This window comes from Pogoniulus pusillus, chromosome 3, assembly GCF_015220805.1.
Source record: "Pogoniulus pusillus isolate bPogPus1 chromosome 3, bPogPus1.pri, whole genome shotgun sequence".
Classification (NCBI taxonomy): Eukaryota; Metazoa; Chordata; class Aves; order Piciformes; family Lybiidae; genus Pogoniulus; species Pogoniulus pusillus.
Genome location: NC_087266.1, coordinates 47,594,015 through 47,663,348, shown reverse-complemented (window position 1 = coordinate 47,663,348; position 69,334 = coordinate 47,594,015). Strand labels below are relative to the sequence as shown.

The window sequence follows — 69,334 nt, the reverse complement described above, 5'->3', positions numbered from 1 at the left end:
CCCCTGAAAGGGGTCTGCAAAGGATAACACAAGGTGCTGGTACCTGCCTCCTACCTCTGTACCCCAAGGGGATGGGTCTGCTCCCTGGGTGCAGGCAGCTCAAGGTTTCAGTGCAAGCATGGACAATGATCCTCCATCCTGTTGAGCCAAGGACTGTCCTGTTGAGACATCAGCCTGCTGACACGTTTGGGTCGCAAGGCAAAGGCAGCACCCCTGTGATCCACTTTGAATTTACCACTTCATTCATCTTCTCCAGGGCTATAAATACTTCAGGCTGAGGCAGTTCAGTTCAGTGGTGATAAATAGGACAATAAACCTGGTTCTGCAGCGAAGGCTACGAAGAGAGCAGTGCTTTGTGAGTGGCTCCTGCTTGGTGACTGGGAAGAGCAGAGAAAGCTCACTCAAAGCTCTGCACACAAACGTCTCTGAGCACAGGTTCTCTGATGGCTTTGATGTTTCCCCGAGTAATTCAGCCCTTAGCAAAGGACTGTGTTTCACATCATGCTGGAGGTTTTAACTGGGAGATTATTTGTGATCCCAGGCTTTTCTCACAAACTGGTTTAACCTCATGGGGCCACTATGAAGGTCCTGTTGTGCATCTGGCAGGAACTCTGCTCTGTTTACTTCCTTCTGCCTCCACGAGAGCCTGGTGAAACCTGAAGGCTGTAGGTGGGGAGGACTGTTGCTCTTGTTGCCAAGCCTTGTGCTTAGACCACAGCACCAATCTCCCAATGAAAGGATATTTTCTTTCCACTTGACACCCAGCACTGTTAGTTGAGTGTCCTTCATGCCCAGGAGTGAGCCAAAACTGGAGCAACAGCAGTGGTTTTGATGGGTTGGACTAGAAGTTGTCCCAGTGTCATTGGCTCTTTAAAGGCTGTCCCTAGCTGCTTATCTTGCTCATGACCAGTTTCCACTAGCACCCCTGGTCTCAATGAAAACATGACCTGCACTGCCCTCTGGGCTACTTAGCTTCAAAAGCCGGAACAAGCCACAAGAGGCTGGAAGTGGCAACACATCTCTGATGTGAGCTGTATGAGCTCACGCATGTCCAAGTGTGGAAAGTAAGCAGGCATGCAGGAGGCTGCTTTTTTGGCAGCCCAGCAGAGGCACAGCATTCCTCCCTGTGGGCTGGGGAGATCTGGTGCTCTGCCTTCCCGGCTCACTAGAGCTGCAGTTGCATCCTCTAAAGAACATCCCACGTGTTATGATCTTCTGCTCCCTGAAGAGTTATGCTCAGAGCTTTAGAATTACTGTTGTTTTGATGTGTGCCTATATTTAGCTTCATTTTTAATGGTCTGCTAGGCTTCTCTGTAGTTAGCTAATGAGATCTGGTTCAATAGGTTATTGTGCTACATCCGTGTCCAGTTTGACTTGCAGCTATGAGAAAATGGGCCAGGGAATCTTGAAGCCTGTGTTTGTGCACTGCTGGTTCTGCACTGCTCCAGGAGCAGATGTGCCTCTGCTCTTTCCCCTGATCCCATCCAAGCATGGAGTCCCAGGCTGGCTCGTGGGAATGGGCTGTTTAATTTTATAAGCCTGGGATTTCTGATCAGGGTCATAGGTGGTGGGGATGTAACCAGAGAGGAGCTGAGATCTGGCAAAACTGCTTCGTGGCTGCTAATGGCTCCAGGGAGTAGTGACTGAAAAGTCCTGCATCTTGTGCTCCTCTGAGAGCTGGGACTGCTGAGTAGCCTGAAATTTTGTCTGCTTCAGCAGGATCTTGTCCACCTCTGAAGAAGGCATTAGGGGGCATGATGTGGAAGAGGGGAGGCAGGAGAAGACAGCAGTTCAGACTCTAGCCAGACAAGCTCTGGTAGATGGCTTTGGGAATGCACTGCCCTATAATTCCCCCACAATTTCTTGGGGGAAAGACCCAAGAGACAGATGGGCAACCAGCCGTTGGTTTTTGGACTCAAGAAGATGCTGTTTGTAACAGCAGCCAATGGCAGTATCTAAGCATGCATCTGAATTTATCACTCCAGCAATAAGCATCTAAAGGGTTAACCATAATACAAACCTCATCTGACATTGTGTCCTTTCACTGGGAACCACTGAAGTGGAGATTTTCTCTCTCACCAATGCTATTGAGCTCCAATCACTTGAAGGCCTCTAGAAATTCAGGCCAGCATCCCCTTGAGACAGCACTGATGTTTTCTTGCAGGTTTTCTAATCTTGTGTTAAAAAAAGCTATACCTGAAGCTATTTTGGCCACCTAATACTTGCTGTGTTCTGAACAAGAGGTGTAAGGCTGCATCCCACTTGATCTTGGTAAAATGCAATAGTTTTGCTTATGAGCTTTTTATCCCCCCCCCTTTTCCTTAATGGTTTTAGCTGCATCTCCAGGGAAAAAACATCATCATTGCCTTCAGCTCCATGTAGCAGTGCATTGAAGAAGTAGTATAAATTCAGAGAGCTAACAGGGACAGAGGGTCATGGGAGTAGACCTTGGCAGATAAGCTGAGGCACCAAGCCTGGTCAGTACCTGGGTGGGTAATATATCACCACTGCTGCAGAGTTAGAGGCCACCCTCTATTGCAGCTGAAATGGAAACCCCTGCAGAAATGGAGGTGGGGTTTCTCAGATGAGTGGTGGTGGGGTGAGGTAGATACAGACGAGTTATGGCCACTTGCAAGTGCATGGGGGCAGGAGGAAGTCCCTCTCTCTTTTTTCACTCAGGTAAGTCTAATCCCTAACATCACCTCCTGATCTGAAGTAGAGATGCTAAATTCAGTATTAATCTTCAGACAATCTGTTCTCCTCAGTGGACAAGCTTTGGCCTCCAAAAGCAGGACCTGTTCCTCTTGGAGACAGAAAACTCCAGTATAAGAACTCAAACACCCAAAGGAAACCATTACCCTGGTTCTTCTCCTTAACAAAGCAAACATCTCACACTTGCTGTTTTCTATGGGAGGTGTGCTCACACTGTACACATCTTTAGGGAACAGTGTGTGCCCATGTGAATACCTTGGCCTGAAATTCCCAACAGAGGCACCCTGGCTTTCAAAACAAGGGTCTCTTCTTTTGCCTGTGAGGGTGATGACCTCGTAGCTCTTGCATTTGTGGGTTCCCAGAAATGAGGCTGACAAGTGTTCTGTCAGCAAGACTGTAGGCAGGAAGGTCTGATAGGGTGGTGCTGACAGAATTTTAAATCAAGCACATCATCTGCTAGAGGCTGTGTAGCCTTTAGACAGGTCTTTGCACCAAAAAAAAAAAGGCTTGGAAAAAATGGCCCTGGGATGCTCTTGCGTTCCCTTTGCAGCAGTGTTGTCTGGCAACCCCAACACCAACCCTCCACAGACTTTCAAGGCTAAAAGAGAGTGCTGCATCTAACTTTCCTCAGCTGAGGAAATTCTCCTGGAAGCCTTGAGCAATGCTGGTGGGAGCTTTTTATTTTAACAGAGCAGGGACTGGAACACTAAGAGATCACTAAGGTTAGAGAAGGGAGCAGACGCTAGAAGGTGTTTGAAGGGGAAGAGGATTCAGGTCAGGGCAAGACACTCCTGGGCTAAAATGCACTGAACCTGAGTAGCAGTCCTTTAGCTCCAGTGGGACCACAGCAATACTACCTTTCTTTAGCAGGCTCTGAGAGCAGAGCAGCTCCAAGCTATTGCTGAAAGCTCTGCAAACCTGAGTGCTGAACTGGAAAATCACTTCTTGAAGAGTAAAATGGGAAGAAGCCTTGGGGATACCCCTGGGAAGAACGTGGCATCCTCCTGGTAACATTGCCCAGTGTGGCAAGTGAATGTGCAAGAGCTGCTGCGTGTGATCTTCCTCCCTCCTTCCCCCCATCAGCACCACAGCTGTGTCCAGCGTTTCAGCTTCCCGTAATAGCAGCTCTAACCAGCCCTGTAAATCAGGCTCTGTAATTGCGGGATTGGATGTGGAATAACAGGATGAGCACATCGGTCAGCAGCCACTTTGAGGAAAACATGCAAGGAAAAACTCTGAGGGGCCCCGGGAGGCGCTGAAAACAATTTGTACCAAAACCCTGACCATCTTAACAGTCTGTCTTAGTGACAGCTTTTGCTCTTGCAGTCTTCAAATGCGGCTGAGAACTGTCTCCCTCCTCACCCTCCTCTCTTACCTTCCCAAAGGGCAACTGCAGCCACACAGAGAGCAGCATCTTTTTGCAAAAGCATTTGGAAACGAAAACAGCAGGCAAGGCTTTGATTTCCTTCACTGTCCTCTGTGACAGACATTAGCAAGAGTGTCCCTGGCATTCTGCAGAGCGCTGATGTTGTGCCTGAGAGCTCAAACTTGCTGCTTTCAGGCTTTTAGTCATCAATAAAGAGAGCAATTACATGCTCGTTCTGGACGTGCTCTCTCTTCTGCAGTGAAATTGTTTGTTGCCATGGATATTTCTTTGTCTTGAGAGACACGTAACCAAAACGGATTTAAACAAATCCTCGTGGGTCAATATTTCCACAGGAGCACTTCTAGAGGCTTCCTAGAATTATTTCCTTTGTCCCTGCTGAGAGGAGCCTGGAGCACCCAGAGCTTCAGCTGCAGAGGTGATGGATGCCTCTTTAAGGAAAGGTGGGATTTATTTGCCCAGGGAGGTGGGGGAGGCACCGTCCCTGGAGGTCTTCAAGAGAAGACTGGATGAGGCACTTAGTGCCATGGTCTAGTTGAGGGGCTAGGGCTGGGTGCTAGGTTGGACTGGATGATCTTGGAGGTCTCTTCCAACCTGCTTGATTCTATGATTCTATGATTCTATTTCGTGACTCGTTTTGCCGTCGCACAGAGAGGTAAAGGGACCTCTCAATCTCAGCAGCCAGAAAGATCAGGTAGAAGCTTCTCTATTGTTTAGTCTTGACAATTGGAAACAACTTTTTTTTCCCTTGCCAATCCTGATTTAGTTAGTCAGAAGTGCCATCTTGGAGGTCTCTTGCAACCTGCTTGATTCTATGATTCCATTTCATGACTCGTTTTGCCATCGCACAGAGAGGTAAAAGGACCTCTCAATCTCAGCAGCCAGAAAGATCAGGTAGAAGCTTCTCTATTGTTTAGTCTTGACAATTGGAAACAACTTTTTTTTTCCTTGCCAATCCTGATTTAGTTAGTCAGAAGTGCCATCTTGGAGGTCTCTTGCAACCTGCTTGATTCTATGATTCCATTTCATGACTCGTTTTGCCATCGCACAGAGAGGTAAAAGGACCTCTCAATCTCAGCAGCCAGAAAGATCAGGTAGAAGCTTCTCTATTGTTTAGTCTTGAGAACTGGAAACAACTTTTTTTTCCCTTGCCAATCCTGATTTAGTTAGTTAGAAGTGCCTTTCAGCCTGGGGTTTCTGAGCTGTGTCATATTGCAGCCCATAAATGGACCTGTGTTCTGGGTGGACAATGGTCGGTCCTGTTCAGTGCAGAGGTTTGATAACCTTCGCTAATGACTGCTGCAGAAAACAGGCAGATTGAGTGGAGAGAAGTTTTCAGTTTCTAGCCAGGAGCAAAACTCCCACTCTCTGGCTTATGAATTTCATTAGGTGGAACTAATTAAAGGGATGTTTCTTATTACCAAGATGAGAAGCAGCCCGAGAGGAGTCCAGGGAGGTTTGTGTGCTGCAGCACAATCGCTCCGCTTCTAAATGCTGCGAAAGCAATGCGTCCTATTTAATTTGACATTCCTTGTGTTTGTGTCTCTTCGTGACTCATAGCACAACACTGGCAGCAGGCCTAGGAAGTAGGTTATGGGATCTGGCGTGGGGACACTGGTGGATTGTATTCCAGGCGCTGTGCTTACATTGCACCACCAGCCATGAGAACATCCAGCAAACTGTGTTTGCGCTGCCCGGCAAGCTGGTGGCTTCAGAAATCAGATGAACAGCTGCAGCAGTGGGCCAAGGCAGGCCTGACTAAGCACTTAATTTGCCACATCTCTTAGTCCAGCTCGTTTAATGTGGAGCGATTTTAGCAAGTGAATGAAAAGAAAAGCTCTGTGAAATAGGCACTACTTCTTCTCCTAGCTGTCTCGTTCGGGGTTTAAGCAATGCGTTGAGACCTTCCAGCCTCTCACCCAGCCCCTGACAGTGATGCTGCACTGCAATCATAGAATCATAAAATCAACCAGGTTGGAAGGGACCTCCAAGATCAGCCAGCCCAACCTAGCACCCAGCCCTAGCCACTCAACCAGACCATGGCACTAAGTGCCTCAGCCAGGCTTTGCTTCAACACCTCCAGGGATGGTGTCTCCACCACCTCCCTGGGCAGCCCATTGCAATGCCAATCACTCTCTCTGCCAACAACTTCCTCCTAACATCCAGCCTGTACTTGCCCTGGCACAACTTGAGACTGTGTCCCCTTGTTCTATTGCTGTTTGCCTGGCAGAAGAGACCAACCTCCACCTGGCTACAACCTCCCTTCAGGCAGTTGTAGACAGCAATAAGGTCCCCCCCTCTTCTCCAGGCTGCACACCCCCAGCTCCTGCACAAAAACAGGGCCAGCAAGTAATTGTTGACAGGAATTGCACCAGGACTCTGATTTCACCTGCTGGTGGGAAGCAAACACATTGGTTTTCACAGTGATGAGGACTTGACGGTCAGGGGGATTATAGCTGGTGGCAGCAGCTCTGCCTCAGCTCTTCAATCTCTCCCAGAGAGTCTAAGAACTCAAATCTTCACTCCCTCTAGCCTAAACTAATTAAAAGGCAAAGGCATCATGCTGCTCTTGTGGACTCTGAAGCCAAAAACCCTAACAATATATCTTGAGAAAGACAGGGCAGTTTATCTAGCATTGCTCTTAATTTGTTCTTCTGAAGAATAAAGAACTCACAGCAAAGCAAACAAAGCACCCAGAAGAGTCCTCTGGCTTTGCATGGGCAGTTCACAACCAATAAAGCCAGCAGGGCATAAAATACGACTGGATTAGGCTAGGTCAAACCCTGCTTCCTTAACCCACTCCTTCTCTGTTGAAGGACCAGAATTAGGCTTTAGGTAGTTTACATCTGCTGATTTCTTCTGAAGGAAGACAGATTCTGTGAGATGATTTCTCTCTTGGGCCACTGACAGAAAATGAATAGCAGTTGGGTAAAGCACCACGAGAAGTAATCCTTAAGCACCATTGCAATAAAAAAAAGCATCATTAATAACTAATTTTAGAAACAAATAAAAAGAATAAGTAAACAACACAGTGAAAGCATCATTTAAAACCTATTTCTCTGCAGCACCTACCGTAACAATGTTAGTGGCTTTCCGTGTCACTTGAAGCAGTGTGGTTGCTTTGCAATGCACGTGTGCATGCTTGCATCTGTTCTGCTGGCTACATAGCTAAGATCTCAAATCATTGCATTTGGCTTCATTCTGCAGGTTTAAAATTTAAAACCTGCAAAGTGCCAGGGTGTGATGGTTTGGGTGTTCTCTGCCCCTCCACGCTTTGGAAATCACCCAGACTAGACTCAGCCAGCTCTGGAAATTGAATGAAGCTTATTAGTGACAGCTTAGCACAATAGACAAGCAGATATGTACAGTATATACAGTTATAGACAGAAATAGACAAGGTAAAAGGTAATACAGAAACACAGCAGCCCTCCCAGAAACCTGAGTCTCCAGGAGGAGCTCCCAACCACCCCTTCACCTTCCCCCTACCCCTCTCAACTTTTCCCCAGTGCCAAGGAAGAATGGAGGTTTGGCCAGGGGGTTAGGAAGCAATGTGGATTAGTCAGAGAAACAGAGGGTGAGGTTAGAGAGTAAGATGCAGCTCAGCCAGTTCCCCAGCAGAAGAGAAGACTCTCTTATTTATGTTTTGCTTTTATTCTTATACATCTTAGCAAGCCTATGAGTGAAGTAGCCATCACCATAGTTTTCCTTCCCCAGCCTGTAATCTACTTTTTCTCACCAAAACATCCTAGCTACCTTCAAACTAGCACACAGGACAAGACACAACCTAAGTACTGACTTAGAAAGATCCAAATAGCAACATCCATTTTGAGTGGTTGGTGATTGATTTCTCTACAAGATTTACCAGAGTTCAGCTGAGCAATGAAGCAAGACAAAAAGTATTCCCTATTGTCATTCCTGGAACTTGCTTTCTTAAGAAAACAGTTTCTAAAAGCAGCCCTGACCTCAGGATGACCATCCCAAGGTCAGCAAGAGCAGAACAAATCCAGCTTTTCTGCCACTGTGCAGCTTCCAGCCCCCCCAAAATGAACAGAAATTTCCTTGGGAATTCAAGGCAGTGAGTACCAATCTTCTCAGGTGTCCCTGGCAATGCTTGTTTGCATTTTATCACACTCTTAGCCTCCCAGGGAAAATTTCAGGGAGTGCTTAGTTGTTCCTGAACTGCAACATCTATTTTTTCCTTCCCCTGTCACAAGCTGTAGCTCCAAAACATCAGATTGTTATTTACTGTTGCTGAACCTGCACCAGCTCTTCTGTCCTCTTCCAAAGCTAGAGCCTCCTTTTAATTACACACTGAAACATCTCTGGAACACATGGAAAAGAAGTGAAATTAAGCAAGCCACTAATGCATCACTCCAGGTTTTTTTTTCCCCACTTGTTTGTTTTATGGTTACTCTGCAGCTTGGAAACAAGGAAAAGAACCATTGCCACACCACCAGCCAGCTGCAGAGCAGCCAAAACCTGGTGACACACACACACACTCTTACACTTTCTCCTTCTTCTTTTGAATTCCTGACAAGATGTTTTTCAAAGTTCCCCAAGCAGCTGTCTGGCTTCTCTTTCAGAGAAGAGGAAATGGAAGATGGGAGCCATGACTGAGGCTGTCGGAAGCGGTTGCAGTCTGGCTGCTCCAAGCTCTTGCTGTCACCTTGAGCTTTCTGCCCTGGTGATGCTAGAAAATAGGTCCTAGGTGTGATGGTTTGGGTGTTGCCTGGCCCCCCTACACTTTAAAAATCACCCAGACCAGACTCAGCTGCCTCTGGAAATATGAATGAAGCTACTCAGTGCCATGGTCGAGTTGAGTGGCTAGGGCTGGGTGCTAGGTTGGACTGGATGATCTTGGAGGTCTCTTCCAACCTGGTTGATTCTATGATTCTATATACAAGCAGATATTTACAGTATATACAGCTATAGACAGAAACAGACAAGGGAAAAGGTAATACAGAAACATAACAGCCCTCCCAGAAACCTGAGTCCCCAGGAGGGGCTCTCAACCACCCCTTCACCTTCCCCCTACGCCTCTCAACCTTATCCCAGTGCCAAGGAAGAATGGAGGTTTGGCCAGGGGGTTAGGAAGCAAAGTGGATTAGTCTCAAATGGAGGGTGAGGTTAGAGAGTGAGATGCAGCTCAGCCAGCAGCCCAAGTGTGAGTGGTTATCTATGTTTTTATTTCTTGTTCCCATACATCTCAGCAAGCCTATGAGTGAAGTAGCCATCACCACTGTTTTCCTTTCACAGCCTGTACTCTAGTTCTTCTCACCAAAACATTCCAGCCTGCTTCAAACTAGCACACCAGGAATGGCTTCATCTGGTGTCAGAGTGGCAGATCATAGAATCATAGAATCATAGAATCAACCAGGTTGGAAGAGACCTCCAAGATCATCCAGTCCAACCTAGCACCCAGCCCTAACCAATCAACTAGACCATGGACTGAATGATCTTGGAGGTCTCTTCCAACCTGGTTGATTCTATGATTCTATGATTCTAAGTGCCTCACCCAGTTCTCTGGTAGGGGCAAAATGATGGCAAACACATGGTTGTTGGAGACTGCTTCCAAGGCTGTGATTGCAAATATATTGCATGTTCCAATCATAAGCACAGTGAAAAGACAATTTCCTTGCAGCTCTTTGGGCTGTGGAGCAGATTAAGTGCTGTAGCTGCTGTTGCTTTGATAGTCATATGGGCTGAATCAGTTTAGCATGGGTAAAACATTGAGTTATCTGTGAAAAGCAACCTCTGTGTCTCCAGCCAGGGCTGGCAGCTCTTCAGTGCTCGCTCTGACTATCTCTGCAGTAACGTGTTCTTCTCCAAGGCTGTAATTTTCTGTGAAGGGAGACATTAGATAGAGGTCTGATTTATCAATTATCCTGATAAAAATGATGTAGCTTCCCACAGCAGCTTGATAGTATTTTTAGAATGACATTTTGCCCCACACTGAAATAATAAGCACCATGCAACAATGACTTCTTTCTTTTTATCTTGTGCACATGAAATCAATGGGTTTATCCAGCTGAGGAGAATTACTTATCTGCTTTCTTACTCTTGCCTTCTCAAGCACTACTTCTCCCACAGGGAAAGGCAATGTGTCAGCAGGGTGCATGGTAGAGACCTAAGTGCATTTTCCTCTTGAAATTTTAGCAGGAGGTGAGAAGTATCCAAATGGAATAAACACTGAGGCCATGGTGCATGCTTGTGAAATTAATTGTGCCACTCCAGTCTGATTCCAGAACACTCTCTCTGCTTAGTTTCTGGTTACAGAGTCTAGGGAGAAGCAAACCAAGCCAGAAAGCTGACCCAGCCCTCTGCCTGCTCACTCTGAACTTGCAAGCTGATAGAACCAAGAGATGGCTGTGTGTGGAAGGTTGTCACTTTGTGCAACACTTGTATAGAATCATAGAATCATAGAACCAACCAGGTTGGAAGAGACTTCCAAGATCATCCAGTCCAACCTAGCACCCAGCCCTAGCCAGTCAACACCCCTCTGAAGCTTGGGAGAGAAGACAGGGAGGGCTTGCTCTGTGAATAACTCCTCATCATTTTGGAACAGGCCAGGCAGTAAAATAAGGCTAAACCAAAAATTATAGGGTGAATTTGGCCTCATAATCACACACAGATAATTGATTGCTGGAACAGAGCTGACTGAATACAAACAAGTCTACAACGTGCCTCATTAATTTGAGCTATTTCTCTAGCAAGCCCCTTGCAAATGTGAAGTGGCTTTGCTCTGCAATTTGTGATGCAGTTTGCTATTAAATGCATTCAGTTTAATTGTGGCAAGGCATCTCATTTTGGAAGCTTTCACAGCCACCATGCAAAAATAGCAGAAGATGAGAGAAACCAATTCCCCAGAACAGATGTCCTCCTCCATTTGCTGCATGCTGTTGGAGCAGACAGGTATGCTGGGTGAACCTAAGCTGTGAAGAACGGTAATGTTGAAGGCAGTGAGAGGCATATCAGGACAAGTGGCTTTCCTCTATAGGTAGCACCACATAGGATAGCATGTCACAGGTTTTGACTGCTCGGTCAGTCACGATGAGGGCATCTCTGACCTTGGTTTCCATCTCTAGTCACAATGGCAGACTCTATCTCTGCATAGATACAGTGTCTCTTGTTAATCATATCTGACTGCTTTATGCACTAATTCTGTGACCTCCCAGAGATGAGATCATGCTGGGCTGTTGTATATCCCTCACATCAGCCTCTTGTTGACTTTGGCCATATGGTCTCAAAGCAATGGAACAAAAACATCTCTAACTGTGACACGCTAGAGATTAAGACAGCGACTTAAAAAAACATTGCTCCATAATTGGAGGCACAAAGCCTCTTCTTTAAATGTATGAGTTGCTTTAATCTGTGTGCATTAAACTGGGCAGAAACCTGTGAGTGGGTAAAGGCCAAAGCTGATTAGGAACCGAGTGAGCTTGCCCAGCCCAGTGGTCTTTGTTTTGATGACAGAATATCACAGTATCACACAGTATCACCAAGGTTGGAAGAGACCTCACAGATCATCAAGTCCAACCCTTTACCACAGAGCTCAAGGCCAGACCATGGCACCAAGTGCCACGTCCAGTCCTGCCTTGAACAGCTCCAGGGACGGCGACTCCACCACCTCCCCGGGCAGCCCATTCCAGTGTCCAATGACTCTCTCAGGGAAGAACTTTCTCCTCACCTCCAGCCTAAATCTCCCCTGGCACAGCCTGAGGCTGTGTCCTCTCGTTCTGGTGCTGGCCACCTGAGAGAAGAGAGCAACCTCCTCCTGGCCACAACCTCCCCTCAGGTAGTTGTAGACAGCAATAAGGTCTCCCCTGAGCCTCCTCTTCTCCAGGCTAACCAATCCCAGCTCCCTCAGCCTCTCCTCATAGGGCTGTGCTCAAGGCCTCTCCCCAGCCTCGTTGCCCTTCTCTGGACACGCTCAAGCATCTCAATGTCCCTCCTAAACTGGGGGGCCCAGAACTGAACACAGTACTCAAGGTGTGGTCTAACCAGTGCAGAGTACAGGGGCAGAATGACCTCCCTGCTCCTGCTGACCACACCATTCCTGATGCAGGCCAGGATGCCACTGGCTCTCTTGGCCACCTGGGCACACTGCTGGCTCATGTTCAGTCCACTGCACCCCCAGCCATAGAAGTCTATTACTGGCACAGCCAAAATAGACCTGCACAGTGTTTGAGTGATTTGGTTTGTTGAACTTGCTGCATTGAGGCTGTGCTTCCTGCAATCTGAATATGACCACAGAGGGATCTTTCCAGCATTCCAGGCTGTGGCCAAAAAGGGTAGGAGGAATGTGCTTTTGGAAGAATGGAAGTAGCTGTCAAATAGTTATCCAGCAACTCTCTTTTGCTCTTATGGCAATTGCTGGTGGCATGTGGTTGCTGTGCTGTGAGGAGCACACCTGAAGCAGCTTCTTGATGTTAAGGAACCTGTTATAGGCTGGGGAGAGGCCTTGAGCACAGCCCTACAAGGAGAGGCTGAGGGAGCTGGGATTGGTTAGCCTGGAGAAGAGGAGGCTCAGGGGAGACCTTATTGCTGTCTACAACTACCTGAGGGGAGGTTGTGGCCAGGAGGAGGTTGCTCTCTTCTCTCAGGTGGCCAGCACCAGAACAAGAGGACACAGCCTCAAGCTGCACCAGGGGAGATTTAGGCTGGAGGTGAGGAGAAAGTTCTTCCCTGAGAGAGTCATTGGACACTGGAATGGGCTGCCCGGGGAGGTGGTGGAGTCGCCGTCCCTGGAGCTGTTCAAGGCAGGACTGGACGTGGCACTTAGTGCCATGGTCTGGCCTTGAGCTCTGTGGTAAAGGGTTGGACTTGATGATCTGTGAGGTCTCTTCCAACCTTGGTGATACTGTGATACTGTGATGCTGTGATGCTGTGATGCTGTGATGCTGTGATCGATGGTTCCTTAACAAGCGACATAGAAGCTTTACTCACTGCAGCAGGGAGGACAGATTTCATTCATGGGAAATACAACACTGCAGGGATCTCTGAGGGAGAAGGTGCCCAGAGGTCTTCTCTGTGCATACATGGTTCAGTGATGATCTGCAAACTCGGTGACATTCGGCAGCAGAGAGCTTTCTCATCCTGTAGTCCTGTGGTGGGACATGAGCAGTCTCTTGACCAAGACTTGGCAGAAACACCAGCACAGGCTCCAGTTTAGGCAGCAATCATGTATGCTGTGTAGCTCCTGGCTCGCTGGAAGGGGCATGCTCTCTGCAAGGCAGGGAGGGAAATGTGTTGCTAATTTTACTAGACAACTTTTGCCCTCCTCTCCTTTCCACTTTGTAGTTGCCAGCCTCCCTTGTTGCTCTTAAAATAGAAACATCTGATGCCTTGTTTAACTTATTCTGGGGGCCTGCAGGGAGGAGGAGAAGGAGGGGATAAATACCCTCTCTGCTGTGTGTTAGTAAGCCTCTTCCAGGAAGCCCTGCTGGGAATTACATCCCACTTTGCCACCTGTCCCCAGCTCCACAACCCTCTCCCTGCTCTCCTTTTGCTGCCCCAGCTTGTGCCAGGTTGGGGACCTCCCAGCCATCATCCCACTGTCTAACATCACACTTTGGCACTTCCTGGGCACACTGCTGTCAGAGGTGTGGAGCTAGTGACAAATACCAAGTAAAAGGGGAACTTCTCTGTGCCATGCTGTCAGGGCACCTGCACCAGCCATGGGCAGAGAAGCTGAAAATGGAGAAAGGATATGTCAATGTGGCCAAAGCAGAGCTCTCCTTGCATTTCAATGAGCCCATTGTTGCTGCATGTTTGCTTGCAGTTAATCTCCCTGTGTGGTATTAGCTTCAAGAAGGAGGGCTTAGTTGTGTTGCCATGCTACTGAGCACACTGAGATAGCCTTGAGGGGGACAGGTTGTGCCTCCAAGTGATTTGTTTCCTAGTCCCTGTCTAATGCCCTGTGTACTGACTGGGGTTCTCCTCATTCCTCCCTCCCATGGGCGATCTCCTTTCTTCTTTTGACAGATGAGAAACTTGGATTGATCTCTGGGTCTTTTTTTCTGTAGAATACACATAAAGGAAACCTGCAGGAGGCTCCAAGAGACATCTTCATGGAGGAGTTTTTTGGATCCTTCCTCTGGGGAAGCGGTGGGCATCCCTCAGGGGCATGGATCCTTCAGTGGTGAAGTGCTTGGGTGCTCTTTATGAGCCCAAAGCAGCAATGTATAACTCCCCAGAGAAGACACACACAGCTGAGCACAGTAAAGGAGCTCCAGTCCATGGAGCTGTAGCTAGGGATGCACATGGCCATGTGGCATCTGCATGTGCCACATCCTGTTTGTCCCAGCGACAGCCATGGAACAGTTCTCCAAGAGGATGCCCTGCTCAACAGATACTTTGAAGGCTTTTTTGTTTCCCTGAAGGGTTGTAACACAGCCATGATGTAATTTGGCTAAAATCCATACATGCCACATCCTATATGCTTTTCTAGTCCTGGTTACCCTGCCAGCTCAAATGTTGACCTATCTTTCAACCCCCTGAATTAAAAAGCAATGGGGGAATGTAACAGAGAATAGCAAATGCCAGTGGAAAACCAAAACAACAACAAAATCCCTTTCCTGGCAGAAATCCTCTGAGCTCTGGAGATACCCTCAAAGTCTCTTCTGGGCCCCTCAATTCAAGAGAGATGTTGAGGTGCTGGAAGGTGTCCAGAGAAGGGAGGCAAAGCTGGTGAGGGGCCTGGAACACAAACCCTATGAGGAGAGGCTGAGGGAGCTGGGGGTGTGCAGCCTGCAGAAGAGGAGGCTGAGGGGGGACCTCTTTGCTGTCTACAACTACCTGAAGGGAGGCTGTAGCCAGGTGGGGTTGGTCTCTTCTCCCAGGCAACCAGCAACAGAACAAGAAGACACAGTCTCAAGTTGTGCTGGGGAAGGTCTAGGCTGGATGTTAGGAGGAAATTCTTTGTGGAGAGCGTGATTGGCATTGGAATGGGCTGCCCAGGGAGGTGGTGGAGTCACCAACCCTGGCCGTGTTTAAAAGTCATTTGGGTGTGGTGCGTGGGAATACAGTATAGGGTGCACCTTGTAGAGAAGGGATATCAGTTGGACTTGGTGATGCTGAGGGTCTTTCCCAACCAGAATGTTTCTGAGGTTTCTGTGGAAGTCAAGATGTGTGATGTTTACTGACTCTCACACCATGCTGTGGTGAAAACACATTTAGATCTAACATAACTTGATACAGTTTGATCCCTTTGATGCATGATGGCTGTTATTAATCTCCTTGTTTTCTCCCAAGCATCTAGAAAACAATGTGTGGCTTGTTCTTAGAGGGCTCAGGGGAAGTGAAATTGAGTCATGTGAGCTACTGGAGTTAATCCTGAAGTCCTCAAGCCCACAGAGCAAACTGAACCTCTGCCAAGAGTTATCAGAGGCAAACATGTTCTTTAGCTTCCAGATAGTTTGAATTTCCTCTGCATTGCAAAATAATGGGGTCTTTGGGGTTTAATTAAAGCAATTATTTTTTCTACCCATGCAGAAATGTGCCATAATTATTTTGCAGGTAGAATAGGAAAGCTCAATAGGAAATGCATGAGCAGTTCTGGAAGCTGGTGGCAGAGCAGAATTCACCTTCCCCTTAGGCAAAACTAACTCCTGACTGCAGGGCTCCTTGGAATTACATGCCATAGGAAGAGCCTGGAGAAGAGGAGGCTCAGGGGGGACCTCACTGCTATCTACAGCTACCTGAAGGGACATTGTAGCCAGGTGGGATTGGTCTCTTCTGCCAGGCAACCAGCAACAGAACAAGGGGACACAGTCTCAAGTTGTGCTGGGGGAAGTCTAGGTTGGATGTTAGGAGGAAGTTGTTGGCAGAGAGAGTGATTGGCATTGGAATGGGCTGCCCAGGGAGGTGGTGGAGTCACCATCCCTGGAGGTGTTCAAGAAAAGCCTGGCTGAGGCACTTAGTGCCATGGTTTGTTTGACTGGACAGGGCTGGGTGCAGGTTGGAGTGGATGATCTTGGAGGTCTCTTCCAACCTGGTTGATTCTATGATTCCATGACATCATGCTTCTTGGAAGCCAAACAGGGCAATGCTGGGTGCTCTGGGGTTTAGGCAGAAACTGAAACTCTTGCTTCAGCCTGGTCAGAGTTTGGGTGTCCAGTGCCATGGTTCTCCATACAGGCTCAGACCTCTGCTCAGCTACCTTGCACAAAAAAAGTGCAAGGTTCTGCATATGGATCAAGGCAATGCCAAGCACAAATCCAGGCTGGGCAGTGAGTGGCTGGAGAGCAGCCCTGAGGAGAGGGACTTGGGGGTGCTGGTGGATGAGAAGCTCAACATGAGCCAACAGTGTGCACTTGCAGCCCAGAAAGCCAGCCAGAGCCTGGGCTGCATCAAGAGAAGTGTGGCCAGCAGGTCGAGAGAGGTGATTCTCCCCCTCTACTCCACTCTGCTGAGACCCCACCAGGAGTACTACATCCAGCTCTGGAGCCCTTCCTTCTTGCTCAGTGTGTGAACAAGAAGGAATCTCATGGCTGCCCTTCAGCCCAACTGAGTTCATGTTACTGCAAAAAAATGCTCACCAGAGAGGACATCAGATAAGAGAATATTTGCCTAATAAGATAATTATGGCTCAAACAGTAGATGTATTCAATGCAAGATGAGATAAGCTCTCCCGAATTACAGTGTAAGCAGCATGGTGGCAAGGAGGGAAGGTGAGGGCCTGGGAGACTTTGTCTTGTTGTCCAGAGACCCAATCCCCCTCCCCACCACTTCTCTATCCCCTTCACCCTTTCCTGTTTGTAGGAGGAAGTGATCAGGAAGCTGGCAGGGTGCAGGCAGTGGGTTCTGCTTCATTGTCACAAATACCCCAGGGTGTTTTGGCTCTTCATTCCTGGTGCTTTCTCACACAAAGCTGAGCTGCTCCTAGCTTTTTAGCTTTTATCCTATGATGTGGTGTGCTTATCCCTACATGTTTTTTACTCCAAAGATTACTGCAACAATATCATGAAAGGGTCTGTGCATCTCCAGCCACTACAGGTGCATTCAGCTGCTGCCAAAACTATGTAAGCATCAAAATGTAAGTAAAACTTGCAGGATGAATCTAATTTCTTGGGATCTGCTGCAGCCATAGAAGAGGAGTGTGCTGGCTGGAGCTGAACCCCTCTCAGAACTTTGCCTCGTGGTAGAGCGCACTGAGCACTGCCCCTTCTGAGCTGTGTGCAAGGGAAGCTAAATCCTGGAGTGGAAATGCTGTGCCCGGGCTGGCATCTTCAGAGGAAGGTCCATTCTTCTTTGCTGTGCCAAACACTGGGTTTTATCAGGAGGAAAGGGACCTGGGGGTACTGGTAGATAGTAGGCTGAAGATGAGCCAGCAGTGTGCCCAGGTGGCCAAGAGAGCCAATGGCATCCTGGCCTGCATCAGGTCTCTTCTGCCAGGCAAGCAGCAACAGAACAAGGGGACACAGTCTCAAGTTGTGCCAGGGGAAGTATAGACTGGATGTTAGGAGGAAGTTGTTGTCAGAGAGAGTGATTGGCATTGGAATGGGCTGCCCAGGGAGGTGGTGGAGACACCATCCCTGGAGGTGATCAAGAAAAGCCTGGCTGAGGCACTTAGTGCCATGGTCTGGTTGAGTGGCTAGGGCTGGGTGCTAGGTTGGAGTGGATGATCTTGGAGGTCTCTTCCAACCTTGGTGATACTGTGATGCTGTGACATCAGATAACAGAGTATACTGCCTACCAAGACAATTACAACTCACAGGGTAGATGTATCCAAGGCAAGATGAGATAAACTCTCCCAAATTACAATGTAGACAGCATGGGGGCATGGAGGGAAGAGCCTGGGAGACCCTGGCTTGTTGTTTGGTGACATCTTACCCTTCCTCATCCCTTCTCTGTCACTTTCAGCCTTTCCTTTTGTGGGAGGCTGTGAGCAGGAGTCTGGCAGGTTTTAGGCAGTGGCTCCTGCTGCATTTCACAGGAAGGAACTCTGGCCCAGACGATCATCTGATAGAAACAAAATCAGCAATATTTTGGACACGAGACAGGTGAATGCACCAAACATCCTCTGTGCCTGTTTGCTTGCTTCTTGCTGTGTAAGGATGTATCTGCTGTCTGGATTTTTTTTTTCAGCTTCTCATTACAGAGAAAAGGGAACTTCTGCTGTTTGAAGAGCAGGGGTGGGAAGAAAGCCCCACTAAAAGCATATGCCTTGTGACAGCAGTAGCACATTCATTGTGAAAGTGATGTGCAGCTAATGAGGTAAGTGCAGGGAAAAAAAACCCAAATCATGGTTTGTTTGGTTTTTCTTTTCTCTCCAAAGCTCTGGCCTGAGAAGGGGCTGCAGGAACAATCACAGCCTCTGAAATCACAGTCTCAAGTTGTGCCAGGGGAGGTATAGGCTGGATATTAGGAAGAAGTTCTTCACAGAGAGAGTGATTGGCATTGGAATGGGCTGCCCAGGGAGGTGGTGGAGGCACCGTCCCTGGGGGTCTTCAAGCAAAGCCTGGCTGAGGCACTTAGTGCCATGGTCTGGTTGATTGGTTAGGGCTGGGTGCTAGGTTGGCCTGGCTGATCTTGGAGGTCTCTTCCAACCTGCTTGATTCTATGATTCTATGATTCTATCAGGGCAGTATTCAGAAACAAAAAAAGAGGAGGTGGGGGAAAAGGAGGATGTGTAAGTAGTGCCAGCTGGGTGTGAGATCAATCTGGCATCTCAGAGGAACAAAAATATTTATGTGCCTTTCGTTTGGTCTGGCCTATACCATCAGCACTGCTGCCACATCATCAGTTAGCACTCTGCAGGCTAGCAGAGGAACAACTGCCTCTCAGCCCCCCAGGGCAGGACGCTGCTGTGGCACGGTGCCACAGGTACAGCGCCGGGGGAGAACGCTCCCAGCAGCACGTAGCCAAGCAGGAGCACTCCCTGGATCCCAGGGAGCAGATGCAGGGGGATCCTCAGGCGAAGAAAATGAATTCTGCTTTGCAGTTTGATGGAACAGCAGCTGAAAAAGGGAGGGGTAACCAGAACTGATGGCAATGGCATAATCTTTGCTATGTAAAATCCTGTGTTGTTTGAGTTGGGCCTCACTGAATCTAACCTAAGTTCAGAGGCATTGTAAGTTTGAGCTTTCTAGGCATAGAGGGAGAGAAAAAGGATTCCAAGATCTATGGCACAGCCTCGAGTCAGGCTCTGTTGGATGGTCTGTACAGTCTGTGAGAGGAGGAATGAATTTCTTTGGTCTTCTTTGGCATGACCCTCTCTTCCAACCACCTCTCCCTTCCATAGTTGCACTACCATCAGTTAGTGCTGTCAAAGCAATGAGGGAGGGACTTCAGAGAAGGTAGAGAATTCATCCCTGGAAACGTTCAAGGTCAGCTTGGATGAGGCTCTGAGCAACCTGATCTAGTTATAGATGTCCTTGCTCACTGGAGAGTGGTTGGACTAGATGACCTTCAAGCCCTCCTTCCAGCCCAAACCATTCTATGACTCTAAATGTGATTTTGATTTCTCTGTGCCTTAGACATATGTGTTCCTTCTTTTCTTCACCCAAAACGGGAGCTGTGAGTGTCAAAGAGCCATTTAAATGAACAAGGCACACAGTCAAGCAAGCAAACTCCAGAGATGGATGCAGGGAACAGGGAGACACATTCCACTTTGTTTTATGCCTGCTCAGGGGTGCTCTGTGATTTAGGTGAGTCAAAGGCACTGGAGAATCAGAAGTGAGCATTTTCAGGAGCATGGCAGGATGGAGATGCAGGCAGCTCCCATGTTGGGACAGGTGTCACAGAGCTGTTCAGGAGGAGGCAACACCTTCCCGCCCAGGGAATTTCTATGAGCTTGGCTGCTGGGATATCCAGGTTGGGCACTGCTTTTCCTAAAGACATATAAAAGGCAGGGTGTCACTTCAATGAACTGGAGGGGCTGTGAAGGCTTCACACCTGGACAAGCGAGAGAGGGACACTGAGGAGGAGGAAAACAAAAACAAATTGAGAAAAGCAAAGGGTTAATATAAAGAGGAAGTTTCTGTAAATAAAGAAGACTTAGACCCTGACAGGACATAGAGAAGTTAAAGTCCTTTCTGTGGACAAACAGGAAGCAGACAAGAGGTGAGTAAGGAGGTAGAAAGGGAAGAAGTAAGTACAATAGATGCATCAGGCTAAAAACTCATCATAATTCACAATTTTATGAGCAGATGTTAAACACCTTAGATAAACCCAGGGAAACTGCTGTGAATTAGGGCATGAAAATTCAAGGTGCCACTTCATGGGTGAAAGCAAAGCAGTGCAGCAAATATGCCTTACCACACAGATCTATCCCAGGATCTCTACAGACTCAATTCATCTGACAGTGTGAAATCAGGAACTACTCCTTTCTGTAAATTCACTCAGAAGTGCTAACCCAGATTTAGGAGATAGGAAATTATTCCCTGCCAGTTTACCACTGTGGTCTTGATGTTAGGAATGTCTTAGAACAAAATTTGAAGGGCAAATAAAAATTAAATGGGTGTTTGGCTGGGGGGAGGGGGCCAACACCTGTGGACTTCAGGTCAGGCTTAGCAGGAGTAGCTGGAGTCAGCCTAGTCTGATAGACAATTAATAGGTGGGTAGATAAGTGACAGATAAGCAGTTTTCTAGGCATCAGAGATTAAGTAGATATAATGCAACTGATGATTTTGGTCCAGAGTTACCTGGAAAATTATCAAGGAAGCAGGGGTGACCTTATTGCTGTCTACAACTACCTGAGAGGAGGTTGCTCTCTTCTCTCAGGTGGCCAGCACCAGAACAAGAGGACACAGCCTCAAGCTGTGCCAGGGGAAATTTAGGCTGGAGGTGAGGAGAAAGTTCTTCCCTGAGAGAGTCATTGGACACTGGAATGGGCTGCCCGGGGAGGTGGTGGAGTCGCCGTCCCTGGAGCTGTTCAAGGCAGGATTGGACGTGGCACTTGGTGCCATGGTCTGGCCTTGAGCTCTGTGGTAAAGGGTTGGACTTGCTGATCTGTGAGGTCTCTTCCAACCTTGGTGATACTGTGTGATACTGTGTGATAATGCAGGCATACCCAAAGGAGGAACACAAACTATTTAGGGTGAGGAGATGATAGACACAAAAGGAGATGGCTCTGCTATTAGCCAAGGCTGGAAACTAGAGGATGTCTCCAGCCTGAGAGCAATGAGGCTCTGGGACAGCCTTCACACAGAGGCAAATGTTCAGCTGGCACAAAGATGAAGTTTGAAGAGGGTGAGAAAGAGCTGTAAGCAAAGGGGGAAAACTTGAGGTTGTATGAATTGAATTCCCATCCTATGCTCTTCTGTTTGAGTAGGCAGTAATCCCTTGCTGAGCCTCGCAGCAGGCTGTTTGCTCTGCCCTGTATCAATGTTTATCTCGCTCGCAGCAGAAAAAGCAAAGACAGGAAAGGGAAATTTTACTCTGAGGAGAAAAGCTGTGGTGCCCTCACTTGTGAGCTGTGAAGGGCAGATCTGCCTCCGGCTTTCAGCAGGCTATTCTTCAGCCATCTTCCATTCATCATTGGGAACAAGAGCTAAATAACTCCTAGCCTGTTTCATAAGAGAGAAACTAGCCTCTGTAAGGGGTAAGACACTTCTTTTCTTCACTTGAAACATCATGAACTTTCAAACTTGGCAAGGCTCTTTTGAGTTCGATCTAATAATAAACCCAAACCTTCCATCACAAAAAAGCAACGAGTCTGAACTTGCCTGAACTTGCCTCGGGGATCTGAGATCCAAAGCTCTGTCAATTCCCTCAAAAGCCATTCTCCCCTTTGCAAGGACAGGATGTTGTTGTAACAGGGCATCCTCGCTGTTTGCTCAGTCTCCCTTCCTCGTGGTGAAATGCCTCTATAGCCACTCTGGAGGTCCTCCTTCAGATCCAGTTTTGGGCATACAGTGTGCTGCCCAACTAATCCCTGCTCTTTTCTATGAGTGATTTATGAAGACTTGATGGGCTTTGAGACTCAGCACATTCTCTGTTTTCCCAATGTTGGTGCAACGAGAGTAGTACTTTTCCTGCCAGTAGGAACCTGAAAGACCTGATGGGTTTTTCTGGCAGCACTCAATGTCAGTAAAAGGGATGCCAAGCTGCCTGCAGAGCAAGAGGAAGTACAAGACTTCCACTGGGAACCATGGAAAAGAATATTTTGACTTGATTTTTACAGTTGAGTTTCTCATGAGCACAATGCAAAGGCTTGGCCAGCCGTCAGAAATGCCCTCGCTTAACTTGCGTCGGTTCCCGTTCACTTGTTAGGCATAATTGACATTAGAATCATAGAATCAACAACCAGGTTGGAAGAGACCTCCAAGATCATCCAGTCCAACCTAGCACCCAGCCCTAGCCACTCAACCAGACCATGGCACTAAGTGCCTCACCCAGGCTTTATTTGAGCACCTCCTCTTTTAACGCAGAGGATATTTTGACAGTCACTGCATTGCCCCCTCCAGCAGGTAAATTAAATGATGTGCTTTAGCCAGCATTATTTGTTCAAATGCCTGTCTTCATTGTGCTATTTGATCTGGGTGTAATGTAACCAGCTTTGATGACAGATATTGCTATCACCTGTTGTGCTTGTAATTAACTAATCACCATTTAATTCATCTCCTATTGTCACCCATCAGCTGTGTTGCCACCAGGTAATGCCGTTTGCTATTGGCTGGCTATGGGAGTCTCCTCCCACCCCAGGTGTGGCCACTTTGCCCTCCCTGCCCACTCCCCTTTATATTCTGCCCCAGAAGGGCCAGAAGCCCCAAGTGAGGCCCATTGTGGCCCAAGGGATCCTCCGCCTGGCATCCCTGGTGAGTGCCCATGGTGTGCACTGGGTGAATTGGTGGAGGATTTCAAAGGCCGGGGGGCCTGGTGGTGGCCCCCCGGCTTGCTAGGGTTAGGCTCAATAACCATTGCGATGTACAACATCATCCACGGGTGCTGGGTGTGTGTCCTTGCTGGAGCTGATTTCTTTTGCAGGGTATTTTAGCTGTTTGAGGCTCTGAGATGACTGCAAAAATGGATGTGGAGAGGAGAATTGCTCTTCAGGCAGAGTGAGAAGTAAGCAGGTAAGGGCAGGGAGAAGCAGGGACTGCATTAGGAAGGTGAGATGGGGTGGAGAATCAGGTTGTCAGGGACTGGAAGGGACCCTGAAAGATCATTTAGTTAGGGTTAGCATCAATGACCATTGCAATAGGATGCCCGGGTGCTGGATGTGTAGTCTTGTAGGAGCTGAGCTTTTCTGGGTGATATTTAGGCTCTGGGGCAGGGATGAAAATGGTGGTGGTAGAGCAGAGCTGTTTAGGCAGAGTGAAAGATACAAGACAGTGAGGGAAAGATTGTCACTGTCAAACATGGGGAGTGACAGGAAACTGTAAGATGAAATACTAAGCACAAGAGACCAACCCCCACCTGCCTACAATTTCCCTTCAGGTAGCTGTAGACAGCAATGAGGTCATCCCTGAGCCTCCTCTTCTCCAGGCTAAACATCCCCAGATCTCTCAGCCTCTCCTCACAGGGCTGTGCTCCAGGCTCCTCCCCAGCTTCATTGCCCTTCTCTGGACACTTTCCAGTATCTCAACATCTCTCTTGAATTGAGTGGCCCAGAACCAGACACAACACTCAAGGTGTGGCCTGACCAGTGTTGAGAGCAGGGGAACAATAACCTCTTTTGTCCTGCTGGCCACACTGCTCCTGATGCAGGCCAGGATGTCATTGGGCTCTCTTGGCCACCTGGGCACACTACTCCTAGAAGAACAGAAAAAACCCAACCCCCTACCAACCACTGCATTAAAGAGTGAATGAAACATTTCTTTTCTCATCATTTTTTTTCCTTGTGCTACCAGTTCTTTTTCAAAATAAAATGGTCTAAAGCCAACGTGAAGTATTTATTCTGGGAGGGAGAAGGGGAGTCTGTGATGTTTACTCTAGGTAGCTAAATTTAAATTACTAACTTAAGCACATAATCTCCCTAGGCAGCCTATTAAAACCAATGGAGAGGGAAGGGCTCCTCTAGTGAGCAGTTCAAAGGCTCTTGGTTGAGTGAGTAGTATTTTATTTCCATGCTGAGCTGTATAGCAGGTGTTTAGTGCTATATTTTACCTTCTTGCATTGCTTCTGTTCTCCAGGGTTATGTGCAAAACACAAGAAGCTCTATGTATATCTGTATTTGTTACTCACCATCTTCCTATAAGTCATGCAAATAAAACAAAGAGCACACTCCAATGCTGAGTTTGAAGCTCAGCAGTTTTTACCTGTGTAGGAGTAGACATTGGCAGTAGAAATCCATCTTTTAAGTTTAGAATGGGGAAGTGAATTTGGACTCCTATGAACCTGATCCAAACCACACAGAAGTTGTAAAGCCCATAGTTTAGGAGCTCTTACACTAAAATTACCCCCAAAATCTATTTTGCCCATCATTCTATTTGCAGTGGGGAGCACCAGCAGATGCTTCTCGTGAGTGCTGAAATGAGTTTGCAGCAAGTAAGTGCTGGGTCCTGCACTTTGAATCATAGAATCAACCAGGTTGGAAGAGAGCTCCCAGATCATCCAGTCCATTTGGTCACAACAGCCCCATATTACAGGCTTAGGGAAGCGTGGCTGGAAAGCTGCCCAGTAGAGAAAGACCTGAGGGTATTGGTCAGCAGCCAACTGCATATGAGCCAGCATGTGTGCTCAGGTAACCATGGAGGCCAATAGCATCCTGCTATGTAGCAAGAATAGTGTGACAAGCATTGCCAGGGAAGTGATTGTGCCCCTGTGCTCAGCACTGGTGAGGCCACACCTTGAGCACTGTGTTCAGATTTGGACCACTCAATTCAAGAAAGATGTTGAGGTGCTGGAACATGTCCAGAGAAGGGCAACAAAGCTGGTGAGGGGCCTGGAGCACAAAGCCTATGAGGAGAGGTTGAGGGAGCTGGGGGTGTTTAGCCTGGAGAAGAGGAGGCTCAGGGGTGATCTTATTACTGTCTACAACTACCTGAGGGGGCATTGTAGCGAGGTAGGGTTGGCCTCTTCTCCCAGGCAACCAGCAACAGAACAAGGGGACACAGTCTCAAGTTGTGCCAGGGGAAGTGTAGGCTGGATGTTAGGAGGAAGTTGTTGGCAGAGAGAGTGATTGGCATTGGAATGGGCTGCCCAGGGAGGTGGTGGAGGCACCGTCCTTGGGGGTCTTCAAGCAAAGCCTGGCTGAGGCACTTAGTGCCATGGTCTGGTTGAGTGGCTAGGGCTGGGTGCTAGGTTGGACTGGATGATCTTGGAGGTCTCTTCCAACCTGCTTGATTCTATGATTCACTCAGTACAAGAAAGACATTGAAATACTGCAGTGTGCCCAGGGAAGAGCAACGAAGCTTGTGAAGGGTCTGAAGAAGAGACATTATGAGGAGTGGCTGAGGGAATTGGGATTGCTTAGTCTGCAGAAGAAAAGGCTGACTGAAGACCTTATCAATCTCTACAACTCCAAGTTGTGACTGGGTAGGTTTAGAGTAAATATTAGGAAAGAGTGACCAGGCATTGGAATGTGCTGCCCAGGAAGGTGGCTGAGTTGCCAACCCTGGATGTGTTTAAAAGTCATCTGGATGTGGTGCTTGAGGTTTAGGGTGCACCTTGTAGAGTAGGTATATCAGTTAGACTTGATGATCCTGAGGGTCTTTTCCAACCTGAACCTTTCTGTGATTCTGTGAACTCCCAGAAAGGAGGTTTGTAGCAAGGTGGATGATGGTCTCTTCAATCCCTAGCAGTAAGTGATAGGACAAGAGGAAATGGCCTCAAGTTGTACCAAGAGAAAGGGTTACCAAGCACTGGAATAGGCTTCCTGGGCACATGGTTGAATCCCCACCCCTGGAGGTGTTTAAAAAATGCAGACATCTAGTGCAAAGGGGCACGGTTTAGCCAAGACATGATTGGTGATTGGGCTCAATGATCCTAAAGGCCTTTTCCAACTGAAGCAATTCTATGATTCTATTCCACTGTTCTAAGCAGGCTCTGTAATTTTTGGTCACATCCCTAAGCTTCCACAGGCAGAAGCTACCTGAAGTCTGGTCCACCACATGGATGTTAGTTTCCCTTCTACGTATTCTCTTAGCATTATCTATCAAAAATAGTTTTCTTGCTACTCATGTAGTAGGGAGAAGCTGTAGCTACACTACCTCTGCTTTAGAGAAGTGTTCTTAAAAGAAAATCAAGGTGAAAAGGTCTAGATGCAGTTACTGAGAGTACTCTGAGAGCAATTGCCATTTGCTGTCAAAAATGGAAAGAGTTTTTGAGCTGGATCCCTAGGGCTATGGCCTGAGCTCAGGACCATTCAGTATTGTCTACAACTACCTGAGGGGAGGTTGTAGCCAGGAGGAGGTTGCTCTCTTCTCTCAGGTGGCCAGCACCAGAACAAGAGGACACAGCCTCAGGCTGCGCCAGGGGAGATTTAGGCTGGAGGTGAGGAGAAAGTTCTTCCCTGAGAGAGTCATTGGACACTGGAATGGGCTGCCCGGGGAGGTGGTGGAGTCGCCGTCCCTGGAGCTGTTCAAGGCAGGACTGGACGTGGCACTTGGTGCCATGGTCTGGCCTTGAGCTCTGTGGTAAAGGGTTGGACTTGATGATCTGTGAGGTCTCTTCCAACCTTGATGATACTGTGTGTGTGATAATTTGGATGGAGGGGTAGAAGGCCTCTTTGTTAGAACTTCAGCTAAGAGCAAGAGACACCAGGGAGGAGAGGATTAACGTTCAGAAGATTTCAGTCATTAGAGGAATGGTCTGGAAACAACCAGGAGGCAATTTAGTGCAGACAAGTGCAGAGTTGCACCGATGCTGAAATAATCACCTGCACAGGCTCACAGCGGGAGAGAGAGCACCCAGGTAGCAGCTCTGCCACAGGAGAGCTGGAGGTTATGGTAAAGCAATGACTCAGCTGTGGAAGGAAGAAACACTGGGCTGGTGTTTTGGGTTCAAATGCAAGTTCCCAGAGACTCTTATAAATTTGGTAGACCCAATGACAATTTATAGAATTTATAGAGTTTATAGAGTGCCCTCCCCTCCTCCCCCTCCTTTCCCCAAAAGACAGGGAGAGAGATAAAAGGTAGGGACACCCCAATAAATCAATCTCACTCGATTTGGAAGTTAAAAAGGAAAAGTTTAACAATAACTTAGAAAAAAGGGATTGGAGGTAGGGGAGTTTACAAAGGATGAGGAAGGGAAAACAGCAAAATACAAAACAGGGATGGATACAACCCGAGTAGTGTGATGGTGTCTCTGCCTCGTGGCTGGTATACAGTATCAGTGTGTGTGTGCGGTCATGAACGCAGGTAGTGAGCAAGAGGGCGAAAAGAGGAAGAGACAGGAGAACTCCTGTCTTTTATACCACAGGAAGTGGGGGGAGTGGGCTAACCATCACCTGGAGTGTGGCCCACCCCTGAGGAGGGGCCGAGACCCCTAGGGTCAGGTTCAGGGTCACTCCCCCAGGAGTGTTAACCCTATACATTCCACCCCTTGGTTAGACCACTTCCACCTTCCTAAGAACAGTCTTCTTCTCCAAAGATGGGAAAAGTGTCCATGGGTTAAGAGTTCGTGAAGTCCTTCTTGGTCCCCGGCTGTATCCCAAGGCGATGTGTTCCTCTGGTCCGGTGCAGGTTGCTGAGATGTGAGCAGGACAGGAACGGAAGAAAAGTCAGTGAATCAGGAACAGTTCTTGTTGGTACTCAGGAAAAAGAGTCTTTTCCCTCTGCGAAGAAAAACATCAGGAACAGTCTCTTCATGTCTGGCATCAGGGGAACAGGTGTAGATGAGCTGGCTGTAGACATCCTCTGGAGGGAAATCAGGAACAGTCTCTCACTGCAGGGCATCAGTGACGAATCAGATGCAGGGTTCTGGTTGGACGCCGTGGTGTGATGCGATGCTGTAGGACTCTGGATAGCTGCTGCTGTCATGTAGGTTCTGTTGGACGCCGTGTAGTGGTGAGGGTATAACTACAAAAAACAACTTGTAACCCCTTATGAACTATAATACAAGTATTGCACAACTATGATACAAGTATTGCACAACTATGATACAACTATTATACAACTATAATACAAGATAACCTGAAATATCTGGAACACATGGAATCAACTCTGAGATTTCAAAACCTTTTCAGCTAAAGAGAGGTTTCTCTGAGGGACACACTCGATAACACCAGTTTCCATCATCACCCAGTATGTGTGACCAGGACCCTCTGCAGATACCACCCCTTTGATAGGTTTTCCCCCACCAGAGGCAGGAGCAACCCACACAGTCTTTCCCAGTAGATTCCTTTCACAGACTACAGGAACTCCATCTCCCTCAACTATGGGCAGTAGGGCAGACTGAGCAGGACCAGCTCTGTTAACTGATCCCCTGCTGTTCACCAGCCAAGTGGCTTCTGCAAGGTGCTTCTCCCAGTTTCTGAGAGTTCCACCTCCCATAGCCTTCAGGGTGGTTTTCAGCAGGCCATTGTGTCGCTCAATCTTTCCTGCAGCTTGTGGGTAGTATGGGATGTGATAAACCCATTCTATCCCATGCTCTTTTGCCCAGTTGCTTACAAGGTGGTTCTTGAAATGGGTCCCATTGTCTGACTCAATTCTCTCTGGGGTTCCGTGTCTCCACAGGATGTGGCTCTGCAGGCCCAGAATGGTGTTACGGGCAGTAGCATGAGGTACTGGGTAGGTTTCCAGCCACCCCGTGCTTCCCTCCACCATGGTTAACACATACTGCTTGCCACTGCGAGACCGAGGCAGAGTGATGTAATCAATCTGCCAGGCCTCCCCATACCTGTACTTTGACCACCTTCCCCCGTACCACAAAGGCTTCATGCGCTTGGCTTGCTTTATGGTGGCACAGATGTCACATTCATGGATAACCTGAGTTATGGCCTCCATGGATATGTCCACGGACCTGTCTCGGGCCCATTGGTATGTGGCATCTCTTCCTTGGTGACCAGAAGAGTCATGTGCCCACCGAGCTAAGAACAGTTCACCTTTGTGTTTCCAGTCCAGGTCAATCTGGCAGATGTGGGCAGCCTGGTCAGCTTGGTGGTTATGCTGCTGTTCTTCAGTGGCTCTACTCTTTGGGATGTGAGCACTGATGTGTCGGATTTTAACTGGCAGTTTGTCCAGGCGTGCAGAAATGTCTTGCCAGAGATCAGCAGCCCAAATAGGCTTCCCTTTTCTCTGCCAATCATTTCTCTTCCACTCCTTCAGCCACCCCCATAAGGCATTTGCTACCATCCATGAGTCGGTGTAGATGTATAGCATTGGCCACTGCTCTCGTTCTGCAATGTCCAGGGCCAGCTGGATGGCTTTCACCTCAGCATACTGGCTGGATTCGCCTTCTCCATCTCTTGCCTCTGCAACCCTGCGTGTGGGGTTCCAGACGGCAGCCTTCCATCTCCGCTTGCTGCCTACCAGGCGGCAGGATCCATCTGTGAAGAGAGCATATGCCTTTTCCTCCTCAGGAAGGTCACTGTATGGGGGGGCTTCCTCAGCCCGGGTCACTGCCTTCTCTTCTGCTGGCTTTCCAAAGTCAGTGCCCTCTGGCCAGTTGGTGATGACCTCCACAATGCCTGGACGCTCGAGAGTCCCCATCCTAGCCCTCTGAGTTATCAGAGCCATCCACTTACTCCAAGTGGCATCTGTGGCATGGTGCGGAGTCGAACCCTTCCCTTTAAACATCCAAGTCAGGACTGGAAGCCTTGGAGCTAAAAGGAGTGGTGACTCCGTCCCAATCACCTCAGAGGCAGCTCTGACTCCCTCATAGGCAGCTAGGATTTCTTTCTCTGTGGGGGTATACTTGGTCTCTGAGCCTTTGTACGCCTTGCTCCAGAACCCGAGTGGGCGGCCTCTTGTCTCATCAGGAGCTTTCTGCCATAGGCTCCAGCTAGGACCATTCTCACCGGCTGCTGTGTAGAGAATGTTCTTAATCTCTGGGCCGGTTCGAACTGGTCCCAAGGCCATGGCATGGACCACCTCTCGTTTGATCTGGTCAAATGCCACCTGCTGCTCAGGTCCCCACTCAAAGTTATTCCTCTTTCTTGTAACGTCAAAGAGGGGTTTCACAATCTGACTGTACCCGGGAATGTGCATCTTCCAAAAGCCCACAAACCCCAGGAAGGATTGTGTCTCCTTCCGGTTAGTGGGTTCCACCATAGTGGCCACTTTATTCACCACATCCATAGGGATGTGGCGTCGGCCATCCTGCCAGCGAACTCCCAGGAACTGGATCTCTCTGGCAGGACCTTTCACTTTGCTTCTCTTAATGGCAAAACCAGCATCCAACAGGATATTAATGATCTTCTCACCCTTCTGGAAGACCTCCTCTGCTGTCTCACCCCATACAATGATGTCATCGATGTACTGCAGATGTTCCGGAGCTCCACCCTTCTCCAGTGCAGTCTGGATGATGCTGTGGCAGATTGTAGGGCTGTGCTTCCACCCTTGAGGCAGTCTGTTCCAGTGGTACTGGACTCCTCTCCAGGTGAAGGCAAACTGCGGCCTACATTCTTCTGCAATGGGGATGGAGAAGAAAGCATTAGCAATGTCAATTGTGGCATACCATTTGGCCTCCTTTGTTTCCAGTTCATACTGCAGCTCCAACATGTCAGGCACGGCTGCGCTGATTGGAGGAGTCACTTCATTCAGGCCTCGGAAATCCACCGTGAGTCTCCACTCCCCCGTCTCCTTTCGCACTGGCCATATCGGGCTGTTGAAGGGCGAGTGGCTCTTGCTGATGACAAGCTGCTGCTCCAGGCGGCGAATCAGCTGCTGTATGGGTAGCAGGGAGTCTCTGTTGGTGCGGTATTGCCTGCGATGAACTACACGAGAAGCAATAGGTAACTTAACATCTTCCACCTTGTGGGTACCAACCACGGAAGGGTCATCTGACAAGCCAGGCATGATAGACAGCTGCTCTTTGTCTGCAGTCTCTACAGCTGCTATGCCAAAAGCCCACTTGTTCCCCTTCGGATCTTTAAAGTACCCTTCCCGGAGAAAGTCGATCCCCAGGATGCAAGGTGCATCAGGGCCAGTTACTATGGAGTGCTTCTCCCACACATTCCCGGTGAGGCTTATCTCAGCCTGCAGCACAGTCAACTCCTGAGACCCCCCTGTGACTCCTGCAATTGTAACAGTATCTGTCCCCCTGTGGCTGGAGGGGATCAGAGTGCATTGGGCACCGGTGTCTACCAACGCTCTGTACTTCTCGGCTTCAGAAGTGCCAGGCCATTTCACAAACACGTCCCAATATACTCTGTTATCCCTGGCCTCCGCCTGGCTGGAGACAGGGCACCTCTAATTCTGAGCAGTGTGACTGCATGAGGCACATGGACCTGAGTTACTGGCTTCACCACCCCTTGAGCGAGAGCGCTGCCTGCGGGACACTGGGGCAACCCCTCTTCTGGAGGAGTTATTCCCTGTGTTTGTTCCCTGCAGTTCCCTTACCCTGGCCCATAGAGCTGAGGTGGGCTGGCCATGCCATCTATCCATGTTTTCCCCATGGTCACACAGTGTTCTCCAGAGTGACCCCCTGTGTGTACCCTGTCTGCTCTGGGCTGGTCTCCTGCGGGGAGGAGGAGGAGCACGGCGGCGTGTGTTCCTTATAGCTGAGACTTGCACCCATTCTGAAGGTGAAGAGCAGTCATCCTCTGCCTTCTGCATTTCAGAGAAAGAGGCTTTCAGCTCGTTCATTTCTTGGGTGAGGGTCTCTACAGTGGCAATTAAGGTTTTCCTCGACAAACTGTCTTCAAACTGTCTTAGGTCATTCACAAACTCCCTGATTGTGGGAAGGTTGTTGGGGTCTCTGCCCAGCAGCAGTGCTCCCAATGTGGGGGCATATGTGGAAGGGGCACACTGAGTCAGTTTCTTTAAGAGGGCTGGCTTCATGCGGACATCATCAGGGTCCGAGGGCCTCTGGTCGGCTCCATAAATTATCTCTTGAACCGCCATTTGCCTCAGGTATGAGATCCCCTGTTCCGTATCTGTCCATCTAAGGGGATGGAAAATCATGTCATCCTTAGTCGGGTACCTGTACCTCACAGCTATCAGAAGCCTGGCCCAAAGTGAGTGGGTACCATCGAGCCTTCCCAGCTCCTTATCCACACCTCCATCCCTCGACAAGGATCCCAGCTGTTTCGCCTCCCTGTGATCTAGGTCCACTGTTTCTGCTCCTGCATCCCAGCATTTCAAAAGCCAGGCTAAAAGGGACTGTCCGTTTGCCCTTGCATACTCCTGCCTTATGTGCCTGATTTCCTTTCTGGGCGTGGAGCTGATAAGGATCACTCCATTATCAGGTCCATTTCCAGCTGGTTGCTGTTGCTGGGGGGTGCTGGTTCCCGAAGAGGTCCCTTGCCCTGGATCGGCATCTGCGGGAGGGTTTTGATTTGATCTTGCTGGCCGCGTGGTTATTGGCGCTAGGTGAAGGGGGCTGGGCTGAGGGGGCAGGGTCCGGGGGGCTGCCCTGGGCGGGACCGGAGGCGGAGTTCGGGGCGGAGCCGCGCTAGGGGCGGTCTGCCCTGTCGCCCATCCCCCGCAGTTGCAGCTGGGGCAGTGAGGACCACCCCTCCCCCTAAGCACCCTAATGGCGGCGCCCACTCGATATTTCCACGTGTCCCAGTTCACCGCTATCTTATTAATTCCCAAACCCAAATTTACACACAGTGAAATAACAGCTATCCAGTACCATTTTTCCCCCAAAATATCTGGAGCTTCTGTGCTCCAATGCATATACTCAGATTGATTCCATGTTCCAGAAACATTTCTAAACACAGTGATATTACTAACAGAATTCAGGAAATAGGCATAGACTCGGGCAGGCAAAAGCTTAGAATATTCCCAGAGCATATCAATGACAATCCAGAAGACATGGTAACTTATAAACTTTAACAGCCAGCCCCACAACAGCCATGCAAAAGCGTTAATGATTAAGACTTTCAGAATATCCATTTTTTAACTTCCAAATCTTCTCTGAAAGAATTCTTTCTACCTAGCCCCACGTTGAGACGCCAAATAAATTGTTTTGGGTTCAAATGCAAGTTCCCAGAGACTCTTATAAATTTGGTAGACCCAATGACAATTTATAGAATTTATAGAGTTTATAGAGTGCCCTCCCCTCCTCCCCCTCCTTTCCCCAAAAGACAGGGAGAGAGATAAAAGGTAGGGACACCCCAATAAATCAATCTCACTCGATTTGGAAGTTAAAAAGGAAAAGTTTAACAATAACTTAGAAAAAAGGGATTGGAGGTAGGGGAGTTTACAAAGGATGAGGAAGGGAAAACAGCAAAATACAAAACAGGGATGGATACAACCCGAGTAGTGTGATGGTGTCTCTGCCTCGTGGCTGGTATACAGTATCAGTGTGTGTGTGCGGTCATGAACGCAGGTAGTGAGCAAGAGGGCGAAAAGAGGAAGAGACAGGAGAACTCCTGTCTTTTATACCACAGGAAGTGGGGGGAGTGGGCTAACCATCACCTGGAGTGTGGCCCACCCCTGAGGAGGGGCCGAGACCCCTAGGGTCAGGTTCAGGGTCACTCCCCCAGGAGTGTTAACCCTATACAGCTGGGTTGGGTGGCTATGTTGCATATTAGGCATGGAGAGAGAAGCTCTTCAACTGAATCACTGGAATTACACCTCAAGAAAGACGTGGCTGCAGACCCAAGAGGAGCAAGCCTTCAGGGAGCTTACAGAACAGTGCCTATGAAGAGAGAAAAAGGCATTTGTATGTAGCCTGGGGTAAGCAATGCTGAAAGGAGGCACAATAACAATCTTCAAGTGCAATTAGTCTGCCAAAAAGAGGAAGGTGGTGAACTATTCTGTGTCCAGAAATTATCCTCTGTGGTTTAACCATGATTTTCTGTGGTTAGAAAAGAAAGAGAGAGAGAGAAAAGCTGAGATGGTAGATAAGTTGACTTTACTGCCTTACTTATTAAGTGCCTTGGGGCATAAAGCACATGATCAAACATAGCTGAATTACTGCAGCTTAATGAGTTATTGCCTGTTGGCTGAACCATGCTAATTAACCATGTGTGTGCTCTTAGCCTGCCTCAATTGCCAGATGAAATGGGCTCACTTAGATACTTGTGCTTTGTTTTGCAGAGGAGGCAAGCTGAAAGCTCATGTAAGGTCTTTACTCAGCTGAGGAAGGGTGACTTCTAAGGGATGGAAAATTGTCCTTAGTGTTCCCCAGTAATACTGGCACTGTTATCTGGGAATAACACAAGGGATTTGACAGGGGAGGAGAAGGAAAAAAGAGGATTAAATAGATAAAGTTTGTTAAGGTATGTTCACAGGCTTGTGTCAATACAAAAGTAGTTTCTCATAAGTGTATTGGAGATGTAGAACAGAATAGAATCAACCAGGTTGGAAGAGACCTTCAAGATCATCCAGTCCAACCTAGCACCCAGCCCTAGCCAGTCAAACAGACCACGGCACTAAGTGCCTCATCCAGTCCTTTCCTGAGCACCTCCAGGGATGGTGACTCCACCACCTCCCTGGGCAGCCCATTCCAATGCCAATCATTCAATCCTCAGAACTGGATTCCTCCTTCACTGCTCCAGGAGAAGAAAGGAATAGAGTGGCAGACTATTGAGGACACACAGCTTTTTAATTTATGCTTTCACTCTATTTGGTGGGGGTTGGAAATGTGATGTATTTTCCAGTGCTCACAGCATCAAATAACTCTCAGTAGCATCACAAATAATGTCGTTTTGGGTCTGTGAGGGATTTAAGAACAAGAGCCAAAGACCCTTGACATCAATATCAATAATTCTGCTGCTCAAGCTGAAGGCAAATCTCCAACAGCTCTCAGGGACTGTGTCTTTTTTCATGCCCCCTCTAGCCACGAGGAGGCAAGCCCATCATAATTAGCTGCTAATTGAGAAGCTTGCATCTGAAAGGCACAATTTCAGAGAACAAAGAGCCAAAGAGACTCATTTCCAGGGCTAATTAGATTTAATTCATAGCTATAAGTAGAAGGGCTCCCACAGTCTTGGGACTCTCTCTTGCTCTCTTCTGCAACACTGTTCTAAACATATGCACACCAATCACAGAGGGCTCAGCATGACTTGTGCAGCTCTTGTGCAGTATAGAAATGCCACTGCTTGTTAAGAAGTAGTTTGAAGTCTTCTGCTTTCACTGTCTCTGGTGGGTACCAAGGCATTTAACCACGTGGAGACTCCAAGAGACAGCAGCCCTTACCCAGGCTTGCAGCAAGCACCCAAGTGGCTTTATTGCTTGCCCTTTCTTCATTTTGTGACTCTGTAGCTGTTGGGTATAGTCATATTAAATGTAGTGATTCTCTGGAAATGTCTGAATTGGGTACACTGAAGCACAAGCCATGGGCTTGAAAGCAGGCCACTGAGCTGGGTGAAAGTGTGGGGTCAAAGTGCCTCTGAAAGGAATGTGGTCTGTAAAACAAGAGCCCTCAAGTCTCATCTAATTGCTTTATGGCCTTCACAGCTTGGTACAACTTGGTGCCTGTTTTCTTACCTTCACATGTGCCAGGGAAAGTCTAGGCTGGATGTTAGGAGGAAGTTGTTGGCAGAGAGGGTGATTGGCATTGGAATGGGCTGCCCAGGGAGGTGGAGGAGTCACCATCCCTGGAGGTGTTGAAGAAAAGCCTGGCTGAGGCACTTAGTGCCATGGTCTGGTTGATTGGATAGGGCTGGGTGCTAGGTTGTAGTGGATGATCTTGGGGGGTCTCTTCCAACCCGGTTGATTCTATGATTCTAAACCCCACCATGATCCCTTTGCTTTGCATCCTCTGTCTCTAGGGCCCTGAGACCTCTTCTGCATAGCAACTTCAGGCTGAAAGGTGGGACTTCACACTTCCATCTGAGACAGAGGACTATATCTGCCTCCTCGAACTTCCCCATTGCTTAAAGCCATGTTTTTCCAGTTTTTACTGGTATCTTAAATCTTCATGTGCTGGGTGCTAGGTAAAAGCAACTTGGCAGGCAGAGAGATGGTTTGTGCAGGGTTGCTGGACACAGTAATGCTCCTCGCTCACGAGGCTTAATAGCATCATTTACGAAGCGTAATAACATCCTCCTCATACAGCCATCACTCCTGCTTTTCCACCCCATGCTGCTGTGGGCACTCTGCAAAACCCAGGGCTTCTCGCCTGGCTTGTGCTGCTACAGACCCAGGCACTCCTTGTGACAGAAGCTTCCCATCACTTTCTGGGAAGCTTCCATCAATTTCCCTTGCCAAACATCTGGATTCCCTGTGCGACCTTCAGTAACTTTACACCGCTCCAGACAATTAGGCACAAGATGGCTCGACAAGGCTTGCCAAACACCAGAATTTCCTTCCTCTTTAGGCATCTGATTCCTTCCACATTGCTTTCAGTCCTGCCTTCAGCTGCTTCTTGAAACCCTGAGCAGCAGCTGCGCTGGGACGTGTGGTTTTCCACTAGGTCTTGCTGGCTCGTGTTTGCTGGCTCTGTTTGTGCCTTGCTTTCCACATGTTAGCTAAGGTTGTGCAGAAGTCTAATTTTAATGATCTTAAAGCTATTTTTATTTAACATCTCACTAACCCAGCCTGTATCAGAACAAGCAGATCACAACAGAGACACCTGCCTGTTGGGGTTTGACTTTGTCTCTTCCTCTCGAAGGCATAAAGCATGGCAGCAAGGGAAAACTATTTCCATGGGTTATAAAAGTTTCTTTAGCATATTTTTGTCCTGTCATTTTTGTGCACAAATGAACTGACTGATCTGGGTTAGAGGTGGAACCAGAGATACTGAAATACCACGATGATGGTGTTGGGACTCTGTACCTAAGTGATACCATATGTTGGCCTGCTTCTGGCAGTGTTTATTGTGCGATTACATCGGCTCGGTAGGGATCTGTCTGGAAGAAATCAGGATGGAAAAGAACAGCTGAAAAGAGTCTTTCTGAGCTAAATGCTGAAGAAGGCTAAGGGACAAGGCCAGATTGGTCATCTTTGATGAGTGTTTCCAAACAAGCCAACCTGCAGAATTGTTTATGACCAGTAAGGGAAGAAGACTGTTCCAAAGTGCACTTAGGAGATGTCTTTTTTCCTCCTCAATCCTTGGTCTGTATGCAGTGGTGATCATGAATCCTGGGGATGGCATCCATCCAGAATCATAGAATCAACCAGGTTGGAAGAGACCTCCAAGATCATCCAGTCCAACCTAGCACCCAGCCCTAGACACTCAACCAGACCATGGCACTAAGTGCCTCAGCCAGGCTTTGCCTGAACACCTCCAGGGGTGGTGCCTCCACCACCTCCCTGGGCAGCCCATTCCAATGCCAATCACTCTCTCTGCCAATAACTTCCTCCTAACATCCAGCCTATGCCTTCCCCCAGCACAGCTTGAGTCTGTGTCCCCTTGTTCTGTTGCTGGTTGCCTGGCAGAAGAGGCCAATACCACTTTGTCATGACTTTGCATGGCATGGAAGCGTGACCTGCAATAGGAGAGAAGCTGAAAGTTGGCAAGTGCCTCCCAGCTTTGCATCTAAACTCCAGCTGTCATATTAAGAATTGCCCATGGACTTCAGTGTTAGCATGATGCTGGCACCTGTAGGACAGTCAGACATGTGGTGGTTTGGGTGTTCCCCACCCCCCACACTCTGGAAATCACCCAGACTAGACTCAGCCAGCTCTGGAAATTGATTGAAGCTTGTTAGTTACAGCTTAGCACAATAGACAAGCAGAAATTTACAGTAGATAGAGTTATAGACAGAAATAGACAAGGGAAAAGGTAATACAGAAACACAACTCCCCTCCCAGAAACCTGAGTCCCCAGGAAGGGCTCTCAACCACCCCTTCACCTTCCCCCTACCCCTCTCAACCTTACCCCAGTCCCAAGGAAGAATGGAGGTTGGGCCAGGGGGATAGGAAGCAAAGTGGATTAGTCAGAGAGGCTAGAGAGAGATGCAGCTCGGAGCTCCCCAGCAGCAGAAAGAGTAGAGACTCCTTTATGTTTGGAGTTTTGTTTTTACACATCTCAGCAAGCCTATGAGTGAAGAAGACATCATCCTATTCTTTAAACATTTCTTTTTAAAGGTAATTTAGTTACATTATTGGGCTCAAACTGTCGCAGAGTCTGAAGTTTGAGTTTTAGTTACATTATTGGGCTCAAAATGTCTCAGAGTCTGAGTTTGAGTTTTAGTTACATTATTGGGCTCAAAATGTCTCAGAGCCTGAAGTTTTAGTTACATTATTGGACTCAAAACGTCTCAGTCTGAGTTTTAGTTACATTGTTGGACTTAAAATGTCTCATAGCCTGAGTTTTAGTTACATTATTGGGCTCAAAATGTCTCAGAGTTTGAGTTTTAGTTACATTATTGGACTTAAAATGTCTCATAGCCTGAGTTTTAGTTACATTATTGGGCTCAAAATGTCTCAGAGTTTGAGTTTTAGTTACATTATTGGACTTAAAATGTCTCATAGCCTGAGTTTTAGTTACATTATTGGGCTCAAAATATCTCAGAGTCTGAGTTTTAGTTACATTATTGGACTTAAAATGTCTCATAGCCTGAGTTTTAGTTACATTATTGGGCTCAAAATGTCTCAGAGTTTGAGTTTTAGTTACATTATTGGACTTAAAATGTCTCATAGCCTGAGTTTTAGTTACATTATTGGGCTCAAAATGTCTCATAGCCTGAGTTTCAGTTACATTATTGGGCTCAAAATGTCTCAGAGTTTGAGTTTTAGTTACATTATTGGACTTAAAATGTCTCATAGCCTGAGTTTTAGTTACATTATTGGGCTCAAAATGTCTCAGAGTTTGAGTTTTAGTTACATTATTGGACTTAAAATGTCTCATAGCCTGAGTTTTAGTTACATTATTGGGCTCAAAATATCTCAGAGTCTGAGTTTTAGTTACATTATTGGACTTAAAATGTCTCATAGCCTGAGTTTTAGTTACATTATTGGGCTCAAAATGTCTCATAGCCTGAGTTTCAGTTACATTATTGGGCTCAAAATGTCTTGGAGTCTGAAGTCTTAGTTACATTATTGGGCTCAAAACGTCTCAGTCTGAGTTTTAGTTACATTATTGGGCTCAAAATGTCTTAGAGTCTGAAGTTTGAGTTTTAGTTAAGTTATTGGGCTTAAGATGTCTGGGAGTCTGAGTTTGAGCTAATTTCACAGCTGCCATCCCCACAAACAAGTAAACTAAACAAAGATTCTGTGAATGGGGCTCTGAAGTGGCTGTGGGATTACTGGAAGATGATTCTGCCATTGTTCTCCTAATTGATAATCAAAGACAGAGCACTGTTATTTTGAATAATGCTGTTGCCACACAAGCCTCAAGCAACTTAACAGAAGAGCTCATACAATCGAGAAGAATTGCTTCTGGATGCTGTAAACATTCCTGGTAAGCTACTCCACTCCCAGAGCTTAAAAAAAAACAGGATCAAAGTGAGTGGGGTGACAGCTCTGCTGCTTCTTTTTAACTGAAAAAAGAGCCCAGCTTTTAGATTATTCCACTTCATTTTTCCCCTGAAACTTGCCTATCCCAAGCTATATGTCTTCTGTGTCCAAGCTCCTTCCCAGCCCTTGCCACAGCCCTGCAGTGTGCTTTAATGTTATGTTGCTTCTGCCTGGTCAGCTCAGAAGAGCTGCAGAAAATACTGAAGAAGCTTTGCCTGATCCTCCTCCCACAAAGGCTTTCCATTCAGAACTTGTTCATAGCCTAAATGTGGTATCAGGTCTAGAATCACTTTGGTTGGAGAAGACGTTGCAATATCACTGAATCCAAGTGTCGAGCTGCCACCACTATTGCCACTAAGCTATGTCCCAGAGCCAGGCTTTGCTTCAACACCTCCAGGGATGGTGACTCCACCACCTCCCCGGACAGCCCATTCCAATGCCGAACACACTCCCTGGCAACAACTTCCTCCTAACATCCAGCCTAGACTTCCTCCAGCACAACTTGAGACTGTGTCCCCTTGTTCTATTGCTGGTTGTCTGGGAGAAGAGACCAACCCCACCTGGCTACAGCCTCCCTTCAGGTAGTTGTAGACAGCAATGAGGTCCCCCCTGAGCCTCCTCTTCTGCAGGCTGCACACCCCCAGCTCCCTCAGCCTCTCCTCATAGGCTTTGTGTTCCAGGCCCCTCACCAGCTTTGTTGCCCTTCTCTGGACACCTTCCAGCACCTCAGCATCTCTCTTGAATTGAGGAGCCCAGAACTGGACACAGCACTCAAGATGTGGCCTGACCAGTGCTGAGTACAGGGGCAGAATAACCTCCCTTCTCCTACTGGCCACACTGCTCCTGATGCAGCCCAGGATGCCATTGGCCACCTGGGCACACTGCTGCCTCATCTTCAGCTACTATCCACCAGTACCCCCAGGTCCCTTTCTTCCTGGCTGCTCTCAGCCACTCTGTCCCCAGCCTGTAGCACTGCTTGGGGTTGTTGTGGCCAAAGTGTAGAGCCCTGCACTTGGCCTTGTTCAATCTCATCTTATTGGCCTCTGCCCACCTATTCAGCCCGCCTAGGTCCCCCTGCAGGGCTCTTCTACCCTCCAAGAGATCCACACCTGCTCCTAGCTTGGTGTCATCTGTGAACATACTGATGCTGGACTCAATTCCCTGGTCCAGATCATCAATGAAGATCTTGGACAGAACTGAACAGCACCAACCTCTCCACAGCATCCCTTCAGGTAGTTGTAGAGAGCAATGAGGTCTCCCCCCAGCCTCCTCCTCTTCAAATTAAACAACCCCAGCTCCTTGAGTCACTCTTCATAAGATTTATTCTCCATGCCTGTCAGATGAAAAAGGGTTATCTTTGGACACAGGAATGATTTTCCTTTTCTCTTTCCCAAAAAGCCAGACAGAGGTAAAGGCTGTGATTTTCCTTGCATTCTTCTAGCTAGAATGTCCTGTTTCCCTCATGCCATCAGGAGAAAGAGAGAAGTGCTCTGGTTCTTGTTTGGCAGCTGCTCACAAGTCTGTGTGAGAAGTGAAGAGTGATGTGCTGGGGAAATCTGACTCCCAGCGAGATAAGGTCCTGCAAACAAACAAAACAAGAACTGCTGAATATGTTCAGGGGGGCTAAACAAATCACCAGTGGTCACCTATAAATCCAAGGAAAGCATTTGGCATCTTTTAAGTGGACAGTATGAGTAGTTGGGAGAATTTAACTAAGGGAAGCTTGAAACCAGGCTGCTTTTATTGAGGTAACTTTTTACCAGCACCTCAGGTGACCTCAAAAATGTAAAACTGGGCAAGACAAAGCCCCAGTGGATGAAGTAGAGTCAATAAATGAAACAGAGTCAGTAATCCCGCTCGGGCACGGGGTGAACTGTTGGCCTCACATCATGTGCCTTTTCCACTCCTCACTTCGGTGACACTAAACCAGAGTCTGACTCAACCCAGGGATTACACAAAGAATGAGCTCCAACAAAGGGAAATGCCTGGCCTTGCTGCTCACCCTCCAGTGACATGCAGGAGCAGGAGAGGGGCTCGTCTGAATAGCTGGGATGACATTCCTGGCTGTGTCCAACAAAAGCTTTGTGAGTTGAGAGGGAAAATGTAGGTAGCCACGCACCAGAGTATTGCCTCTGTGTTCTCCTGCAAGCCAGGTGGCAAACGGAGGCAGTAATGGCCATCAAAGCTAATCCTGCTTAGCAGCATGTCTGAGAGGTTATTTCTTCCTCTCTCTGCACAAGAATGGGCTAGCTCCAAGCACAGCTCAGCAATTAGGGTATTAATAGTCCTATTACTCTGCACCATCTACTTTGCTGCAAAATTCATGGCGCAGTTAGCCGAGGGTTGTTCATAACAGGAAAAGCATGGAGAGGCAGGAAGACTGAGTCAGAACAGAGCTTTAAAATGCATCAGGCAACCATTTAATTAAAGAAGGGAGCTCTAGGATTGTGTTCTGAATGATTACTTATTTATGCACTCTTCAAATAGTGCTATTTTTAAACCAGATTTTGAAGAGAAGACAATTTGTGTTTTCACAGGCAGACGGTCTTAAAGTTAAACGAGCAGCCAGCACTGCCCTGGAGGAGCAGGGGAAGAAAAGTCTCCCTCTCAGTCCTTCTGGTGCCTCTGCTGCCTCATGGCATCACCAGCTTTAGAGATCAAAATAGGCACTTCAACTTATACAGGCTTGCCAGCTTCTCCTCCTACAGCAGCTCATTGCTGGATATTGTTAGGACCTGAGTTTGGAGGTGCCTAGAGGTAGATGCCCACAAACCTGGGGAAATGGACAAGAAGAAAGGAAGATGTTTGGGGGAGAGGGGTAGTGCCTCCTGGTGAGAATGAAAGGCTTTGAATCTGTAACTTGTGGCTTTCCATGGTTCGAGGTGAGGGAGCTGGGGTTGTTTAGCCTGGAGAAGAGCAGGCTCAGGGGTGGCCTCATTGCTGTCTACAACTACCTGAAGGGAGGTTGTAGCCAGGTGGGGGTTGGGCTCTTCTGCCAGGCAACCAGCAACAGAACAAGGGGACACAGTCTCAAGTTGTGCCAGGGGAGGTCTAGGCTGGATGTCAGGAGGAAGTTGTTGGCAGAGAGAGTGATTGGCATTGGAATGGGCTGCCCAGGGAGGTGGTGGAGTCACCATCCCTGGAGGTGTTCAAGCAAAGCCTGGCTGAGGCACTTAGTGCCATGGTCTAGTTGAGTGGCTAGGGCTGGGTGCTAGGTTGGACTGGATGATCTTGGAGGTCTCTTCCGACCTGGTTGATTCTATGAGATTCTATGAGGTCCAGATGAGGCTTTCATCTTAACACTGCTGGAGTCAAACTGAAGAGGGAAACTCTGTGTCCAAGCAATGAACTTCATCTTTCACTCTGGTGTTTTCCAAATGCACCATGTAGAGTGTGAAGTCTAGCAGGGCACCATTTTATTGTTCATTTTTCACTGCTCTGAGTAACCATGCAAGTCACAAGGACACAAAATGCTGGCTCCAACAGATGTTTGCAAGCTTCAGTTCTTCTTAGGAGCAGAGCTGCAAAAAGCCTGTGTGGGGAGGAATGAATGTTTGCATATAAATCTGAGTCAAACTTGAGAGCCTGAAAGCCCAGTGGCTTCTTCCAGCTCCTTCCTTAACAAAGGCCTGGACCCAAGTGCTGTGAAGTCATAGAGAGAGACTCACTGACATCAAAGGGCATTGAATCAGGCCAAGTGAAGGACAGCCTCAGCCAGGGACAAGCAGCAATAATAGCATGTGATGTACGTGACCAACTGCCACTACAAGCAAACACTTGGATCCCAGGCACTAAATGCCTCAAACAGGGAACTCACAAACAATTCCTGAAGATGTGCCCAAAAAAATCTCAAAGAAAAAGATGTCAGGAAATGGCAAATGTGCTTGTGGGCATTCTGTGAGCAGAAAAAGATGTTATGTTTGTGGGATAAGTTAGTCCCTGGGAAGTGTTCTCTCAGCTCAAAGTTGTGTGAAGTCAAGGCAGCTAATCAAAGGACAGCTTCTTTTCTCTTGCCAGACAAAAAAGGGGAGGGGAGGGTAAGCACAGAGACAAGGATGAAGTTCATGTGGCTTTGCTTTTGCAGTGTGAGTGGTCAGTGATAGCTCATTCCAATAGTTCTCATCGTTCTCATGGCCGTTTTTGCTGCTATCTAAATGCTTTGGTTTGTTCTCTCACAGATGCTGACAAGCTTTGGTCTGGTGTTTATCCCTATTGGACACTGCGAAGCTCATCCAGACTCTTATCTCCTTCTGATTAGATTACTGTAATGCCCTGCTGTGAGGTTTGCCAGACTGCTTCCTCTGGCAGGGAATGCCACCACGGCTGTGAGAGCATGGCATGCAGGAGGAAATCCAGTGTGTTTCATTCCAACCACATCAAGCCTTTCACTGGCTGTGAACAAAACTGATTAACAAAAAGAAGGGAGTATATGGATCAATTAGGAAACAGGGTAACAGCAAGAGCAGGCATCTCTCTAATCTGGTGAGCAATAGTTATTCAGAGGCAGCATGGTAAAGGAAGGAGGCTCAACATTTGATCTTCTCTAGGCAGAAATGTCAGGGTTGCTTGGGCAGTGGTCTATGCCTCATGTATGAGCTGTCTCAAGGGGTCAAATGGACTCACTTAAGTCTGCCCTGGGAGGATCTGTACCTCATGACAACAAGCAAAGTGGAGGTGGGACTGTCCATGCCTATAATCCAGGGTGGTGTTTGCTGATGGTGGGTGAAAAGAGCTTGTCAGGAGCAATGTGGGGAGTTCCTGTGGTTACCTGCACACAGGCAGCTTGCACCTCTAATAAGCCATGCAGAAAGAGAGGCAAAGGAGCAAAAGAATTTTGGTGTACAAAGAAGTCAGCTCCAGAGAAGTTTCTCAGATAAGGGATCAGACCTTCAGACACAGAAAGCACTGAGGAAGACAGGGCCCTGGGATAAACTTATCACTTGCCTGTGCATGTTGGCAGCTGCAGCAACTGCTTAGCTGCAGCTTTGGGTATGAGGGTTACAGCTGCCTTCATTAAAACCTGGACTTTGGTTTGGCTTCTAAGGTGGGAGAGCAACAAGGGTCACAGTGCTCCTGGGGCCATTCCACTGCCAACCAAGTTGCTGGCAGGCAGTCATAAGTACCAGTGGCCATGAGTCCTGCCAGGCACCAGCCAATTCTCAAGCCCAGGCAGCAAGGGCCTCTTTCTATCCATGCATCACAAACTCCCTACAATCTTCCACAGCCTCATAAAGACTATTTTACATCAGGACCCTGAAACACATTGGGCAACTTGACTGCCTGGACAGATGGGCAGAGTCCAAGGGGATGGCTTCAATAGCTCCAAGTGCCGGGTGCTGCACTTTGGCCACAACAACCCCATGCAGAGATACAGGCTGGGGTCAGAGTGGCTGGAGAGCAGCCAGACAGAGAGGGATCTGGGGGTGCTGATTGATACCTGCCTGAACATGAGCCAGCAGTGTGCCCAGGTGGCCAAGAGAGCCAGTGGCATCCTGGCCTGCATCAGGAATGGTGTGGTCAGCAGGAGCAGGGAGGTCATTCTGCCCCTGTACTCTGCACTGGTTAGACCTCACCTTGAGTGCTGTGTTCAGTTCTGGGCCCCCCAGTTTAGGAGGGACATTGAGATGCTTGAGCGTGTCCAGAGAAGGGCAACGAGGCTGGGGAGAGGCCTTGAGCACAAGCCCTACGAGGAGAGGCTGAGGGAGCTGGGATTGGTTAGCCTGGAGAAGAGGAGGCTCAGGGGAGACCTTATTGCTGTCTACAACTACCTGAGGGGAGGTTGTGGCCAGGAGGAGGTTGCTCTCTTCTCTCAGGTGGCCAGCACCAGAACGAGAGGACACAGCCTCAGGCTGTGCCAGGGGAAATTTAGGCTGGAGGTGAGGAGAAAGTTCTTCACTGAGAGAGTCATTGGACACTGGAATGGGCTGCCCGGGGAGGTGGTGGAGTCGCCGTCCCTGGAGCTGTTCAAGGCAGGACTGGACGTGGCACTTGGTGCCATGGTCTAGCCTTGAGCTCTGTGGTAAAGGGTTGGACTTGATGATCTGTGAGGTCTCTTCCAACCCTGATGATACTGTACCTTCTTCAAGGTCACACAAGAAAACAGAATGGCCTAGGCTGTGAGTCGCTTAACTCCCCAACTATAACACTTCTGCTTGTTCCCCTAGCAAGTCCTTGACACAGAGCATCAGTCTCTGGCCCTTATTTCACCTTTCAGCTGTTCAACCGACTGCTGCTGCACTCTGCACACTCAGAATCCTCTTTGATGTGGTTCTCTTGGCACCAGTGTTATTTGTAACCTCTCTTATCTTCAGCTGGACTGGTTTGGGTTTTGTAAGCCCACGGTTTAGCTTCCAGTGCTGTGAGCATCTTTTGTGCAGCAGGTGCTGCTCAAAATTAATTGTTTGTCTTGGAATTATGCTCTCAGCTAGTGCTTTTCAGGTGCATCAGGTGTTCCATTAGTGCCATCACTTCTCATATCCTTCTGGGGAGCCACCACATTTTGATTCTCTCACAGCCAGCATTTCTTTGCTCCCCATAATAAAAGCTGTTCTCAAGTTGCCATGCCTGACAGCCCCATACCTCCCCCTTTTTCTCTGCCACAGACAAAAGGCAACTGAGTGCAGCTCTGAGGCTCATTGAAGTTCAGAGCACTGCTTGTTTAAATGTGGGGGGGGGGGGCTAAGTTGCCATGTCAAATGTGCTTAGTGTGTGATGTTGGCTTGCTGCAGTGGTGGGTGGCTGTGAGCTCTGCCATGCTTCTGCTAATAGCATGCAGGAAAGTGCCTGGGGAGTCCTCTAGAAGGAAATCTCTTGGCCTGAGAGCAGTGCTGGGGATTTTCATATCTCCATCAATCCTAGGGCTGGCTTCTGCACTGCAAGGCAGTCCCATCTTTCCTGGCTTTCTGGAGGTCCCAAGAAGAAATGAGGGAGAGCAGGTCAGCCTGGGCTGTGACCTCACCCAGAGCCTTTCTGCACAAGGCAGAATTGCTGAAGCAAACACTTGGCCTGACTTTATGACTTGGCAACATTACAGGAGCAGATTTACTGCTGGGGATTAAGTGGGTCTTTGCCATTCCTGTCCATTAACACCATCCAGCACATGGGTGGTGTCACAAGATGACATGGGAAGCTCTGCAGCTGCCCTCTTTGCAGCTGTATCCAGCTTTGATAGCCTGCTTGCATACTTCTCCAGCAGCTGGCCACTCAGTTGCAAATTCAAGTTCTTCAGTCCAGTCTGACTGAGAACATTGCATATTGTCTTAAACCAGCTCTCAGCATGACAAAGGTTGGGCTAGTCTGCCCTGCAGGGATTGTCCTGCAAACCATGGTCTCCTGCCTCTCAGCTCATGCATGGTATCATGGTGTCACAGCTTCACTCCCTCGGGATCCTGAACTTCCACTGCAGTGGAAAATGGTTTTGGTCATGCACTGGCAACAAGGTCTGCCTTGTGCACTTGCTCACAACTCCTGAAAACTACAGGAGTTGTTCTTCATAGTAGATTTGGTCCCCTCCAGTCTTGTTTTTGCTCTGCTCTGGGGTTTCCACTGCAGGAGAGCAAGAGACAGAGGGGAGAGCTGAGATGTTTAACATAGTTCAAGACTTTAAAACAAGCCCTAATAAGGTAAGGAATAATGTACACTAGAATGACATAAACTAGAGGCTCTTTTTTTTTTTAGCTCATACTGTTCAGGAGCTATTGGACTTCTCGGTTTCTGAGCTCATGCATGTACTTAACATTGCCTGAGTGAAGTCTCTCTTGGCTTGTCTGTCTTGTAGCTCACTAGGGTGCTGGTTCCCTTTGGCTCTACTCACAGACAAACATGAAGAGGCAATAATTTCAACTTGTGCCTCCGTGGTGTAAAGGCAATGCTGCTTGATACTCCTTGGAATCTCTTAAACTGACTTTTAGTGATGAGCAGACCTTTTACTGATGTTAGGAGTTGGAAGGGACCTCCATGGATCATCGAGTCCAACCCCCCTGACAGAGCAGGACCATAGAATCTAGTGCAGGTCACACAGGACCACATCCAGACAGGTCTCAAAAGTCTCCAGAGAAGGAGACTCCACAACCTCTCTGGGGATCCTGTTGCAGTGCTCTGTGACCTTTACAGTAAATAAGTTCTTCCTCATATTGAAGTGGAACTTCCTGTGCTGTAGTTTCCATCTATTGCCTCTTGTCCTGTCACAGGGTGCAAGTGAGAAGAGTTTGTCCCCTCCCTCTTGACATCCAGCCCTCAGATATTCATAAACATTGATTAGGTCCCCTCTAAACCTGTTCACCAGACCAAACAGCCCCAGGCGCCTCAGCCTTCTGCTGTATCACCAAACCTCCCAGTTCAGTATCATCATCAAACTTGCTGAGCAGACACTGTCTGTCTGTCCTCTCATTGATGTCACTGATAAAGATATTGAACAGGACTAGACCCAGCACTGATCCCCAGGGGCCTCCACTACTTACAGCTCTCCAGCTGGGCTTGGCACCACTGATCACTCTTTGTGCTCTATTGTTTAATCAGTTTTTAACCCACCTCACTGTCTGCTCTTCTATCCCACACTTCCTGAGCTTGCTCACAAGGATGTTATGGGAGACAGTGTCAAAAGCCTTGCTAAAGTCAAGGTAGCCTACATCCACTGGTCTCCCTGCATCTACCCATTCAGTTACAGCATCATAGAAGGCTATCAGATTCATCAAGCATGAATTCCCCTTGTTAAATCCGTGCTGACTACTCAAGAGCCAGACAGGAGGGGTTTTCCACCACCTGGGCTAGTTTAATTATCTCTCCTGCTTGTTGCAGTGCTCCTAGTTTCAGAAATACAGAGAGAAAGTTTTCACTTGTTTTTTTTATGTAAGAAACCACTTAGGTCAATTGTGAGTTCTCTGGGAGATCGTAGAAGCATAGAATCAGTCAGAGTTGGAAGGGACCACAAGGATCATCTAGTTCCAACCCCCCTGCCATGGGCAGGGACACCCTACCCTAGATCAGCCTGGCCTTAGACATCCCCAGGGATGGGGCCTCAACCACCTCCCTGGGCAACCCATTCCAGCCTCTCACCACTCTCACAGTGAAAAACTTCCTCCTCACATCCACTTTGAATCTCCCACCTCCAGCTTTGCTCCATTCCCCCTAGTCCTGTCACTACCTGATAGCCTAAAAAGTCCCTCCCCAGTTTTTTTTTTTGTAGGCTCCTTTCAGATACTGGAAGGTCACAATAAGCTCACCTGGGAGCTTCCTCTTCTCCAGACTGAACAGCCCCAACTCTTTCAGTCTGTCCTCATAGGAAAGGTGATTCAGCCCTCTGAGCATCCTTGTGGCCCTATATAGATACCAAACCCTATGCAACTCCTGTGTTAGTCTTTGTAGGAGAGGGAGACCAGCAGGCCAGACATCCAGTAGGGCATTAGGAAGCCTCAGGTGTAGTCTCAAGCTTGCCCTGAGCCTTTGGACAAACCTTTTCACTTTTTGTTTTGCTGTTTCTCATCTGCCAAAACACCCAAGGCAGCTCACCTGTTTTACTGGAGCTTGGGAAGATCAATCAGTTTCTACTTTAAGTGTGCTTGGAACAGCTGATACTAAGCTTTGTTAAAAAGCTACTGAAGATGAGAAACTGAGATAGAAATCCCATAAACTGTAGCCACTCATTTGCATGATTATTGATTTCATTTGACATGTCTAGCCTAATTCATTCTGGAAGATCTTTCAATAGGAACAACAAACCCTTACGTGGTTCTGTCCCAGGAGATGTCAGACAGGAGATCCTGCATCTGATTGCACAGTGCAGTTACACACACATAGACCACACAATATGCACAGTATCACCAAGGTTGGAAGAGACCTCACAGATCATCAAGTCCAACCCTTTACCACAGAGCTCAAGGCTAGACCATGGCACCAAGTGCCACGTCCAATCCTGCCTTGAACAGCTCCAGGGACGGCGACTCCACCACCTCCCCGGGCAGCCCATTCCAGTGTCCAATGACTCTCTCAATGAAGAACTTTCTCCTCACCTCCTCTTCTTCTACCATGTCTCATGTCTTTAGGCCATCAGCATTACAATGGAATCACTGCTGTTATTGCCTGTGCATGGAGCCAACTGCCTGCCATCATCCAGCCAGGCACTTATACCTGCTTCTCCTGATGCAATGTATATTAAGCCAATTTATATTATACAATGAGTGCCTGGTAGAGAAGGTACCCACAGGAGGCTGATGTGCTGTCTTCTGTCAATGGTATTTAGCTGGTCTGCTGCCAAGTATTGCCTCTCCCTGTAGGCTTTGAATCATTCCAACCTGGTTGATTCTATGATTCCACGTGGTAGAGTCACCATCCCCAGAGGTGTCGAAGAGGAGGCTGGATGAGGCACTTGGTGCCATGGGTTAGTTAATTAGAAGGTGTTAGGTGATAGATTGGCCTCGATGATCTTAGAGATCTTTTCCAACCTGGTTAATTCTGTGACTGTGATTCTGTGTGGTAGAGAGCTCTGCCTTTTCATAGGAGACACAGACACTCTCCAGCACTTACTGGACAGCAATCACTGCAAGTGCTACCAACTGCAAGAAACACAACTCTCAACTACAACCACTAATTGACCACTGGTGGAGTATTTAATGGATGCAACCATTATGAAGGCAGCAAAGCAATGACTGCTAGCAACAATATCTTTGTAGGTACTACCCATCTGCAGAGCCACACCAATCAAAGTCTCCTCCATTCTCTCTGGAGGGCAGTCCAGGGAACACAAACTGTAACTACACGAGAGTAGCAGATGCCAGGCTTCATGAATACATTTACATCTTTAGACTTTCAAAGCTGCAGCAGTACTGCTATCCCAAGAACAATGCCTGGCTTTCAGGAACTACTTTGTGGGATACAAAGCTAAGTACCTCTCACCTGGCCCTTCAGGAGCTCCAGGCAGTGCACTTTGATTTTCTCATTTGCTCTCAGATCAGCTCCTGTCTGGACATGTTTGCATTTCTATTTGCTTTAGTTCTGGCTGTGTTTGCTTCTCCTTCTCTGCTGAAGATTTCTCCAGGAAACATGCCATTTGCTCAGCTTCTGGACATTTCACTACCTTCCAGCAACAGACCTAGCTCCAGTTAGGAGTTTTGCCTATGTGAATGAGTTGTGGTTTACAACAGAGGAATTACACTGGGAAGGAATTACCCTGGGAAGGAATTACACTAGGAAGACTAGCCTGATGATGTCTCCACCAAATCGTGTGAAGTTTATGTTGCTGTAATTCATGTATCTTTTGGCCTTTTAGATCTGTGTGTTTCTCTGCTTGCTGGATGTTTGGGAGTATTAGGAAATGGGCTGACAGTCAACCCAAAGCCAGATGTAAGCAGCTTCAAGTCATCCAAAGTGGTTGAGAGGAAGCATATGACACGGCTGCAGCTTTTCCTTGAGAGAAGAACAAGGCTAAGTGTTGATATCTGGTGGTTAATATGGAAGTGTAGAGGAGGCATTAACCTCCTCTTTCTTCTACTGTCCACTGTCAAAGCTGTGCCAGGCTGTGATTTAAACTTGCATTCACAGGCTCATTTCTGCCAAACAAACATATAAAATCTCTCCTAGAGCAAATGCAGTGAATCATTGCTCCCTCGATGTTTAGGAGCTGAACATCCTCCTCTTCTTCAGTATTGGGACCAGGCTTGTTTAACATCTTCATTGCCAGCATGGACAGTGGCACTGAGTGCACCCTCGGCAAGTTCACCAACACCACCAAGCTGTGTGGTGCAGCAGACAGGCTGGAGGGAAGGGATCCATCCAGAGAGACCTTGACAGGCTGGAGAGATGGGCCCATGCCAACCTTATGAGGTTCAACTAGACCAACTGCAGGGTCCTGCATCTGGGTCAGGGCAATCCCAGGCACTGATGTAGGCTGGGTAGTGACTGGCATGAGAGCAGCCCTGAGGAAAGGGGCCTGGGGGTACTGATGGATGAGAAGCTCAACATGAGCCACCAGTGTACACTTGCAGCCCAGAAAGCCAACCATATCCTGGATAGCATCAAGAGAAGTGTGGCCAGAAGGTTGAGGAAGGTGATTCTCCCCCTCTACACTGCTCTCATGAGATTCCAACTGGAGTGCTGTGTCCATTTCTGGAGCCCCTATTACAAGAAGGACATGGATGTGCTGAAAAGGGTCCAGAGAAGGGCCACAAGGGTGATCAGAGGGCTGGAGCACCTCTCCTACAAAGACAGACTGAGAGAGCTGGGGTTGTTCAGTCTGAGAAGGAGAAGGCTCCGAGGAGACCTTATTGTTGCCTTCCAGTATCTGAAGGGGGCCTACAGGAAAGCTGGTGAGGGACTTTTTAGGGTGTCTGGTAGTGATAGGACTCAGAGAAATGGAGCAAAACTAGAAGTGGGTAGATTCAGATTGAATGTTAGGAAGAAGTTCTTCACCATGAGCATGGTGAGACACTGGAACAGGTTGCCCAGGAAGGTGATAGAAGCCCCATCCCTGGAGGTCTTTATGGCCAGGCTGGATGAGGCTCTGGGCAACCTGATATAGATAGTGTGAGGTGTCTCTGCCCATGGCAGGGGGGTTGAAGGTAGATGATCCTTGGGATCTCTTCCATCCCTGACAATTCTATGATTATTCTGCTCACTTTTCTGCAGAGAGGGGTGTTAAAATGTCCAGTGAAAGACAGCACCCATCAAATCAGCTGTAAGAAGTTTGATGGCCAGAGACATCTGGATGCGGTGTCCTCAGGCGCTGCAGCCTGCAGCGTGGGTCAGCCAGCCCAGCTAGAAGGTTCAGCTTCCCCCTGTTCTTTACCAAGCAAGTAGGACAGCCCAAGGGAAGTGGTGTCTCAGATCCTATAAGCAAGCACAAGCCCAATGGCACTGGAATTCCTGCCTGATCCCATAGCACTTCCCTGGTTTCTGTAGCCACCACAGAAACATTCAGGTTGGAAAAGACCCTCAGGATCACCAGGTCCAACTGACAACCCTACCCTACAAGCCTAAATCCTCCTGGTATGCATATCCCCTCTCCAGAAGGCAGATTGCACTGCAGAGCAGGCATAGAGAACACCTCACAGAGCACAGGTCAGCACTTCAGGCAGGGATGCACCCTGTACTTTTCTCCAGTGGCTCTGATATTGTTACTCTGTTGAGTTTTCCAAGCATTGGCTCCCACCCTTACCAAAGTAACTGTGCACCTTAGGAAAAAAAAACACTTTAATTTCCAGCAGTTCTCCAACTCTGCCAGCTTTTAGTGGCTCTAGAGCAGATCTTGTTCTGTTTGCTGTTCTGCCTAAAGCTACTCGTGATGCATGAAAGAATCTCAGCACATCCTTAGCTCCACATCCAAGTCTGAAGCTTGGAGCTGGCCACAGTATGCATGTGGTGTCCTGTCTGCACCTCTCACTGCCTCCATCCCTGCAAGGTGTAGCCCACCACCACCATCCAAGCCATGGACACAGCCAGAGCAGTACTACCACACAGCAATTTTCATTGTAGCTGCCTGCAGGGCTTTTGTGAATTAACACAATGAGACATTTAGCAGCACAATGAGACATTTACTGGAGGGGGCATGGGGTGTTAGTCGTCCCTGCTCCATGCACGTTAGCTCCAGCTGGCATGGCACGTGTTGCAGCATCACCAAACACAGTCTGGTGGCTGCACATTGCCCCATTCAGATCAGGGCCGTCTCTGCCCTACCTCACTCCTCTTAGGAGTTAAAAGAAGAAAGAAAAGTTACTCAAAGGAAAGATCACAGTATCACACAGTATCACAGTATCATCAGGGTTGGAAGAGACCTCACAGATCATCAAGTCCGACCCTTTACCACAGAGCTCAAGGCCAGACCATGGCACCAAGTGCCACGTCCAGTCCTGCCTTGAACAGCTCCAGGGACGGCGACTCCACCACCTCCCTGGGAGATGAAACCTTTCAAATGTAAGCATCATTGAATCATAGAATCAACGAGGTTGGAAGAGACCTCCAAGATCATCCAGTCCCACCTAGCACCCAGCCCTGCGTTTTAATTGCTTCTAACACTCTGAATACAAACGACCTCAATAACTACTTTTTCAGGCTACGTTTTTCAGGCAGTGTTTATCTGCAGAAAGGATTAGCTTATCCACGGCTGGAGCATGCTGCACACACCCTGTTCCCATGCAGATTCATGTGGCAGGGAGCTGCGCTTCCAGCTCAGCACCGAGACATTTCTCTGTAGCTAAATCAGATGACTGCAAAGTCCATTACAGCAGTTTATCGTTGGAATCTGCAGGAACGTGCTGTACCCAGGAGGAAAATGGTCATTGATAGGGGAAGTGCAAGATCTGTGATACTTGTAATTATGCAGATGATCCTCTCCAGAGGTCTGTGGTATGTGAGCAGGTCCACAGTGATGGCTTTTTGCTGCAGTGCTTTAATACTCCACTGAAATCCAGCTGTTCCTGCTCTCAAATCCGCTTGGCTGCAGCCCTGACTGGCACATCAGTATGAATGGATTTGTCTCTCAGTGGAGATGTGCACAATGCTGACATGCAAAAAGCTGTTTGAAATTAAAGCACTACTTTTTTCTGGGCAGTTTGTGGTGTTGCTCTGTTGAGCCTCAGCAGAGGTTTGAACCTTGCAGCTCACCAGTGGTGGAGACACAAGGTACGTGAGGATGCCTGATTTTTGGAGTGTAATGCATCACCAGCACAGGTTGGCTGCAGGCAGGTCAAGTGTTTCCTCCAAAAATCTCCAGTCAAAACCTCATCCAAGGAAGGATCCCTTGACATACATAACAAAGTAGAAAGAAAACCTTCTCCTCCCACAGCAGCGTTTCTGCTCCGTGTGCAATCTGATGCCAGACTGCACGTTCCCCAGCACGAAACCAAACTAATTCATATGCTAAGATCTTGGAAGGGTCCATGCAAGAAAATGGTGATATTCATGTTGTAATTTCTTGAGAGGCATTGCAGAAATCAAAAATAATTCAGAACCACAAGAACTGGTTCCAAATTGGGAGTTTAAAAGCTGTAGCACTGATGAGTAAGACCTGCTGCAAAAATGGGTAAGCTTTGTGGCTTGTTCCCTGCCTTGCCAGGTGACAGCCATCCTCCTATAAACATTCTGTTCCCATGCAACCATGTCCTCAGAGGAGAAGAATAGGGCTAGGTTGGACTGGATGATCTTGGAGGTCTCTTCCAACCTGGTTGATTCTATGACTCTATGGAAACTGCAATGACTTCAGGCTTTGGTGACTGCAGTTTTGGCAGGGAAAATGGCCTGGACTAGCTATTGGTAACATTTTTTATCCAAAAAGCTGTATTCCCCAAACCTGCATTATTTCTAGTGTAGGCTGCTTGGGTCTGATGTGAGTTCAGCTACGAAGCTCACTCACAGGGAAGAAAGCTACAAGAGCCTGAAAATGAGAATTTAAATTGCAAGGCACAGACAAAAGGTAGCACATCAAGGTGCTATTTGCCTCCTGTCAGGTTGCATTAAAGGCAGTCAGAAAACAGAGGGCAAAGGCCTTCTGCAGTGCTAAGTCCCAGAAGAAGAACCAGCTACATCCTACTCCCACAGGCTATTAGAAATTGTCAGCAGGCAGCTTCAAGGTAAGAATGAAGGCTGTCATGTAACAGCATGGTTGGAAGACGAATTGCTGAAGGGGTGAAGGGCTAGGTGGATATTCAGAGCAGAAACCAGGATTTATTGGCAGGACACAGCCTCTGAGTATTTTTTTTTGCCTTTCAACACTCTGTTTGCATAGAGAAAGGCTTAACTGAGCTAAACATGGAGTTAGGAGCTTATGAGATGAAGAGCTGCCCAGCCAGGAGTGCCCCAGAGAGAGGTATGGAAATGCATTTAATAAGGAACATATGTTTTCTTGTGTCTTCAGTATGCTTCTGCAAGGAAACTGGAGGCAAGTCATAAAGCTGAGGAAGCTACAATGGCATGGACAAGCCTGGTGAATCAGTGGCACCCACGTTTCCTTTCTAACCTGACCCAACTGCAAAGGTGTGGAGCTGGGCAGAGGAATGTGATAGTGCTGGAGGGAAGTTAACATGCCGGAGAGCATTGCAGGACAGGGGTGGGGATCACCTCAAATGAGTGAAACTTTTCAGTGGTTATTGCTGTGCTTTGGGGAAGGAGGATCAGGCTGTTGTGTATAATCATCAGAAAAGCAGCTTCACTCCTCTCCCCTGGTGACCATAGAATCATAGAATCAACCAGGTTGGAAGAGACCTCCAAGATCATCCAGTCCAACCTAGCACCCAGCCCTAGCCACTCAACCAGACCATGGCACTAAGTGCCTCAGCCAGGCTTTGCTTGAAGACCTCCAGGGATGGTGACTCCACCACCTCCCTGGGCAGCCCATTCCAATGCCAATCACTCTCTCTGGCAAGAATTTTCTCCTAACATCCAGCCTGTACTTGCCCCAGCACAACTTGGGACTGTGTCCCCTTGTTCTATTGCTGGTTGCCTGGGAGAAGAGGCCACCCCCCACCTGGCTACAGCCTCCCTTCAGGTAGTTGTAGGCAGCAATGAGGTCCCCCCTGAGTCTCCTCTTCTCCAGGCTCCACACCCCCAGCTCCCTCAGCCTCTTCTCATAGGCTTTGTATTCCAGGCCCCTCACCAGCTTTGTTGCCCTTCTCTGGACCAGCTTCATTGGGAAGAAGATGATGAGTGCTAATAAAGGTTTCACATTTGTGACCTGGCTTTGCTGGCTGCTCTGAATTTCCTTCCCAGCTCAGCGATGCTTGCTCACACACTCTTTAAGCTGCCTCAGTTGGAGGCCAGAGGATCCCTTCCACTGCTACCTTGCCTGCCTAAGACCTACATTTGCTTTGCAGACATGGCTGAGAGCAACAGCAAAAGTGTCCTCCCTAGTTGCCACTGTTCATTGTGGCACATCCAAGGCAAAATTTTGCTCCTGCCAGAGAGGTGGTGAAGTGCTGCTGGAGCATCATCTTGTAACCCTGGGGATCCCAGCTCTGTGAGACTTCAGCCTTGGGACCTAGGCTTGCTCAGAGGGACAATTTTCTGGAAGATCAGCAGCCTCTTGCCAATGTAGGGGCTTCACTTTGCTTGTGCTGCAGATCAGAGTGCTCGAAACACTGAAACAGAGATATTTGTGTATGCATGTGTGGATGCATGAACATACAAGAAGTCAAACACAACGTTATAAATGTGCAGTGAAGAAATAACAGTCTGGCTTCTTCAATTAAACAGCTTGCTTTATTGGGCTAAACAATAGGCTTATTACTCTCTGCAATGTAATTGTTATTGAAGGACACATCTGGTCTCTGAGCAGAAGCACGCTCCTGTGGTGCCAAGGCATTCCATACCATGAGGCAGAAACAACTGTCAAGCTGGATCTGTGCATTGAAATAATAACAGCCAGAAAGGTCCAATACATATTTCATTATATGGACTTAAGGAGATTGTGGGAGAGCACAGCTCTTAAAGATTTTTGTGTCCAACCTATGACTTTCATAGCTCTTCTCTTGCCTGGCTGCTGGAGGCTTCTCCATTTCTGTCGAGCACCAGCAGCCACTGTGGCACCATGCTAAAAGAATTCCTTCCTTTTCCCTAAGTTCAGATGCAGAGTTGCAGCCACTTGAGGTGCAGGCCATGCTGAAGATGGCATGGGAAAATAAAGACTCCTGCTAAAGACATGGATAAATGTATGGAGCAGAAAGACAGTCTCCAGACTCGTGAATCTGGAGGCAGGCAGAGTTCTTACTCTTCAGCATTTACTGCTGATTGTGAAGCCAGACTCAGAAATGTTGTCTCATGGCTGTCAGGACTTGTCCCCACCACAAACCAGAGATGAAAACCCAACAAAACACGCAAGAAAGAGAAATTAGAGAGACTGAGCAGTGAGACCTCACTTGGGTCTCTCTCATTTTTTTAATGAGGCACTAAAAAGGCCTTCAAAAGTAGGTGTTTTTGACCTGCTTGTTTTGTTACACCAGAAATTCTGATTGACTATATTTTGACCTTCTCTTCCTTTTGTAGGAAGACTCAACTGATCAAGGATTTCCAGCAGCACAGGAGCACTACAGCTGCTAGCTACCTCCTTTCTCTGCCAGCAGGCAGCTGTGGCCCTCAGCTTGCTGCCCTGCCAGCCTTCTGCATGCCCAGACAGCACAAAGGGCCATGTTTTCAGAGGTGACCAGCCACGTCCACCACTGAGCCTGTGACACCCTAAAAGGAGGTCAGGTTTCTGCAAGCAACGAGCACACACCCAGTTGAGGAAATCATATGGAGGTTCCCCAGTGTGGCAGGCAGAAATGAAGTTCTTTCCACACAACCTAAATAAGGTTCAGACCAGGTGCAGGATTCACCTTCCCCTTTGAAAGAATTTGCTCACTGCTAGCCTGGGAGAAGCATGAGAGCTCCTAAAGCTGTTGGGCTATGTGTGAGCAAGCTGCCTCTAAGGAAAGGGATTGATTAGTGGACATTGGGAGAAGAAGTTTGTGTCATCCTTAAAAACACTCATGTGTCCAGATACCTCACAGGGCAGATGACCTCATCACAGCTTTTCTCTTGCTGGGGTTTCCAAGCTGCCACACTGTGTCTGCAAGTGGCACCATCACATCCAAGCATGCAAGAAAGCACGAGTTACATTCCACTGAGATCAGGGAATGAGCTTTAAAAAGTACTCATTTGCTTGAAAAACAAAAAATACCCAAACCCTGTTGATATCTTTTCTTTTTCTCTCTGTATATATGAAACTCACAGCTTTGGAATGAAAGAAACTCATGTTTTTACCAAAAGAAAGGAAAATCAGTTTGGTCTCTGTTCCACCAGCAGCATGGGGCTGGGATGAGCAGAAAACATTACTTTGCAGGGGGTGTTTCTTGCTAGTGAAAGGTCTAAAGCTGCACATCATGGGGCCAGGCATGCATTAGTGCTGGCACATGGAGGATGTGGGAGCATGGGAATGGAGTGGGTAGCAGGACAGTGGCAGCCCCAGCTCAGACTGGTGGAACTCTGCAATACCTTTGCAAGCCTTTAGCTTTACATTAAAAGTATCACACAGTATCACAGTATCACCAAGGTTGGAGGAGACCTCACAGATCATCAAGTCCAACCCTTTACCACAGAGCTCAAGGCCAGACCATGGCACCAAGTGCCACGTCCAGTCCTGCCTTGAACAGCTCCAGGGACGGCGACTCCACCACCTCCCCGGGCAGCCCATTCCAGTGTCCAATGACTCTCTCAGTGAAGAACTTTCTCCTCACCTCCAGCCTAAATTTCCCCTGGTGCAGCTTGAGGCTGTGACCTCTTGTTCTGGTGCTGGCCACCTGAGAGAAGAGAGCAACCTCCTCCTGGCCACAACCACCCCTCAGGTAGTTGCAGACAGCACCTTGCAATGGGTTTCCCTGGGCATGGCAGTAAATACACTAAGCAATGGTGAATAAACATATTTTAAGGCTAAATCTCCTTCTTAGTGGAAACTTTTCACTGATAACCTTTTCTTTTCATGCCTTTGAACTTTGTGCAGCTGAACAACCGCTTCTAGGTGGAATAGCTTCTTCCTTAGTCAAAACAGCATCATCATAAGGCTGAAGGAAATGTGCAACAGTTTTTGTGGATAAAACCAATAAAACCAGCTTCCATAAAGCTCCTTCATATTTAGGTCTTGATCTGAGAATTTAGTTTCAAACAGGTGAATTTCCTCCTTGGGAACCCTGTTACTGGTGGTGGGACTTCATGCAGCAGAAAATACAGCACAAGTCTATTCTCTTTCTCTTGATGGCAAAAAAAGGCTTCTGAAATCTATCCCCAGACTGGGTGACAACTTCAGAAGTTGGGCTCTAGCTGTTAGTGCCCACTCCAGCACTTCTCTTCCCTTATCTTGAAGGTTGAATAAATATTGTTGCAGTCTTCTGGCAAGCAGCAGCAGCTTCATGACATGGCATTATAGGGATATTTCTCTATCCAAAAATTTGACAGCATATTGAGGTCCCTCTCTGAAGACATCCTTCCAGTGTCATCTCGTAGGGTAGAGCAGCAGCACCAAAGCAAGCCTGGTCGTACAGGCTGCAACCCTCTGATCCTCCTTTGGTGGGGTGTAGCCCTTCCTCACAGGTCTTTCTAGCCTCAGGGAGGACCAGGAGCTGGTGACAGGTGTTTGGAGAAATCAGGGTGGCATCTTGCAGCCTGGGGCTTCTTTCCAGTAGAGGGCACTGACTGATGAAGGTAAGATGAAAGGTGATCAGGGCAACCACAGCATGGTCCCAATGACGCAGGGTGACTGTACCAGCCTCCTGACCATGCCATGATGTAAAGCATGAAAATGGGGGAATTGCATCAGGGCTGAAATGGAAAAGGTGGAAGGTGTGGAAAACCAGGCCTCCTACTTTGCAGCCCTGCATCCAGCGATGCTGAGCGCACCCAAGCCAGCTTGGCCCATCTCTGTGCCCAGGGGAGGGTGGATTGCCTCCCTGGGGCAGTTCAAGGCAAGGTTGGACATGGCACTTGGTGCCATGGTCTAGCCTTGAGCTCTGTGGTAAAGGGTTGGACTTGATGATCTGTGAGGTCTCTTCCAACCCTGATGATACTGTGATACTGTGAACCACCTCTATGGAGTTTATTGTGAAGGCAAATCAAACAACTCCTTTGCCAGCTCTCTCATCCAGCTGGCCTTTGGCTTTTCTGCTGGAGCTGGGCCAGATGAAAGGGAATGCTTCCACAGCTTTCCCCAGGCAATTCCAGGGAGTATTGGCTGAATCCATGGGGACCTGCTGACCAAGGAGAAAACCCTACAGGTTTTCTGCAGTGCCTCCTTGGACACAAATTTCGCTGGAGACAGCAACAACTTTGCTGCAGAAAGCTGGAAGCAAGGAGCAGGATTTTTTTTCATAAACAGTAAGAAAATGTCCTTTTTTTTGGCTGTCACTAAACAGGAGAACTCTGGAGTTTTGCAAGCAGGCAGACGAGAGGCTGAATCAAACAGAGTTGCTGATCACAGCTCTGCCTGTGAACTGCGAAACGCAAAGAAAATGATCTCTGCGCTATAGAAATACCTAATTATCATTTCCCATCTCAAATGCCTCTGAAAAGAAGCTCCTGCAGAGACTTTTGAAGCTCTTTTAATACAGAAAGCAGGAAAATACTCTGTCAGGCTGAACCAAGATGCAGAATGTGATCATACAAATCCTGTGTCTTGGAGCACTGCCCAGGCATTTCTGACTTTGTTGGGTTTTGCTGCCGTTCAGCAATTCAGCAGAATCATGCTTGCAGTCCTGGTTTGGGTAGCAGTGCTACTTGGGCTAATCACTTATGTAAATAAACATTTTAAAAGTTAGAGGAGGACTAAGATGACTGTGAAGACAAAAAAAGAAAAGAACTACAATTAGCTTCCAGCAATATATTTGGGGGTTACAAATCATTTTGAATCCATAGAGGGTTTATTTTTAGAGAGGATAAAACCTGCTAAGCCTTCAGTTCCTGGCACATCTCTTCGGTGTGAGAAAGCAATGGCAATTAACAGGGAGGTCTCCATCAGTGCCAATGGGACTGAGCTTGTCTGTGCATTTTAATCTTCCAGCTCAGCTAGATAGAGGAGTTAGTGAGGTAGACAGTTCACAGCCCTATAAAGGTAATGGTGATGAAAACAGAACAATATTATTTCTGATTAATCAAGACAGTCCTGGACAGTGTGAGTAGTTTCATGCTTGCTATCAACCCTCCAGAAATCCTTGGAACAGGTTGATGTGATTCCCAAAGGACTGCCAGCATCACCTCTCCTAGCGGTAGCAGCAACGGAAGGGCTAGGAGAGGGCTGTAGGGGCAGTTGAACCACACTGCAAATACCTTTGGTGGGCGAGATCTTTCTTTTTCCCTCTTGGAGATCTTTCTCTTTCCCTCCAGAAATCCTTGGAACAGGTTGATGTGATTCCCAAAGGACTGCCAGCATCACCTGTCCTAGCGGTAGCAGCAATGGAAGGGCTAGGAAAGGGCTGTAGGGGCAGTTGAACCACACTGCAAATACCTTTGGTGGGCGAGATCTTTCTTTTTCCCTCTTGGAGATCTTTCTCTTTCCCTCCAGAAATCCTTGGGACAGGTTGATGTGATTCCCAAAGGACTGCCAGCATCACCTGTCCTAGTGGTAGCAGCAATGGAAGGGCTAGGAGAGGGCTGTAGGGGCAGTTGAACCACACTGCAATACCTTTGGTGGGCGAGATCTTTCTTTTTCCCTCTTGGAGGACCTTTTAAATCATGCAGCTCTAGTGGAAAGCAGAGGGCGAGCAAACATTTAGAACTGTTTATTGAATAAAAGAGGGGTTTAAAAGCCTCATTATTGTTCCAGGACACAATGGTCGTTAGTGTTTTTGTTAGTAAGTACCCGTGTGATTTAAAGCTGCTGACAGCACCAGACGCTCGCAGTGAAGTCATCTCTCCCTCTCCTCCCCGCGGTTCAGGCAGACACTCATTTGTATGTATGGGTTCAGCCCGTCTGATGCGGCTGGCCAAAGCGACAGATACTAATGGCATATGTTAATTACAACCCAACCACTTCCTTTCATTTAGCTGTTTATTAACATGCTCGCTCCTGCCCGTGGAGGCAGCTGGCGGAGGATGCCGAGGCTGCTGGGGGTCACATGCGATCTTCAATCTGGGACCGCGACGTGCTCCAGATGATGCCTGTCAGTCGGCTGCTGAGCCCAGCATCCCAGTGAAGATGCTCCTCAGGCTGCAGAGAGGTTGGAAAAGAGATGGGAGCTGAGGAGCAAACACCCAACCGTCGCTGCTGGTCTCTCGACTGCTACAGATGCGGCTCTGCTCTGAAGCCACTGGCGTAAAACTGGTGGAGCCCCTGGGTACAGTGACTCTTTGTTCACCAGCGTGCTTAGATGGTCATAATCCACTTTATTTCCGTGGTGCAGAGACTTACATGCATTCTAGCAAGAGGCGTGCTCCACCAAGGTTGGTTACACATAGAGGGTACAGGGTTACATGTAAGGTATGGATAGGTCAATCTACCATAACAATCTGAGGGTCAGCCTCTGGGGCTGGCTAAACTCTGCCCACCTGCAGCTGCACTCCACCCCCTGCAGCTGCATGTGGGGGGAAGCCACCCTGTGCCTGGTATCTAACACCCAGGATGGACTCAAGGACCTTCCCAGCACAGGATGCTTGAGCGTGTCCAGAGAAGGGCAACGAGGCTGGGGAGAGGCCTTGAGCACAGCCCTACGAGGAGAGGCTGAGGGAGCTGGGATTGGTTAGCCTGGAGAAGAGGAGGCTCAGGGGGGGACCTTATTGCTGTCTACAACTACCTGAGGGGTGGTTGTGGCCAGGAGGAGGTTGCTCTCTTCTCTCAGGTGGCCAGCACCAGAACGAGAGGACACAGCCTCAGGCTGTGCCAGGGGAAATTTAGGCTGGAGGTGAGGAGAAAGTTCTTCCCTGAGAGAGTCATTGGACACTGGAATGGGCTGCCCGGGGAGGTGGTGGAGTCGCCGTCCCTGGGGCTGTTCAAGGCAGGACTGGACGTGGCACTTGGTGCCATGGTCTGGCCTTGAGCTCTGTGGTAAAGGGTTGGACTTGATGATCTGTGAGGTCTCTTCCAACCCTGATAATACTGTGTGATAGTGTGATACTGTGATGTTTATGATTTCTGTGTCCTCTGCTAGCAAGAATTTCTCCAACATGAAGCCAGGGCTTCCCTGACAATGTTGCTGCGTAACAGATCCAAACAGCTGGATGACAGCACAAAACGTTGGGAGTTTAGGGAGATGATAAAGTATATGGTCTAACTGGTGCATGCAGCCAAACAAGTGTTTCTGGGAAGAAGAGGAATTGTCATCTCCTGTAGGGGGATTGTCATCTCCTGTAGAACCAGGATCCATCATCCTACCGATCCAATTTCTGAGTCTAGTCAGAGACAAATATTTCAGAGGCAAATGCAAGGAATTTTGAAAAGGACCCTTAGGGAGTAACAGTTCAGGTGATGTTTGCTTATCTTTCCCTTCACAACCAGTTTGTGTTATTGGAAAAACAATGTTACTGTCCCTGGAGGCATTCAAGCAAAGCCTGGATGCGGCACTTGGTGCTATGGTCTAGTTGACTGGCTAGGGCTGGGTGCTAGGTTGGACTAGATGATCTTAGAGGTTTCTTCCAACCTGGTTGATTCTATGATCTGTATTGACCAACATCCTTGTTGTTCTTAAGTAGAGCCAAATGTTCCAATCACCTTCGAGTGCTGCTTCTACAGAAGCCCTCTGGACAGCCACTGCTCTCTCTAGAAGCACTCTTCATCATGACCCTGACCTCTCTGGGGATGTCCTTTGAGACAGGACCTCAGATACTACTTCCCAAGCTGAAAGCCCAAACACTTTGGAGGCTCATTACTCCTCTTTCCTCCTTCCTGCACTGTGTATCAAACACCCAAGGATTGGAACAGATAAGAGACCGAGTTGCCAGTAAAAACATCCCCCGTAAATCCTAAAGGAATTTGGGATGTTTTCCTCTGGGCTGCTACAACTCTGCAATGCACACTGATTGTACCAGTCCTGAAAATAAAAGCTTTGGACCAGGAAGTCTTGAATCAGGAACAGGAAGTGCTGGCTGGACTGATAACTGAAATACTACTTGAAGACATCCTGGTGAATATAGCAGGACAGCAGCAGACCACCATGGCCTCTGTAAGGATAGGCTTTGCCTCGTGTATCATCTGTCAGCTCACCTGCAGCAAATCATAGAATCATAGAATCATAGAATCAACCAGGTTGGAAGAGACCTCCAAGATCATCCAGTCCAACCTAGCACCCAGCCCTAGCCACTCAACCAGACCATGGCACTAAGTGCCTCATCCAGGCTTTTCTTGAAGACCCCCAGGGACGGTGCCTCCACCACCTCCCTGGGCAGCCCATTCCAGTGCCAATCACTCTCTCTGGGAAGAACTTCTTCCTAATATCCAACCTATACCTACCCTGGCACAACTTGAGACTGTGTCCCCTTGTTCTATTGCTGGTTGCCTGGGAGAAGAGGCCACCCCCCACCTGGCTACAATGCCCCTTCAGGTAGTTGTAGACAGTAATAAGATCACCCCTGAGCCTCCTCTTCTCCAGGCTGCACACCCCCAGCTCCCTCAGCCTCTCCTCATAGGCTTTGTGCTCCAGGCCCCTCACCAGCTTTGTTGCCAGAACCAGTTCAAAACAAGGCTTAAGATTTGCAGTAGCACTAAAAAAATCATCCTCAGAAAACTCAACAGGCACATGGGTAAAACTCAGTCATGGATAAAACCTGCTGACAAGAGCACAAAGGCAGAGGAGTTCCCCTGCAATATGGCAAAGGCAGCACACGGCTACAGGTGTCCTGGTGGGCAGAGCAGGAGGAGCAGAAGAGAAGAGGAAATGTGCTGAGGACATCAGTTTGCCCAGGTTAATTGAAACTAGAAAAATCTGAGGTGCTTCAGAGATGAGGTCAAAATACTCTGAAGGAGTACAGGAAGCCTAATAAAAAGATCTGAAGAGTGGAAGAGGCTGAAATATGAAAAGGCTTGGGTGAGAGTGATGGTAAATATGAAGGAAGCTGACAGAATGACTTGAGATAACACAAAACATGTCACACCAAGAATTTCTGCTGAACACAGTTATTCACTTTCATTTAACCCAAGAGCAAAGTGACAGCAGACAAAAATGAAAGACAAAAGGTACAAACAGCTGCTTTTTCAGACCAATGTGCACCTCCACTGCCATTACTGAGCAGGTTCTCTTGGTTTGTTTTCATCCTGCCTGCATACAGGGCCATGGCCACAGGTTTCTCACTTCTTGTTTGTCTGATGACACTAATGGCAAATGCTTCATGCACAGAAATCATTTTCATCAGGTAGTGTTGGAAGTGATAATTCAGATGGATTCCAGGAATGGTTGGAGCTGGGGGTGTGCAGCCTGGAGAAGAGGAGGCTCAGGGCAGCCCTCATTGCTGTCTAAAACTACCTGAAGGGAGGCTGTAGCCAGGTGGGGTTGGTCTCTTCTCCCAGGCAACCAGCAATAGAACAAGGGGACACAGTCTCAAGTTGTGCCAGGGGAGGCCTAGGCTGGATGTTAGGAGGAAGTTGTTGGCAGAGAGAGTGATTGGCATTGGAATGGGCTGCCCAGGGAGGTGGTGGAGTCACCATCCCTGGAGGTGTTCAAGCAAAGCCTGGCTGAGGCACTTAGTGCCATGGTCTGGTTGAGTGGCTAGGGCTGGGTGCTAGGTTGGACTGGATGAGCTTGGAGGTCTCTTCCAACCTGGTTGATTCTATGATTCTATGATTCTATGTTTTGAGAATGGCACTCAGCAAACATTTTAGCCTGTTTTTCCCAGGCTGCTGGTTCTAAGCTCAAGCTAGAGCATTTGCAATGCTGCCCTTACACATGAACCCAATCCTCACTACTGCCCATCAAGCCCTGGCAGAGCAGTTACATGCACATGACTCTTATTCACCCCTTTGGAAAAGTTGGACAGACATCCAAGGACAAGTTTTGTTTCCACGAGCAGACACAATATCTCATTATGGTCTGGAAGGATCCTTCTGAGAAACTCAGAGCTGGGATGACAAATGGGTAAACTCCTTGGGGATCTGTTTCTTTGTAAATACACAGACATGACTCACTCTATACTAATGTAGTTATGTGTGAAAATTCAGGGGGGAAAAGTATAACCCCAAACCACCTTCATAAGAAAATGAGCTGCAAAGCCAAATGTTACAACTTGCTTTTTTCTTTTTGCCTGGCTATCAGCATTTTGCAAGTTGTCTCTTGCTGGCCCTTGGGAAACAGCACATCCCAAGACTATTAGCACCAGGAGGTTCAAAGCCACACCAGTGCTCTACAGGATGACAGAAAAAGCAAATGAGGTTATTCTTGCCCTGTACTCAGCTCTGCTCAGGCCACACCTTGAGTGCTGTGTCCAGTTCTGGGCTCCTCAATTCAAGAGAGATGTTGAGGTGCTGGAATGTGTCCAGAGAGGGGCAACAAAGCTGGTGAGGGGCCTGGAACACAAAGCCTATGAGGAGAGGCTGAGGGAGCTGGAATTATTTAGCCTGGAGAAGAGGAGGCTCAGGGGGGACCTCATTGCTGTATACAACTACCTGAAGGGAGGCTGTAGCCAGGTGGGGGGTGGCCTCTTCTGCCAGGCAACCACCAATAGAACAAGGGGACAGAGTCTCAAGTTGTGCCAGGGGAAGTCTAGGCTGGATGTTAGGAGGAAGTTGTTGGCAGAGAGAGTGATTGGCATTGGAATGGGCTGCCCAGGGAGGTGGTGGAGGCACCATCCCTGGAGGTGTTCAAGAGGAGACTGGCTGAGGCACTTAGTGCCATGGTCTGGTTGAGTGGCTAGGGCTGGGTGCTAGGTTGGACTGGATGATCTTGGAGGTCTCTTCCAGCCTGCTTGATTCTATGATTCTGTGATTCTTTTCTGGCATTCTCAGCTGTCCTGGGTGATCTGTGAAGTCCTTCCTGTACACCACACTGTCCAATCCTTGCAAACATCTCCTGGGCTGCTTACAGCCTTTGCACTTGCTGAAGGCTCCGAGATCTCATTCTGCTCACCAGCAAGCCTTTGGAGGTTTTGATGTTGCAAGCCCTCCTCTAATGGGCTGTGCACTGGCGCTAATGAGCTTCAGAGCACTGACCACAGGGAGGATGGGCCACTTGTTATGTCCTTCATTAATCCAAGAACTAATCACACAGTAGCATGCTCCAGAAGACAGCCCATCTAAGCACCGAGCTAAGAAGTCTGCTCAGATCTATTCCCTCTGCCTTTGCCTCAGAGTATTTTTTCCTTGCCTTTTGTAACTCATTTGAACAAAGGTGGTAAAAAAATCTTCTTCTACCAGCTGCTTGTGCTCTCCCTTATGGCAGCTCATCCTGTGCATTAGCTCCTTCTGCTATTTTAAATCATCTGGCATTCCTTTTGGGCCCACCCATCCTGCATACACCGAGTTTAAATTCTTGACCCCTACTGGGAGCTTACATTAGCTCTCCGCTTCACTGCCTCTCCCATCTTACTCAAAGCTTATCTAAACTCACACTTGCTCCTATCTCTGATTTTCCCTTTTCTCTTGGTCATAATATTTGAATCAGAGCCTTGAAGCATACAGGGATGTGATTTGCATAAAAGGCACAACTCAAAATGAAACTGAATCCCAACTTGTGCAGCCTAGCAGTAACATTTGAAGGTGTTAAGTTATTTAGAGCTCTCACTTCTTGTCATTAGCTTCTAAAACCCTCAACCCCCCCTTAATCTGCTCTTTGCTAAAGGATGAGAGCCAGTTCCTCTAGTTTTTCTGGGTGGATAGTAACCTCATAGCTCTGTGCCATATTAAACAAACCCTAGAAGAGTTTCCACATTCTTCTTTCATGTGTATATATTTACTTGAAAGTCTATAACCTGTTACTCAGCCCACACAGTGGATGTCTATCTTGTATGTTAAAAACACAGAGAATAAAGCCATGAGGATAAACATCTGTGCTCACCATTTTGTTGCTCCTCCAAAGTTACTTGCTTTAATATATATATATATATATATAAAGTTAGTCATATCAGAGCAGTAGGCAACTTTAAAGTACTAATAGAAGACCTGGACTTCAGCAAAGCCTTTGACACTGTCTGCCACAAGAAGCTCCTAGCCAAGCTGGCAGCTCATGGTTTGGGCAGATTCACTCTGTGCTCAGTCAAGAACTGGCTGGATGGCAGAGCCCAGAGAGTGGTGGTGAATGGTGCCACATCCAGTTGGCAGCTGGCACTGGTGGTGTGCCCCAGGGATCAGTGCTGGGCACAGTCCTGTTCAACATCTTTATTGATGATCTTGACCAGGGGGTTGAGTCCAGCATCAGTAAGTTTGCAGATGACACCAAGCTAGGAGCAGGTGTGGAGCTGTTGGAAGGTAGGAGAGCCCTGCAGAGGGACCTGGCCAGGCTGGATGGGTGGGCAGAGGCCAATGGGATGAGATTTAACAAGGCCAAGTGCAGGGTTCTGCACTTTGGACACAACAACCCCAAGCAGAGCTACAGGCTGGGGACAGAGTGGCTGGAGAGCAGCCAGGAGGAAAGGGACCTGGGGGTACTGGTAGATAGTAGGCTGAAGATGAGGCAGCAGTGTGCCCAGGTGGCCAAGAGAGCCAATGGCATCCTGGCCTGCATCAGGAGCAGTGTGGCCAGTAGGACAAGGGAGGTTATTCTGCCCCTGTACTCAGCACTGCTCAGGCCACACCTTGAGTGCTGTGTCCAGTTCTGGGCTCCTCAATTCAAGAGAGATGTTGAGGTGCTGGAAGGTGTCCACAGGAGGGCGCCAAAGCTGATGAGGGGCCTGGAGCACAAAGCCTATGAGGAGAGGCTGAGGGAGCTGGGGGTGTGCAGCCTGGAGAAGAGGAGGCTCAGGGCAGAGCTCATTGCTGTCTACAACTACCTGAAGGGAGGCTGTAGCCAGGTGGGGTTGGTCTCTTCTCCTAGGCAACCAGCAACAGAACAAGGGGACACAGTCTCAAGTTGTGCTGGGGAAAGTACAGGCTGGATGTTAGGAGGAAGTTGTTGGCAGAGAGAGTGATTGGCATTGGAATGGGCTGCCCAGGGAGGTGGTGGAGTCACCATCCCTGGAGGTGTTCAAGCAAAGCCTGGCTGAGGCACTTAGTGCCATGGTCTAGTTGAGTGGCTAGGGCTGGGTGCTAGGTTGGACTGGATGATCTTGGAGGTCTCTTCCAACCTGCTTGATTCTATGATTCTAAGAGATGAGGACATCCTAATAACAATGATTGCAGTTAATGACCATTGTTACACATTAAGTACAACATTAAATATGGAAGTGTGTAAATACCCCACATATAGCAGAATGGTTGTTTCAGAAGAAAAACAGCTCCTAGTGCCATTTTGGCACAAGGGGGTCATAAGTCACAGAAGACCTGCATGAGGAGATTTATGCTGTGTCTATTCATGGTGCTGATGCTTTCCATGTA

General features: G+C 48.1%; 1 long non-coding RNA gene across 2 annotated transcripts; it reads left to right on the top strand.

The window, feature by feature from the left end:
• Positions 1-22,795: 22,795 nt before the first annotated feature.
• Positions 22,796-58,079, top strand: LOC135174008 (uncharacterized). Of its 2 annotated transcripts, none has more exons than XR_010301642.1 (3): positions 22,796-22,857; positions 23,027-23,115; positions 57,406-58,079. It is a non-coding gene; the product is annotated as an uncharacterized LOC135174008 (long non-coding RNA). The 2 variants fall into 2 exon arrangements; XR_010301643.1 differs by lacking the exon at positions 57,406-58,079 and adding an exon at positions 35,811-36,683.
• Positions 58,080-69,334: the final 11,255 nt, after the last annotated feature.